Here is a 72,089-nt window from a genome sequence, read left to right on the forward strand (position 1 = left end):
TAACACTTGTGGGCCTCCCACACAACAAAAGGGTCAGTCTCGGGTAAGGAATTGAATTGAAAATACTCCGGGAGAAGTCTTTCAATCTTATTTTTAAAGTCGGGGAAGTCAAGTAAATTCTCCTCCAATTTCCATTGGAAGGTGCTCTTTGGTGCTGATGGCCAGTCAAGTTGTGTGAGGACAGCAGAGTGGTCTGACCACACTGTGTGGGACAAGTTAGAGGCCAGGACATAAGTAAGGCCTTTCTGGTTTGTAAGTTGATAATCAATTCTGCTATAAGAGCGATGGGGGGAAGAAAAGAAGGTGTAATCCCTTTTTAACGGGTGTTTGAATCTCCAAATATCGAACAGTGTATGCTCATACATAAGTTTCCACATTTGTTTAAGGGCATGTTTAGATATTGAAGGGTTGGGGTTTGTAGTGTCTAAGTTTGGTTAGATGGGAATATTGAAATCTCCCCCTATGTAGATTGCCCCTATAGCATGGTCTAGAATTTGTGCAAAATGTCTTTTAAAGAAGGGAAGCTGTTTCGAGTTCGGGGCATAGAGGTTAACTAATGTGACAGGAGTGCCATACAGCAAACCAGTCACGCACAAGAACCGTCCGTCTGTGTCAGTATGAGTACTTATATGAGAAAAGGAAATTTGCCTGCTTATAAGAATGCTCACTCCGTTTCGTTTGTGGTCAAATGAACTATGAAATTGCTGTACGTAGTATTTACCAAAATATTTGGGCTCCTTTGATTTTAGGAAATGTGTCTCCTGTAAGAAGAGGATGTTGCCCCCCTTCCTCTTAAGGTCAAGCATAGCTATAGAGCGCTTCTGAGCAGAGTTCAGGCCTCTGGCATTCTGACTAATTAGTGTAATAACCTTATTAGTAGCGGCCATATTTTGTCAGCGTGGTAATGTCTAATATCCTATAAGGAGGCTTACGTCCTGTCCCTATGTGTTCGGTTTGTATTTGTTTACTAAGGCTTTTATGACACTCTGAACCTGTATCCCAAGCACGTAACATTAAAAACTTGAACAAGTCATAACAATGAATCAAACAGTATAATTGAAAACTTAACAAAAAATGTCTTATTACATTCTGAAACATACAACAGAAGTTATATGAGAGGAGGTGATAACCAGCTCCATCTCAACCTGTTTACATTTAAATCTAACTTATGCCTAGTAGTGGCTCGGGTATAACCCTCAACAAATAAGAACTTTACAGACCCTGATTTTTAGACATTACATTTTTAGCTCCGGCTGAATAAGGTTGCTAAGGGACGTGTCTGTATTATCAGTAACATAACAGAGGGTTCTTTCAAATGACATGCAAGAAAAGAATTAACAAAGTAGAAGGGCTAAGTGATGCTTAAAACACATTAATGTAAACATACTTTACCAGATTACAGTTCTGCAGCACACGACCCCTACAGTTACTTCAGTCCTACAAAGCTGAAAACTGAAAAGTCCCGGAGGGAGAGGTAGTTCATTCCGGTGTATTTCCAGGTGAAGAACTAGGGGACCTAGTCTGAGCTTGGGCTCTTGGTTTGGAGGCTACCTGTTGCCAGCTTCTAGTGTCTGCCCTAGCTGGTTTCTTCTTTGGAGGCTCTTGAGGTTCTTCTGAGAGCTGTCCTGCAGGTGGCTCAATTTCTAAGGCGGAACAGAAGCCACCAATGTCCTCCAGAGATTTGCATATTAATTTCCTGTTTCCATGCAGGACATAAAGGTGAAAAGGGAATCCCCATCTGTAGAGAATTCTCTTTTGGCGAAGGAGTGTAGTTAAAGGTGCTAGGTCCCTTCTTCTTTGCAATGTCCGTTGCGAGAGGTCCTGAAAGACCTGTAGAACAACTCCTCTAAACTTCACCGGCTGGTTCTTACGTGAGTGGTTTATAAGTTCCTCTTTTTCCCTGAAGTCCTTAAATTTCATGATGATGTCCCTAGGGGGTGCCGTGTCAGGGGGTTTTGGCCTGAGAGCTCTGTGAGCTCTTACCCAAGGGATGTCTGTAGTTGGCGATGTGCTCTTAAGGTGAGCAAAGAGGGATGGGAAGTAGGTTGGGAAATCCTTTGGGAGCACCGACTCGGGAATTCCACGGAATCTGAGATTTTTCCTACGACTACGATTTTCAAGGTCCTCTATTTTGTCGTATAAATCAGATAACATAGTTGTATGATGATTGGTAGTATCCTGAGTCTTATTACTTTCCTCCTGTAGATGGTCAGTAAATTCCTCTAGGGCCTCCACCCTATTACCCAAAGAGTGTAGGTCTTGTTTTATTTCAGCTATCTCCTCGCGTATGCAGGAGCGGATGATGTCTGCGATGTCCTGCTTGGAGGCAAGTGTGGAGAGGAGGGCATTAGGCACTGAGGTGCTCTCTTCGGGGTCCCCTGTATTTTTGTGTAGTGCTGAGACCTTTTTCATAGGTGGCCTGCTGGCTTCTTCTTGCATTGAGGCTTTTGGGCTTGTAGGGGAGAAGAACTGTTCCACTAAGCTATCTCTTTGGCTGGCCATTTTTGGCGGTTTATTGGGCTTTGCAGAACGTTTGGGGTTCATGTTTAGGCTTTATGGTAGGCTTAGCAAGTGATCTCTTAAAGTCTCTCTGCTCCAGTTATGAGGGTAAAACTGGGATATGGGGTGACAGCCAGGGGTCAGTCTTTTGCACCTGAATGGTGCTGAGTAGCCCAAGAGAGGGCTCAGGAGGTCTGGTGCTGCCCAAAGGGAAATTTAAAGATCTCTGTGACACCGGGGAAAAAGGAAGGCTGTAGCTTATGACTTTCCTATGTGGGTAACAAAATGATGTGGAGCGCTGCAGTCTGCTCCCTGTGATATGCAGGCTTCCAGTGCCGCCCGTGGAGAAAAAGCAAGATGCTCAGTAAATGATTACTTGCTGCCAGGTGCTTATAAGATGGTATTTCACTGCTTAAAGTTAACAAGTCTATTGGCGCTGGGGTGGCCTATGATCCCCTTCACTATTCCCCACAGTGGGTCTGGGTTGCAGGTCTTAGGCTGTGTGACAGGATTATACTTAAGAGTCCCAGCGGTAATCGCTCAGCCCTCTGTGCGTCTTCTTTAATGGCGCCAGAGAAAATGGCAATATGGCGGCCGGTACTTGTGAGTTTTATAACTCCGGTAGCATGTGGGCTGAGTTTCGCTCATGTGTTTGGTGTGAAGTGTTCTTCGCTTGTCACTTTTTATTACCTGGGGTTAATATGATGAGCGAGGTAGCGATGTCCTCTCCTCCTTCGACTATAGTCCTTTGCTGCCTGTTGCACCGCGGCCCGAAAAAGTTACAGGGCGCGGCACGAGTTGTAAAAGCAACCGCTATCCTATGGGACTTGCCGTCTCTGACTTAACCCGGAGGTTCTTTAGGATGATGAGAAGCCCTCTGTCATGTTTTCAGCTGTTTGGCCGTGATATTGTGGCTGTACTAGGCGATGTTTTGGAGCTGGTATACAGAGCTTTGGAGTTACGCAGCCATCTTAGCTGCGGCCAGCTCCGCCCCCCCTTGTGTAATGTTTTTGAAGTGATTTGTGGATGTTTTTGTTAACGGTATATGATTAACTACTGGGTCTGGGTTTATGTTATGGATTTGAGCAGAGATGGATATTTTTGTGGCATTACGTAAACTCGTAATACCAGCGGTAGGGAAAAAGCAGCGCTATGAGGCTTTTTCACACATAACGCACAACTCGTAATCTAGCCGTTTATCTGGTTCAATATTGACCTCAATTTGATTTACCTTTTTCGGCATTATATTTCTTTAGTAAAAGTTTATTCAATAAAATACATTGTTTGTTTTGGTCTCCATTCCTGCATACTGAGTTCCAGACACCTCCCACATCCTCACAATCATCAAACTTAATTTGTTCACTTGGTATCCATTTGTTGAATAGCAAAACTAGGCATGAAATGTATATGGCAGAAGTTTTGCAACAATGTTGTAAACTTTTGAGCACTTGATGTAAGCAGTTTGTCTAATGTTTAACAATGTAAAAATTACTGTCATTCAAGAAGAGCAATATTTGCAATTTGCTTTAATATACATTGTTAGCATTTTATCCATAGTAACTATTAAGACATTGTACTTCATTTTGTAGGTTTAATGACCTTTGAGAATATTTTACTGGTTACTGCCGTATTAATTTATGACGTATTTCAAAAGTCTATACTCACTGGTCTATACCATAATTTATCATTCATCAGATAATCCGCATTATTTATATCTCCAATAGGGAGATTAGCTCTATCCCTGACATAGTGCAGTAACGACATGAAACATGTTGGATATGACATCAACTGGCTGTGATGTTATTGTGTACGCTTCGAGCCAACTATGGTATTTTATTTGCAATAACAATAAAAGTTATGTTTAATATCTCCTTTGGTCCATTGACAGCTGGGATTTATTTATTTATTCTGGCTTATATACATATATGTGTGTGTATTTATGTTTACATATGTATATACATACATATATACACATATAAACACATATATACACATGTGAATACATGTTTACACATATATAGTTTGGAGCCCTTTCCCTTCAAATACCTTAAAAGTTAAAAAAACATTTTTCTTTAACAATTTTAATATTTATTAATGTGTTTAACTGTGTTTTTATTGTAAATATTTTTACATTCTAATGTTCTTCATTTAAAAGAAAATGTTTTTATTTTCATATAGATATATATTTGACAACAAAAGGTCCTTGATATGATTCTAGCTCCACAGCATGTGACATCTCGTCACATAGAGTTTCTGAGGGGGATTTGGACCAGACTCTCAAGATAAAAACCTGACTGAAGAGCTGCTTACACACACACATGGTAGGTCAGCACTGTAGTGATTCTGTGAAGAAATATGGGTTACACACAGTTTTTCAGTTATTTATATTTATATATATATATATATATATATATATATATATATATATATAAATATATATATATATATATATATATATATATATATATATATATATATATATATATATATATATATAATGTCAATTAGCCGGTGGCCCAGCACTCCAACCAGTGTAGCACTAATTGTTACTATTATTATGAACTTTTATCTGCTACAGTTTTGTTTGGTGTTCCTGCAAAGAGGGATGTTTCAGACACTAGTGAATTTACCAGCTTACATTTTTTAGTAAAAGGTTCTGTACAGTAATGTATGTAGTTATATGATTTTATTTATTTATTTTTTACTTTTTTAAAACATATTTGAAAGCAACTTATAACCCTAATGGCTGCAGAACTTTTTTTTGTTTAAATACTCACTGCTGTTTGGTAAATAAAGTTCAAATAATCTAAATATATGATCATTGACTTTATTACATGGTTGCGTAAAATGGTGTCAGGATATTCGTGAGTGTTATTAAATAATATATATATATTATTTTTTTTTATCTGCACCAAATAATGCATTTATTTGTGAAGCCATTTGTAAAACAACCCCCTCTTGTTCTGAAACACAGATTTGTAGAACAAAAGAAATAGACACTTGTAAAACTCAAGATGTCATTTTAACAGAGGATCCCACTTCTATGTAATAACAGTTATCAGGTAATGACCCCATGTGGAGATATACAGACATACTGTCTATAATAAACTTTTGAAGCCTGAGTATATGCAGAGAAAAAAGTTTTACAAGTGAAGTGACCATTAACACTTAAATACAAATGCTGTGCTTCAATATACATAAGGCATTTGAACTTAAGTTACCTACAGACATATGGGAATGCTGTGTCTTAATCTTAATATGGGATTATATATATATATATATATATATATATATATATATATATATATATATACATATATGTGTGTGTATGTATTGATCTGAAACTTATACTATATTGGATAAATGTCTACTGTATTGAATAAGTAGCTGTATAATAAATTAAAAATATCTAACCAATTTATTTCAAAATAAATACATTTTTCTTTGTTTTCCAGAAAATCTAATGAGTCTTACAGGGAAGAACCTGGTGTGAAGATAAGGTTTCCAAATAAGATACTATAAGTTAATATATAAATGCATCATAGATTTTGAGCCCATTAAACAGTGTTGATACATGTATTAACAAATAACTATAATGCTCATGTATGTCTATGATATAAAATATGACTAGGAAATGAAATATGTACCAGCATATCAAATGAACTGATATACAAAGTCAGATAAACATATATATTTTATTGATTTATACTACTAGTCCCTCATAAAAATGCAACTTTAAAGGCATCTTCTGAAATATTATAAGAAATATATTATATTTAGTCTTGAAATACTCAGGTTAATAGTATGACATAATCCAATACACATGGAACATGTGGTTTATTTATACCGGAAATTAAAGGATATTTAATAAATATTTTAAAGGTTAGATACTAGACTGTTAGCTATATTGATAATGAAACTGCATTTTAGTTATCTGCTGCCCCCTAGTGGACTAAAACTGGTATGACAGCCAAGCGAGTTGACTGTTGGGGCCCATGCATTCTCAGTAAGCCAATTGAATTTTCAGATTCGATGGCCAATAAGTGACAAGCTCGATGGCGCATATCCAAATATTCACCAATGATTAGAATAGTGACGGGCTGTATCAATTGATAAAAGCCTGATGCATAGGAGAAAAAGGGTCTTTGCTGGATACAATTTTGACTGTTAACCTTGCTGCCTTTTGGGACACAGTCACTATAAACGAAACTGGGCTTATTTTTCTTTTCCAAATTTGCAAATACTTCTCATATGAGGTGAACAAATTTATCTGAAAAGCTGAAAATGTCATACTGGCATATGTGGTAATGTATATGGTGCTAATTTAATATTTTAAAGCAAATACATTCATTGTTGCTACAGTTTAATTGAAGTTGGTAATTTAAAGAGCATATTTGGTATTTTAAGTTTATTTTCATAGTCCTGTGTAGTTTAGAACTAGTTACATTAATGCTAAATAATTTTATTTGCTAGATAAAGGTCTATGTATTTCATATCTCTAAGTCAGACTTATTATTGTGGAATCTCTTACAAATTATATATAAATTTCTCTAGTTGTGGTAAATTAAGCAGCGAAAGTTTGTAATCCATATTGGGCATTGAATTAGTATTATTGTCTAATGATATACTGTGCTGGGATTCTCATTTGTGTAAAGGATCTTGTTATATTGTTTAACTAAGCATTGTTAAGCTAGCGGTCCATATTCTGGTATTTTATTGTGGTATTATGTGGTGATTTACTGTGAGTAAGGTTAATTTTTAAGGGTATATTTTTATGATCTGTGGTATAGAATATTGTTATGGAATAAACGTATATAATTGATTCATAATCTAGTTTCTACATAAATATAATTAAATGTGTATATAAATTTAACTAATATAAGGACTTAGGAATAAATATTAATTTCAATTGTTTTGTTTATACAGTTTAATTGGAAGTTATTTTAAAGAATAATAATAAATAATTATATAACCTGGTATATACCTACAATGGAATATAGTGTTTTGGTTGAGTAATGGTGTTAGATTTAACAAGCATTTTACAGCTGAAATGTAAGCTAAGAAGCAGCGGTCATAAGACCGCTGCCCCCTACATTCTCTGCCACCTTTTAGGTGGCGGACTGCAATCATCTAGATCCAATCGGAATTATTGACACCACCTGCTAGCAGCCGATTGGCCGCGAATGTGCAGGGGGCAGCATTAGAGATGAATTTCAAAAGAAATGCTTGTGCAATGATAAATGCCGGCAGCGTATGCTACAGCGAATCATGTCCACCCGGCACTTGTTAAATCTACACCTTGGTGGGAATTTCCTAAAATAACCAAAACAAATTAAAATTGAAGATAATGTGTTCCTCCAACCCTGTTACAGTCTTCAACCTTGTCACACTATTCTCAAATAACGAAAATTAAGTATCGCAGGAGCACCATGCTTAAGGGTAAAATCAATACTTTATTGGTTATTATGCAGGCTAGGAGTAAGGCAGTAGCCGAAACCGGTCAGCCTATTTTCTTCATTTGATATTTGATTTTTTCTGTATTTTACCCCTGGGTGACGACACCCTGCATAATAACCAATAACGTATTTATTTTACCCTTAAGCGTGGTGCTCCTGCGATACTTCATTTTCGTTATTTGAATAATACTGGCCAGCTGTGAGCATATGATACAGGGTATGCTGTAGAGGAAGGGCTCTTTATTACAGATGACTGCTCATCAACAAATGGGACTATGAGAACATAGCAAAGGAAACAAAAGCAGGTTTTTCTTTAAAGACCAGAATCGGCATTCCGGACTCTCGTGCAAGGGTTGAACATACCGGTGAGGGGTCAACCTGCACTAGAGAGTGTTAAAAGGAGGCAGAAGGTACGTCTACAAAAAAAACAAACACTCATCTTCTATTGGTGAGTTATTTGCTATTTTGCAATTTATTACAAGAGCATCACATTTTCCCTTTGCAAATATAAGTAAGGGGGATAGGGGAAGCCCCCTGAACATATATTGGACAGTGGTTCTGAAAATAAGCCCCTTGGTGGGACATTGAAATTATTAGTTTATCCATACACCCTATAAATTCCCTGACTGTTTTTTGTTACACTATTCTCAACCCTCACATTAATACTTTTGGACTATAAAATATAGAAAAAAGGTTTTAGTTAAACATCTAAATTAATAAAAAAAAAAAAAAATAAGGAGACCACAGACACACAATTTGTTTATTCGTAACTTCCCACACATAACAATGTGAAAATGATCATAAATGTTAAATTTGTAGTCATTAAATTCTTATGAGAGACACAAGAGCAATAAATAGATGTTTGTTTTATAACAAGTTTTGTTTAAAATCCTTTTTAAACCAATTCCATTTTGTCCGTTACGGGTTGAGAATAAAAGGTGCCCACATCAGAAAAACAAGGAAATGATAAAAGGGCTTTAATGCCTGAGGTGGGAAAATGATTTGTGCCTAATGACGTGGGGTATTTAGAAAATGAATCAAATGTGTGTGTATTACACAGTATCTCACAAAAGTGAGTACACCCCTCACATTTTTGTAAATATTTTATTATATCTTTTCATGTGACAACACTGAAGAAATTACACTTTGCTATAATGTAAAGTAGTGAGTGTACAGCCTATATAACAGTGTAAATTTGCTATCCCTTCAAAATAACTCAACACACAGCCATTAATGTCTAAACCGTTGACAACAAAAGTGAGTACACCCCTAAGTGCAAATTGGGCCCAAAGTGTCAATATTTGTTTGGCCACCATTATTTTCCAGTACTGCCTTAACCCTCTTGGGCATGGAGTTCACCAGAGCTTCACAGGTTGCCACTGGATCCTCTTTCACTCCTCCATGACGACATCACAGAGCTGGTGGATGTTAGAGGCCTTGCGCTCCCCCACCTCCTGGTTGAGGATGCCCCACAGATGCTTAATAGGGTTTAGGTCAGGATACATGCTTGGCCAGTCCATCACTTTTACCCTCATCTTCTTTAGCAAGGCAGTGGTCGTCTTGGAGGTGTGTTTGGGGTTGTTATGTTGGAATACTGCCCTGTGGCCCAGTCTACGAGGGGAGGGGATCATGCTCTGCTTCAGTATGTCACAGTACATGTTAGCATTCATGGTTCCCTCAATGAATTGTAGCTCCCCAGTGCCGGCAGCACTCATGCAGGCCCAGACCATGACACTCCTACCACCATGCTTAAATGTAGGCAAGACACAATTGTCTTTGTACTCCACTGCTGGTTGCCGCCACACACGCATGACACCATCTGAACCAAATAATTTTTTTTTTCTTTTTTTGAAGCTTTTATTGTGTACACCACATTACAGTGACAAAAAAGAAAAAGAAAGACATCGCATATATAAAAGACATAAAATAAAACAATGGCCCATCTCTTATTTCGGGACGCAGCCCTTTAACGAAACTATACATAAACATCCTATTACATGTGACGTTTCTAACAATTTATCATTCTTCCAGGCCTTATGAGTTAATTCCTATCTTGCTTAATGTCATAATCTAATCCATCATCTAGTAAGGATCTATAGACTATTTCTCTTTAAATGATAATCTTAGTCCTGTGACAAGACAAAAAAAAGGGGGGACCCCCTACCTCTCTCTTCAAACTATCTCCTTGTATAACCCCCACAATATACGTGTTCTGCTATGGAAGTACCCAGCCCCAATCTTGGGGGAGAACGTTTTTCAATATGAGTAACATGAATTCAGGAGAATTTTATAAGGGAATTATAAGTTGCTTTTGTGCAGTTAATGGCCTTTCCCTGATTAAATTTAACCATTTTAAAAAGAAGGCTGTAAGTCTCTTTTCTGGATATGGTTTAATATTAAATAGTTCGATCATCATCTGTATGTTCATATTATTTATAAATTCTTTTAAGCTTGGCTCTTCAGTAGATTTCCACTTTTTAAGTATTATATTACGAGCTACCAAAATAGCCAAGTTTATATCAGTTTATCCGGTTTATATTCAACTTCATCGTATAACAAGAAGACATTAACTGCAGTCAAAGATATTCTGGTCCGTAGAAGTATATTGAGCCAAAAGTTTATTTTACCCCAAAACTGTATAATCTTCGGGCAAGACCAAAGACAGTGGATAATATCAGCTTTCTCAGCTCTGCATTTATGGCATTTACAGCGTGATGCCATATCTGCCCATTTGTTAATTTTGTCAGGGGTTAAATAAAAATTGTTCAATATCTTACATTGTGACTCTCTCCAGCTACAGACTGTCGTAGCGGATTCCAAGTTAGTAAGACATTTTTAAACCTCTTGTATCTCTGTCTGCGGGAAAAGCTTATTCATATAAATTGTAATATTTTCAACTTGCATTGTCCCAGATTTAGCGCATAACATATTATACCATATTGAGATTGATCTCTTCCCTGCTTTATACAATTTCAACCCAGCTTCTATCTCTTTCCATTCCCACTCTGTCCCGAATAGTTGGCATAATTGATGAAAGTAACTCCTACTCTGTAGATAAGCATAAAACTGTCTTGACTGCAATTGGAACTTATTCAATAATTCTAGAAAAGATTGTATATGTATTGTGCCTTCTTGTTTGAGCTGGAACCATCTCATTAACCCTTTCTCTTTCCATACTTTATAAACCGGGTCATTTAGGCCCGGCAAAAAAACAGGCATACCTATTATAGGACAGTATTTTGAGATATGATATTGGCACTCTAAAAGGTTACAGAATTTCTGCCATTCTATTATGATGTTCTTAATTGTTATTAATTTAGAAACAACATTAGGGATTGTTTTTTTATCCACATGCAGTACTGCCTTAAGGTCGAATGGAACAATTATCTTGGATTCCAAATTGTAGTACGTTACATATTCCTCTTCGACCAGCCAATCTGCCGCAAATTTGACCAATGCCACCAGATTATACATTTTAAGGCAAGGAAGTGCCAAGCCCCCATCTTTTCTACGCTCAACCAGCTTATTCATTGCCAGACGAGGTTTACTGTTGTTCCATAGAAAACGAGTTATTAATTTGTTGTATCTTAGTCTCATCAGACCACAGGACATGGTTCCAGTAATCCATGTCCTTAGTCTGCTTGTCTACAGCAAACTGTTTGCAGGCTTTCTTGTGCATCATCTTTAGAAGAGGCTTCCTTTTGGGATGACAGCCATGCAGACCAATTTGATGCAGTGTGCGGTGTATGATCTGAGCACTGGCTGGCTGACCCCACCCCTTCAACCTCTGCAGCAATGCTGGCAGCACTCATACGTCTATTTCCCAAAGACAACACCTGGATAGGACGCTGAGCACGTGCACTAAACTTCTTTGGTCAACCATGGTGAGGCCTGTTCTGAGTGGAACCTGTCCTGTGAAACTGCTGTATGGTCTTACCAACCGTGCTGAAGCTCAATTTCAGGGTCTTGGCAATCTTCTTATAGCCTAGGCCATCTTTATGTAGAGCAAGAATTCTTTTTTTCAGATCCTCAGAGAGTTCTTTGCCATGAGGTGCCATGCTAAACTTTCAGTGACCAGTATGAGAGAGTGTGAGAGCGATAACACTAAATTTAACACACCTGCTCCCCATTCACACCTGAGACCTTGTAATACTAACTAATCAAATGACACCAGAGAGGGAAAATGGCTAATTGGGCCCAATTTGGACATTTCCACATAGGGGTATACTCACTTTTGTTTCCAACGGTTTAGACATTAATGGCTGTGTGTTGAGTTATTTTGAGGGGATAGGGTTGCCACCTTTTTCTCAAAAAAAAATTACCGGCCATGGATGGGGCGGAGTCACAAAAGGACGTGGTCACAAAAAAGGTGGGGCCAAAAAAGAGGCAGATTACTGGTGTTTCTGTAAGCAAACCTTAATAGTAAAAATTGGTCTGCTTATACTGTATGCTATGTTTAAATGCGCCTGTTACTCTTCAACATCAGAGAACTAGCAGCATGTATTACATCTTTTACAGGTTTTCTTATCCCAATATTCTGTGCACAGTGCACTACAAATGTGTTCCTCCTAAAATAACTAAATTACTACCAGTTTTTAATCTTTAGGTTAATTAACTACAATTTCCAGCAAGGACAGTGTCAGCATTTTGAAATTGCTCTCGGTTTCGGTAGTAACATTACAAAACAGAGAGCAATTTCAAAATGCTGACACTGTCCTGGCTGGAAATTGTTAATTAACCTGAAATAAATAACTGGTACTAATTTAGTTACTAGCCGGCAGGCTGTAGCGCAATATAAACAACACATTTGAAGAGAGAGAGATGTGATAATCATGTGAAATAATTGGCGAGCGACTAGCAGACTCCCAAGCCGTTCAGACTGTCTACCTACTGAACAAAGTCTGAGATAGTGATTTTTGTAACAAGTACAGGTAGCCCTCAGTTTATGCCGGGGTTAGGTTCCAGAAGGAATGGTTGTAAATCGAAAGTCAATGGGAAGTGAGGGAGTTAGGTTCCAGGCCCCTCTCAAAATTGTCATAAGTAACACTTAATACATTATTTTTAAAGCTTTGAAATGAAGACTTTAAATGCTAAACAGCATTATAAACCTAATAAAATAATCACACAACACAGAATATATAATTAAACTAAGTTAAATGAACAAAAACATTTGCTAAACAGCATTATAAACCTAATAAAATAATCACACAACACAGACTTCACTTGCATTTTTCTGCAAACAGTTCTTTCTATGCATTTCAATCTGAACTGATTTATAGACAGGAAGATCTTGTTCCTTTGAAATCTGCTCGATAGCTCAGGTCTGGTTAAATAGATTAATTTCAGCTTGCTTGGCTTTGCTGCAACACAAGCGGAAAACTCCACCTACTGGCTATTTTAATAAATGCACTGCTTCTCAATGCTTTTCAATAGCAGTCACATGACTGGAAAAAAAGGTTATTCTGAAACGTCAATTGAACCGTTGTAAAACGAGGGCCACCTGTACAAGTTATTACTAATAGTAAGTGTCCAATTGTCTCCTCATAATTCTCAGTAGCAGTATGAGTAGCCTCCTTACCAGCAAGTCTTCTTGATGTTGTATGAACTTTGAAGCAGGCTAGCAACGCGCACAGCCGGTCAGCCACACCCACAGTCATGCACGTCACTCATGATCGGCATGTGTAAGGAACAGTAATGAATGTCCAGAAAAAGATAGATCACAACTGCAGAAATTGTTAGGAGTTTAGAAAATGTTATATATATTACTAAAGTTTGATTATACCTTTAAATATATTTTGTATCACTGTGACTATTTCCTACTATAGGTAAGTAGAAACATTGAAATGTAATTGAGTGAAATGTAATTTGGTAAAAGATTCCCAAACTTCTCTCTCACAGAAGCTGGTATACAAGGTAAGAGATCTATTGAATAATGACAAGTACACAGTTCAATATAAACTCTCACGTAATCTGCTGTGTGAGGAATTGTGCAGCAAGAGACGGATACGTCACAGGAGGATGATTCCGAGAGGTGACGTCACAAAAGAGGATGAGCCAATAGAGGAAATTAGCGAAAATACAATTCCTCTGCAAATATTGTAAATTCAGATATAGAGTTTGTAACAGTTCCCAAGTTGAAAAGGGAAGAGTCCAAAAGGTATACAGCAGTGAGGTTGGTTGAGTAGTAGGAAATAAGTGGAATATGACTTCCGTAGTAGCGGAGCATCTGATAGCAGGTTCTTATGAGAAGCGTTGCAGTGAAACAGGTAATGTGCTCCGTAGTTGAAAACTTCTCTAATGCTAGAAATGTTATATTGTGCCTAGTAGAAACAATAAAGCACAGAGTTAGAGTAAGCAATGGTGATTAATCCAAGTACAGGTAGCCCTCAGTTTACGCCGGGGTTAGGTTCCAGGAGGAATGGTTGTAAATCGAAACCGTTGTAAATTGAAACCCAGTTTATAATGTAAGTCAATTGGAAGTGAGGGAGTTAGGTTCCAGGCCCCTCACAAAAATTGTCATAAGTAACACCTAATACATTATTTTTAAAGCTTTGAAATGAAGACTTTAAATGCTAAACAGCATTATAAAACTAATAATATAGATTGTATCATCATCAAACTAAGTTTAATGAACAAAAACATTTGCTAACAGCACCTAATTAAATAATCACACAACAGACTGCATCATCATCAAACTAAGTTTAATGAACAAAAACATTTTTTTACTTGCATTTTTCTGCAATCAGTTCTCTGCATTGCATGTTAGATAATATTGGGTCTGCACCTATTCTATGCATTTCAATCTGCAGTGATTAATAGGCAGTTAGGCACCCTCACCTCAAGCAGCTGGACAGGAAGATAATAGGGAAGTGGCTGCTAAATCTTGTTGCCCGATAGCTAATGTCTGCTCTGTGTACACAGATCAATTTCAGGCTGTTAAGTTGCATAAATTTGCTGCAAAACAAGCAGACAGCTCCACCTACTGGCTATTTTAATCAGTGCACTGCTTTCCAAAGCTTTTCAATAGCAGTCACATGACTGAAAAGAAAGGTTGTTATTCTGAAATGGTGCAAATTGAACCGGCGTAAACAGAGGGCCACCTGTAGTAGGTTAGAGGAATTCACAATAACTCTGTAGTTCGTAGGAGAGCTCAGCGTGCTGCTTGTTGCTTGTAGCTAATGAACAACAATACTAAGCACCTATGAAAAGGTGTGTCAGGAATAAATAGGAATAATGGGAAGGACTAAGGTGAGAGAGGAGGTTCCTGACAGCATGGATGGATGGATTGGAATTATTAGACAGACACAGCAGCCTCAGGCAGACCGACGATGATGAAATTACGTTAGTGTCACTAGCGAAGTTCAAATTTTTAAAAAACGGCTTTTGCATTGCTGGTATTTTACTCATTCCGGTACCAGCTCCTAATCTCTGATTACCGACTGTGCAGGTAAAATACCGACTGGGTGGCAACCCTATGAGTGGACAGCAAATTTACACTGTTATAAAGGCTGTACACTCACTACTTTACATTGTAGCAAAGTGTCATTTCTTCAGTGTTGTCACATGAAAATATACTGTATGTATTAATATCTATCTATCTATCTATCTATCTATCTATCTCAAGCTATTCACTGAAACTGCAAATAAAGAACTAATCCCCAGAGCTGCCACTTTATGTTTTCATACAGGTGGCGGTGGGTTATCTCACAATATAATTTGCACTTAGCATATATAAAGACAATAGTTCAATTGTTTTATATAGTTTTAAGCAGAAGAAATGAATAAAAAAAAATAAATAACTATACACCAGCTACTGTTGTCATTCCGTCAGCTTTTGTACTTGGTCACTGTGATTGTGATTGACACAGGTCAAAGTTTCCCGCGTAACAAGGAAATGATTGACAGCTGCTAAAGCGTCATTTACGGTGGGTGGGGCCACATGATCCAGCGGTTGCTGCGCTTCAAGCCTGTGCGACCTCGGCGGCAACTCACAGTCACACTACAAGGCGCGCGGCCCTGCTCTCTGAGTATGCGCGCTCTCTGACAAACGTTGCGCAGGTTGTAATGCAAAGAAGGCAGAGAGGAGGTGGGGCAGGAGCTATACAGTAACGAGGAGCAGAAGCAAACACGGTGGGCGCAGGATATTGCATAGAAGGTTCAGGGTCAACGTTGGATGTTGAAACTGGGCAAATAGTAAGTTGCATAGGATGCCGGGCATAATAGCGAGCACATTGGTGCATGCGGCAGAACTGTGCCCATGGTGCAGAAAAAGGGGGGCGTTATACGCACAGTGGCAAAACTTAATTGCACAGACGGGGCAGAACTATGCATGGGGCAAATATAGCTGTGTGTAGATGGCAGATAGGGTGCACAAATGTGCACAGATGGCAGATGGGGTGCACAAATGTGCACAGGTGGCAGATAAGGTGCACGACTGTGCACAGGTGGCAGATAGGGTGCACGACTGTGCACAGGTGGCAGATAGGGTGCACGACTGTGCACAGGTGGCAGATAGGGTGCACGACTGTGCACAGGTGGCAGATAGGGTGCACGACTGTGCACAGGTGGCAGATAAGGTGCACGACTGTGCACAGGTGGCAGATAGGGTGCACGACTGTGCACAGGTGGCAGATAGGGTGCACGACTGTGCACAGGTGGCAGATAGGGTGCACGACTGTGCACAGGTGGCAGATAGGGTGCACGACTGTGCACAGGTGGCAGATAGGGTGCACGACTGTGCACAGGTGGCAGATAGGGTGCACGACTGTGCACAGGTGGCAGATAGGGTGCACGACTGTGCACAGGTGGCAGATAGGGTGCACGACTGTGCACAGGTGGCAGATAGGGTGCACGACTGTGCACAGGTGGCAGATAGGGTGCACGACTGTGCACAGGTGGCAGATAGGGTGCACGACTGTGCACAGGTGGCAGATAGGGTGCACGACTGTGCACAGGTGGCAGATAAGGTGCACGACTGTGCACAGGTGGCAGATAGGGTGCACGACTGTGCACAGGTGGCAGATAAGGTGCACGACTGTGCACAGGTGGCAGATAGGGTGCACGACTGTGCACAGGTGGCAGATAGGGTGCACGACTGTGCACAGGTGGCAGATAGGGTGCACAACTGTGCACAGGTGGCAGATAGGGTGCACGACTGTGCACAGGTGGCAGATAGGGTGCACGACTGTGCACAGGTGGCAGATAGGGTGCACGACTGTGCACAGGTGGCAGATAGGGTGCACGACTGTGCACAGGTGGCAGATAGGGTGCACGACTGTGCACAGGTGGCAGATAGGGTGCACGACTGTGCACAGGTGGCAGATAGGGTGCACGACTGTGCACAGGTGGCAGATAGGGTGCACGACTGTGCACAGGTGGCAGATAGGGTGCACGACTGTGCACAGGTGGCAGATAGGGTGCACGACTGTGCACAGGTGGCAGATAGGGTGCACGACTGCGCAGCTGTGTGCACAAATGGCAGATAGGGTGCACAACTGCATGGGGCAGGTAAGTTGCGTGTGCATAAGTGTGCAGATAGTAGACTTTTACAAAGATGTGGATAATGTGCAGGACCTTGTAAGAGAGTGTTGGACAGTGGCTAGGCACATGGGGTATAAACTATGTGAACATGGAGAACTAAGGCACCACAAATTGGATGCATTTTATGGAACCCCATTTGTTTTATCAGCCTAATTTCTATCGTCGCAGAGAGAAGCTCTCACTTAGCCTGGAAGTGGCACAGCATCATTGGCAGCTGTGCTTTGCAGAGGGGGTGTGTCACTCAGCATCTCTTGCTGCAACACCAAGGAATCCTGCATCTGCATTGAGAGGAGGTGAGCACTCAACAGTGGCGACAGCCTGGCACAAGGAGACCACACCAGGCACTGGCATGGAGCTGTCTGCTATAGGAGAGCAAGTGTTTGCTGTGGAGAGTATTCGTAAAAAGAGGATCAGGAAGGTAAGCCACTGTGTTTTTCTTGTAAACAGAATGTAGGAAATGCATTAACCCACTGGCAGCCAACATGTTCTGAAACCATAAATAATGTGCCATGTAAACATCAAGATTGGTTTAATAACCAGCAGAGTATGACATTGTTAACCCCTTGTCTACCAGACTTCAGTGACATGCTGTTGCATTTTACGGTCAGGCAATAGGTTAAATATGTTCACAAGAACTGCAAAAAAAACCCCAACTAAAGTGTGATGAAAAAAAATGTAATCTTGTTTAGATTTTTCCCTCTTGGTTTGTGCAATCTGATTAGCACTCGTGGTGTTTGTTTATTCTCAGCATTACCATACAGGGCAGCATGCTGTCTTGTTGCCAGTGCTAACTGGAGAAAAACCTGAAATTGCAGCCTGTGGCCTCATTATCTACTCTGACATCATATCATTCCCATTATAGGAATCCCTCGGAATCACACCAGTGATCCTTAGCTATGGGAACCCTAAGGGGTGTGACGCCTCATACAGTTGCGTGGGGTTACACTGGGTATCTGTAGTGCTTTAAGCAAGGAATCCTATAGTTACGGAACACCAGTGTATTTTACCTGGCAACTTACACATTATTTATTTTGTGCCATGTGTGACAAAGTAATGATTTCTAAATGGTATTGATTAATTGAAGTCCAAATCCCATTGCTGGTGCTCTTTTCTGGAGCCACTGAGCGTTAAGTCCCATAAGTTACCTATCATTGCTTAACTCTAGGTTAGTGACAATCTGTTGACAAATAAATGTTACCCATCAGTAATGAGACTTTAACAGTGTAACTTCGCTCCTAAAACAATCTGTTATCTGGAGTCTTTCCCAATAACTCGGGGAAGGAACTGGAAGTTTCTGGATACTCTGTGGCCAGTTGTCCAAGAGTGTTTTCTGATACTAATGATGCATCTCCTGACTCTCTGTTTGGCTTCAGGGCAAAGTGGAGTATCTTGTGAAGTGGAAAGGCTGGCCTCCAAAGTAAGTACCAACTGATATACCTACAGTACCAGCAACAGTCTTTACATAGAGGCTCTGCTTTTAGCAAGTTGTTAGCGGAGTCTTGTGTAGAAAACTAGCACATTTTCAGCAAGCCAGTATTTGGAACCCCCCAACTCAAACTGTGACAATTGCCTTCAAGTCAGTTCTCCGGGCCAGTCATTTTAAATCCGCAAAATAGTAACATAAAAAAAACAAACAAACATAAGACTAAATAAAACACAAAGGAAATTAGCATCCTCAAATAAACCACAGGAACAAAGTACATCAACAGATCTTTGGTTTAGTACAGGGACAAAATGCATAAGTGTGTATGTTTTTGGGATTATTGAAATAATGTGTGTTTTGGGGGTATTGAAATACGGTCCATTAATAGATGTGCTTTTTTGGGCTGCAGGAACAAGGTGCATCAGGAATTTCTGTTTTAGGGGTTAGTAGTAACAAAGTGCATCAATAAGATGTGTGTTTTGGGGTTGCAGGAACATGCATTGGCACGTGTTTTATGGATGCAGGAACAGTAAATTAAATTAGACATTTCCATTTGGAGTACAGGACCATAATGGCTACACAGATGTCTGTTTAGGGGTGCAGAACAAGTGTATAAGAAGATGTTTTTTTGGAGTGTGGAAGCAAAATGTTTTTGCAGATGTGTGTTTTTTAGGGTAGAGGAACAAGGTGCAATAAAACATGTAATTTCTGGGGTGCAGTAACAAAATGCATTGAGAAATGTATTCTGGGGTGCATAAAGAAAATGTATTGACAGATGTGCATTTTTGGAGTGTATGAGCCAGGCATGTTGGCAGAATATATGTTTTGAAGGTGCAGAGAAACAAGGTGCATTAGCAGCTGTGTTGTGGGGATGCAAATTGTAGTGAATTCTCTGTAAGGTGTGATCTCTCTTCTCTACAAACCACTGCCTGCTCCTTGATAACTGCGTATTGAATACGTCTTGTTTATCACCTCTAATCTGACCGGGGGAGTGAGAACAAGGGAGGGGGGAGCAGAGAGTGACGCATGAGTCATATGTTCGCTTGTTTACTTCAGCTAGTGCTGCAGTGTGCGCAAGAACAGCAGAGGCAAGGTGTGCACGCTGTAACCACTTCACTACCACAGAGATAACATTTGTAAAGCATTATACAGCGAGCCAGCCTGCACCGATCCTTCATACCCTGCTCAGTAGCATCCCTTTTGTAAATAGGTGTAATTGCCATCACTAATTTAATATTACCATGGTGATAACAACAAATTATTGAGTTCATGCAAATAAATAACATTTGCATTTTTAAGGGCATTTAATGGGGAATCTTTACCATGTTTGTACAGTGCAAACACAAGAGAACCAGCTATGCTCATCACTGCATATTTACCCATCCTATTAGATCAATGTGCTTTATAGTTGTTGGTGTCATACTGAGCCCTTTGATAAGCAGTGGTAACTTTCAGGGTGAGGGTCTATGTAGTTCGTCTTTATGTTAACCTCTGGGGCAGAAAACAAGCTTGTAAAGCTATTATTTTGCCCCTTAGTGTCATACTGTTCATTAAAGGGGGGACCTAGTACTGCTGTAATGAAATGATCTAATGAGTGTAACTATGTGTTTATGTATTTCATTCTCAGGATCAGATTGGCCGAGACACATGGTTACACACTAGCATTATGCAACAATAAATTCTCTGATGTACAAAAGCATTTTATTATGTTAATTGAAATATGCTGAATTTAAAAAAAAAACTTTATTTGAATCTAATCTAAAAAAATAAATATATTGTGCTGCCTTGTGAACTGATAGGAGACACATGTAGCACTTTAAATGATACCTGTGTGCCTATAACTGCCTTGTCATTGTTATTAGTAAGCAGGGTCTAAGCACATAAACATGTCACTGTCATTAGTACACTGTGACACTAGCAGGTACTGAGCACATAAACATGTCACTGTCATTAGTACACTGTGACACTAGCAGGCACTGAGCACATAAACATGTCACTGTCATTAGTACACTGTGACACTAGCAGGGACTGAGCACATAAACATGTCACTGTCATTAGTACACTGACACTAGCAGGGACTGAGCACATAAACATGTCACTGTCATTAGTACACTGTAGCACTAGCAGGGGCTGAGCACATAAACATGTCACTGTCATTAGTACACTGTGATACTAGCAGGGACTGAGCACATAAACATGTCACTGTCATTAGTACACTGTTGCACAAGCAGGGACTGATCACATAAACATGTCACAGTCATTAGTACATTGTGACACTAGCAGGTATTTAGCACAAAAACATGTCGCTATCATTAGTACACTGTCACTAGCAGGGACTGATCACATAAACATGTCACAGTCATTAGTACATTGTGACACTAGCAGGTATTTAGCACAAAAACATGTCACTGTCATTAGTACACTATGGCACTAGCAGGTACTGAGCACATAAACATGTCACTGTCATTAGAACACTGTGGCACTAGCAGGGACTGAGCACATAAACATGTCATTGTCATTAGTACACTGTGGCACTAGCAGGTACTGAGCACATAAATATGTCACTGTCATTAGTACACTGTGGCACTAGCAGGCCAGGGACTGAACACATAAATATGTCACTGTCATTAGTACACTGTGGTACTAGCAGGGACTGAGCACATAAACATGTCACTGTCATTAGTACACTGTGATACTAGCAGGGACTGAGCACATAAACATGTCACTGTCATTAGTACACTGTGGCACTAGCAGGCCAGGGACTGAACACATAAATATGTCACTGTCATTAGTACACTGTGGTACTAGCAGGGACTGAGCACATAAACATGTCACTGTCATTAGTACACTGTGACACTAGCAGGGACTGAGCACATAAACATGTCACTGTCATTAGTACACTGTTGCACAAGCAGGGACTGAGCACATAAACATGTCACTGTCATTAGTACACTGTGACACTAGCAGGGACTGAGCACATAAACATGTCACTGTCATTAGTACACTGACACTAGCAAGGACTGAGCACATAAACATGTTACTGTCATTAGTACACTGTGACACTAGCAGGTACTAAGCACATACACATGTCACTGTCATTAGTACACTGACACTAGCAGGTACTGAGCACATACACATGTCACTGTCATTAGTACACTGTGACACTAGCAGGGGCTGAGCACATAAACATGTCACTGTCATTTGTACACTGTGACACTAGCAGGTACTGAGCACATAAACATGTCACTGTCATTAGTACACTGTGACACTAGCAGGTACTGAGCACATAAACATGTCGCTATCATTAGTACACTGTGACACTAGCAGGGACTGATCACATAAACATGTCACAGTCATTAGTACATTGTGACACTAGCAGGTATTTAGCACAAAAACATGTCGCTATCATTAGTACACTGTCACTAGCAGGGACTGATCACATAAACATGTCACTGTCATTAGTACACTGTGGTACTAGCAGGGACTGAGCACATAAACATGTCACTGTCATTAGTACACTGTGGTACTAGCAGGGACTGAGCACATAAACATGTCACTGTCATTAGTACACTGTGACACTAGCAGGGACTGAGCACATAAACATGTCATTGTCATTAGTACACTGTTGCACAAGCAGGGACTGAGCACATAAACATGTCTATCATTAGTACACTGTCACTAGCAGGGACTGATCACATAAACATGTCACAGTCATTAGTACATTGTGACACTAGCAGGTATTTAGCACAAAAACATGTCACTGTCATTAGTACACTATGGCACTAGCAGGTAATGAGCACATAAACATGTCACTGTCATTAGAACACTGTGGCACTAGCAGGGACTGAGCACATACACATGTCCCTGTCATTAGTACACTGTGGCACTAGCAGGGACTGAGCACATACACATGTCCCTGTCATTAGTACACTGTGGCACTAGCAGGGACTGAGCACATACACATGTCCCTGTCATTAGTACACTGTGGCATTAGCAGGCCAGGGACTGAGCACATAAATATGTCACTGTCATTAGTACACTGTAGCTTTAGCAGGGACTGAGCACATAAACATGTCACTGTGATTAGTACACTGTGGCACTAGCAGGCCAGGGACTGAGCACATAAATATGTCAGTCACTGTCATTAGTACACTGATACTAGCAGGGACTGAGCACATAAACATGTTACTGTCATTAGTACACTGTGACACTAGCAGGGACTGAGCACATAAACATGTCAATGTCATTTGTACACTGTAGCACAAGCAGGGACTGAGCACATAAACATGTCACTGTCATTAGTACACTGTGGCACTAGCAGGGACTGAGCACATAAACATGTCACTGTCATTAGTACACTGTGGCACTAGCAGGCCAGGGACTGAGCACATAAACATATCACTGTCATTAGTACACTGTGGCACTAGCAGGGACTGAGCACATAAACATGTCGCTGTCATTAGTACACTGTGACACTAGCAGGGACTGAGCACATAACCATGTCACTGATTAGTACACTGTGGCACTAGCAGGGACTGAGCACATAACCATGTCCCTGTCATTAGTACACTGTGGCACTAGCAGGGACTGAGCACATAAACATGTCCCTGTCATTAGTACACTGTGGCACTAGCAGGGACTGAGCACATAAACATGTCACTGTCATTAGTACACTGTGGCACTAGCAGGGACTGAGCACATAAACATGTCACTGTCATTAGTACACTGTGGCACTAGCAGGGACTGAGCACATAACCATGTCACTGTCATTAGTACACTGTGGCACTAGCAGGGACTGAGCACATAACCATGTCACTGTCATTAGTACACTGTGGCACTAGCAGGGACTGAGCACATAAACATGTCACTGTCATTAGTACACTGTGGCACTAGCAGGGACTGAGCACATAAACATGTCACTGTCATTAGTACACTGTGGCACTAGCAGGGACTGAGCACATAAACATGTCACTGTCATTAGTACACTGTGGCACTAGCAGGGACTGAGCACATAAACATGTCACAGTCATTAGTACAGTGTGACACTAGCAGGTATTTAGCACAAAAACATGTCACTGTCATTAGTACACTATGGCACTAGCAGGTACTGAGCACATAAACATGTCACTGTCATTAGAACACTGTGGCACTAGCAGGGACTGAGCACATAAACATGTCATTGTCATTAGTACACTGTGGCACTAGCAGGGACTGAGCACATAAACATGTCACTGTCATTAGTACACTGTGGCACTAGCAGGGACTGAGCACATAAACATGTCACTGTCATTAGTACACTGTGGCACTAGCAGGGACTGAGCACATAAACATGTCACAGTCATTAGTACATTGTGACACTAGCAGGTATTTAGCACAAAAACATGTCACTGTCATTAGTACACTATGGCACTAGCAGGTACTGAGCACATAAACATGTCACTGTCATTAGAACACTGTGGCACTAGCAGGGACTGAGCACATAAACATGTCACTGTCATTAGTACACTGTGGCACTAGCAGGGACTGAGCACATAAACATGTCACTGTCATTAGTACACTGTGGCACTAGCAGGGACTGAGCACATAAACATGTCACTGTCATTAGTACACTGTGGCACTAGCAGGGACTGAGCACATAAACATGTCACAGTCATTAGTACATTGTGACACTAGCAGGTATTTAGCACAAAAACATGTCACTGTCATTAGTACACTATGGCACTAGCAGGTACTGAGCACATAAACATGTCACTGTCATTAGAACACTGTGGCACTAGCAGGGACTGAGCACATAAACATGTCATTGTCATTAGTACACTGTGGCACTAGCAGGTACTGAGCACATAAATATGTCACTGTCATTAGTACACTGTGGCACTAGCAGGCCAGGGACTGAACACATAAATATGTCACTGTCATTAGTACACTGTGGTACTAGCAGGGACTGAGCACATAAACATGTCACTGTCATTAGTACACTGTGATACTAGCAGGGACTGAGCACATAAACATGTCACTGTCATTAGTACACTGTGGCACTAGCAGGCCAGGGACTGAACACATAAATATGTCACTGTCATTAGTACACTGTGGTACTAGCAGGGACTGAGCACATAAACATGTCACTGTCATTAGTACACTGTGACACTAGCAGGGACTGAGCACATAAACATGTCACTGTCATTAGTACACTGTTGCACAAGCAGGGACTGAGCACATAAACATGTCACTGTCATTAGTACACTGTGACACTAGCAGGGACTGAGCACATAAACATGTCACTGTCATTAGTACACTGACACTAGCAAGGACTGAGCACATAAACATGTTACTGTCATTAGTACACTGTGACACTAGCAGGTACTAAGCACATACACATGTCACTGTCATTAGTACACTGACACTAGCAGGTACTGAGCACATACACATGTCACTGTCATTAGTACACTGTGACACTAGCAGGGGCTGAGCACATAAACATGTCACTGTCATTTGTACACTGTGACACTAGCAGGTACTGAGCACATAAACATGTCACTGTCATTAGTACACTGTGACACTAGCAGGTACTGAGCACATAAACATGTCGCTATCATTAGTACACTGTGACACTAGCAGGGACTGATCACATAAACATGTCACAGTCATTAGTACATTGTGACACTAGCAGGTATTTAGCACAAAAACATGTCGCTATCATTAGTACACTGTCACTAGCAGGGACTGATCACATAAACATGTCACTGTCATTAGTACACTGTGGTACTAGCAGGGACTGAGCACATAAACATGTCACTGTCATTAGTACACTGTGGTACTAGCAGGGACTGAGCACATAAACATGTCACTGTCATTAGTACACTGTGACACTAGCAGGGACTGAGCACATAAACATGTCATTGTCATTAGTACACTGTTGCACAAGCAGGGACTGAGCACATAAACATGTCTATCATTAGTACACTGTCACTAGCAGGGACTGATCACATAAACATGTCACAGTCATTAGTACATTGTGACACTAGCAGGTATTTAGCACAAAAACATGTCACTGTCATTAGTACACTATGGCACTAGCAGGTAATGAGCACATAAACATGTCACTGTCATTAGAACACTGTGGCACTAGCAGGGACTGAGCACATACACATGTCCCTGTCATTAGTACACTGTGGCACTAGCAGGGACTGAGCACATACACATGTCCCTGTCATTAGTACACTGTGGCATTAGCAGGCCAGGGACTGAGCACATAAATATGTCACTGTCATTAGTACACTGTAGCTTTAGCAGGGACTGAGCACATAAACATGTCACTGTGATTAGTACACTGTGGCACTAGCAGGCCAGGGACTGAGCACATAAATATGTCAGTCACTGTCATTAGTACACTGATACTAGCAGGGACTGAGCACATAAACATGTTACTGTCATTAGTACACTGTGACACTAGCAGGGACTGAGCACATAAACATGTCAATGTCATTTGTACACTGTAGCACAAGCAGGGACTGAGCACATAAACATGTCACTGTCATTAGTACACTGTGGCACTAGCAGGGACTGAGCACATAAACATGTCACTGTCATTAGTACACTGTGGCACTAGCAGGCCAGGGACTGAGCACATAAACATATCACTGTCATTAGTACACTGTGGCACTAGCAGGGACTGAGCACATAAACATGTCGCTGTCATTAGTACACTGTGACACTAGCAGGGACTGAGCACATAACCATGTCACTGATTAGTACACTGTGGCACTAGCAGGGACTGAGCACATAACCATGTCCCTGTCATTAGTACACTGTGGCACTAGCAGGGACTGAGCACATAAACATGTCCCTGTCATTAGTACACTGTGGCACTAGCAGGGACTGAGCACATAAACATGTCACTGTCATTAGTACACTGTGGCACTAGCAGGGACTGAGCACATAAACATGTCACTGTCATTAGTACACTGTGGCACTAGCAGGGACTGAGCACATAACCATGTCACTGTCATTAGTACACTGTGGCACTAGCAGGGACTGAGCACATAACCATGTCACTGTCATTAGTACACTGTGGCACTAGCAGGGACTGAGCACATAACCATGTCACTGTCATTAGTACACTGTGGCACTAGCAGGGACTGAGCACATAAACATGTCACTGTCATTAGTACACTGTGGCACTAGCAGGGACTGAGCACATAAACATGTCACTGTCATTAGTACACTGTGGCACTAGCAGGGACTGAGCACATAAACATGTCACTGTCATTAGTACACTGTGGCACTAGCAGGGACTGAGCACATAGACATGTCACTGTCATTAGTACACTGTGGCACTAGCAGGGACTGAGCACATAGACATGTCACTGTCATTAGTACACTGTGGCACTAGCAGGGACTGAGCACATAAACATGTCACTGTCATTAGTACACTGTGGCACTAGCAGGGACTGAGCACATAAACATGTCACTGTCATTAGTACACTGTGGCACTAGCAGGGACTGAGCACATAAACATGTCACTGTCATTAGTACACTGTGGCACTAGCAGGGACTGAGCACATAAACATGTCACTGTCATTAGTACACTGTGGCACTAGCAGGGACTGAGCACATAAACATGTCACTGTCATTACTACACTGTGATACTAGCAGGGACTGAGCACATAAACATGTTACTGTCATTAACAGTGCTTGACAAATATGTTTAAAAATTAGGAGACCGTAAGAATATTTGGGAGCCAGGCATATTTTTAGGAGCCAGACAGTTGGATTTGTATATAGATATATGGAGAATAACCCCAAAAGTTAGGAGCCATGGGTAAAATGATAGGAGCCAGTGGCTCCCAGGCTCCTGGGTTTGTCGAGCCCTGCATTAGTACATTGTGATACTAGCAGGGACTGAGCACATACACGACACTCTCATTAGTACACTATGGCACTAGCAGGGACTGAGCACATAAACATGTCACTGTCATTAGTACACTCACTAGCAGGGACTGATCACATAAACATGTCACTGTCATTAGTACACTATGGCACTAGCAGGGACTGAGCACATAAACATGTCACTGTCATTAGTACAGCGCAACACTAGCAGGGACTGAGCACATAAACATGTCACTGTCATTAGTACACTGTGGCACTAGCAGGGACTGAGCACATAAACATGTCACTGTCATTAGTACACTGTGACACTAGCAGGTACTGAGCACATAAACATGTCACTGTCATTAGTACACTGTGGCACTAGCAGGTACTGAGCACATACACATGTCACTGTCATTAACAGTGCTTGACAAATATGTTTAAAAATTAGGAGACCGTAAGAATATTTGGGAGCCAGGCATATTTTTAGGAGCCAGACAGTTGGATTTGTATATAGATATATGGAGAATAACCCCAAAAGTTAGGAGCCAGGGGTAAAATGATAGGAGCCAGTGGCTCCCAGGCTCTTGGGTTTGTCGAGCCCTGCATTAGTACATTGTGATACTAGCAGGGACTGAGCACATACACATGACACTGTCATTAGTACATTGGGATATTAGCAGGGACTGAGCATATAAACATGTCACTGTCATTAGTACACTGTGGCACTAGTAGGGACTGAGCACAAACATGTCACTGTCATTAGTACACTGTGGCACTAGCAGGGACTGAGCACATAAACATGTCACTGTCATTAGTATACTGTGACACTAGCAGGTACTGAGCACATAAATATGTCACTGGCACTAGCAGGGACTGAGCACATAAACATGTCACTGTGATTAGTACACTGTGGCACTAGCAGGCCTGGGACTGAGCACATAAATATGTCACTGTGATTAGTACACTGTGGCACTAGCAGGCCAGGGACTGAACACATAAATATGTAACTGTCATTAGTACACTGTGGTACTAGCAGGGACTGAGCACATAAACATGTCACTGTCATTAGTACACTGTGACACTAGCAGGGACTGAGCACATAAACATGTCACTGTCATTAGTACACTGTGACACTAGCAGGGACTGAGCACATAAACATGTCACTGTCATTAGTACACTGTAGCACTAGCAGGGGCTGAGCACATAAACATGTCACTGTCATTAGTACACTGTGATACTAGCAGGGACTGAGCACATAAACATGTCACTGTCATTAGTACACTGTTGCACAAGCAGGGACTGAGCACATAAACATGTCATTGTCATTAGTACACTGTGGCACTAGCAGGGACTGAGCACATAAACATGTCACTGTCATTAGTACACTGTGGCACTAGCAGGGACTGAGCACATAAACATGTCACTGTCATTAGTACACTGTGGCACTAGCAGGGACTGAGCACATAAACATGTCACTGTCATTAGTACACTGTGGCACTAGCAGGGACTGAGCACATAAACATGTCACTGTCATTAGTACACTGTGGCACTAGCAGGGACTGAGCACATAAACATGTCACTGTCATTAGTACACTGTGGCACTAGCAGGGACTGAGCACATAAACATGTCACTGTCATTAGTACACTGTGGCACTAGCAGGGACTGAGCACATAAACATGTCACTGTCATTAGTACACTGTGGCACTAGCAGGGACTGAGCACATAAACATGTCACTGTCATTAGTGCACTGTGGCACTAGCAGGGACTGAGCACATAAACATGTCACTGTCATTAGTACACTGTGATACTAGCAGGGACTGAGCACATAAACATGTTACTGTCATTAACAGTGCTTGACAAATATGTTTAAAAATTAGGAGACCGTAAGAATATTTGGGAGCCAGGCATATTTTTAGGAGCCAGACAGTTGGATTTGTATGTAGATATATGGAGAATAACCCCAAAAGTTAGGAGCCATGGGTAAAATGATAGGAGCCAGTGGCTCCCAGGCTCCTGGGTTTGCCGAGCCCTGCATTATTACATTGTGATACTAGCAGGGACTGAGCACATACACGACACTCTCATTAGTACACTGTGACACTAGCAGGTGCTGAGCACATAAACATGTCACTGTCATTAGTACCCTGTGACACTAGCAGAGACTCGGCATATAAACATGTCACTGTCATTAGTACACTATAGCACTAGCAGGGACTGAGCAAATAAACATGTCACTGTCATTAGTACAGTGCAACACTAGCAGGGACTGAGCACATAAACATGTCACTGTCATTAGTACAGTGCAACACTAGCAGGGACTGAGCACATAAACATGTCACTGTCATTAGTACAGTGCAACACTAGCAGGGACTGAGCACATAAACATGTCACTGTCATTAGTACACTGTGACACTAGCAGGTACTGAGCACATAAACATGTCATTGTCATTAGTACACTGTGGCACTAGCAGGGACTGAGCACATAAACATGTCACTGTCATTAGTACACTGTGGCACTAGCAGGTCACGGACTGAGCACATAAACATGTCACTGTCATTAGTACACTGTGATACTAGCAGGTACTGAGCACATAAACATGTCACTGTTATTAGTACACTGTGGCACTAGCAGGGACTGAGCACATAAACATGTCACTGCCATTAGTACATTGTGATACTAGCAGGGACTGAGCATATAAACATGTCACTGTCATTAGTATACTGTGGCACTAGCAGGTACTGAGCACATAAACCTGTCACTATTACACTGGGACACTAGCAGGGACTGAGAACATAAACTTGTCACTGTCATTTGTACACTGTGCCACTAGCAGGGACTGAGTCCGTAAACAAGTCACTGTCATTAGTGCACTGTGGTCCTAGCAGAGCTTGAGCCATTAAGTTGCTGGCATAGTATACATTACTAAACTACATTTTGTCTTCATATTTTACATTCAGCAGTCTAGATGCCTGTTCTAGCTAGGTTTAAAATTCCCCTGTCAAAAGGTGTTATTGCCTGTTGTATTTGTTTTATTTCAGTGGCTTATATTGTGTTTGTTCAGTTTTATCTATGTGGCCTATTTCTGTATTTCTCATAGCCTGCAACTATTTGCCTTGTAGATACAGTACATGGGAACCAGAGGAGCATATTCTGGACCCCCGTCTCGTGCTGGCATATGAGGAGAAGTGAGTACTCACTCTATCAGTCACAATTGTGTAATCAATAAACTTATCATGCTTCTAGGCCAAGCTAGGAGGATAGTATTGGATTCACAGGTTAGTGAATATTAGGGAAGCTGTGTTTAAATGTAGCATTAGAAACTTTAAACTGCACATTGTATTGGGATGAATATTTGCTTAGTGACTACTCGGGCCATGTCTCGTTTTTTTTTAGTAAGCTGGTTATTTGATTCTTTGTTCTGGTTGTCGTCATACCCCTCGTAATGAAAATAAAGGGGTTAAAAAGTGGTCAAGACCATTTTAACCATTTGGTTGCTATATAGGACTGCTACACACATGAATGCAAAAAGGTTAATGCTTAAAGGAACACAATTGTATTTAAATATTATTTATATTTATTTTATTCTGTGGCCTAAGAAAGAGGTCGCTGGGTTTTTGTTTCAGAGAGGTATTTTTATATTTAAACAACCACCATGCTGCTGACATGTACAATAAGTCAAATAGGGAATTATGTCCACTTAATTTATGTACATCAGGGCTTGAAACGCTAGACGCAGGATCGGACTCAGCAGCTCCAGGTCTTCAGCAATAGCAGATGCTTCATTCATCAGAGAACGTTCCAAACCCTGCAAGGATTTGCTCAATGTATATATATTTTGTACCACAGTTTTTGTAAAGTCATTATAGCCTTGTATGACATAGACTTTGTGCCACACTTGGTGTTCCCTGAGCAAAAAAACACTACTCATTGTACTGTCCAGAATCATTGTGCAAAAGTAATCTGAAGGGCGGGCCACCAGTGTGCATGATCTCATAACATTACTGGAGGCACATTAGGTCACTGTAGGATTTGGACTGTACATGCAGCCACTGGACATCTTAGAGTAGAATGCTGCTTTGGACTGTAGTGTCTTCAGGTATTCAAGCAGATGGTAGAAAACCTTGTAAGCTGACTACTTGGTGCCAGGTGGCATTTCCAGTAGCTGGGGTGACCCGGCTTTCTGTATTTGCTAATCTCTGGTGTGTAGGTCAACTTTATTTATATTTTATTTGTTTATTTTGTCATTTGTTAGTCTGTCTTGCTGACAGTTTCTCTGTACTTATTACTCTTGTAATTGGACTGTGTTTAAAAATTATCCTCTTTCCTCTAGATTTCAAATTCTCAAGACTTATTGTTTGTGTATCGCTTTTTTCCCCTGATATAAATATGGGTTCAGGTGTACTGCATGTCCAAGCAGGCATTAGCTTTAAAACCAAGTACCTTAATCCACTGTTGGAAAATGTAACATTAAATGCCTTTTGAAGAATCAAACCTAATGTGTGTGTGTGTATATATATGTTGTAGGGAAGAAAAGGAGCGAGCATCTGGGTGCAGAAAAAGAGGCCCTAAGCCGAAACGCCTCCTTCTACAGGTATGTCGTTCTATACACAGCATCTTATTCATAAAATATTACATAATATATCCATTAAAGCACCATTATAGCTATAAAATTATACAGTAATTGTTTAGAGCATGTCATTTTATCACTAGTACACAGGAACAGATGTGAGAGGAGCACTCGCCATATAAAACTTCACTTTAATTTAACACCAGTTCACTAGGGAGTGTAACAAGTTTATATAAACAAAATTAATTAAGTGATGTTTATCATTGAAGGAATATAAATTGAATTGACGATATAGTGTGTAGGTAGATGTATTCTTCTAACACCCATATGTATATGTGTGTGTGTGTGTGTGTATGTATATGTATATATATATATATATATATATATATAATATTATGGCACTGGTGCAGGGGACTGAGCAGGTTAGTTTGGGAATTGAAGATTCTCCATAGCTAGGGGATGTAAGTTAATTACTAGCAGATTATGTAGCATCTTATTAATAAAAACCAGATGTCTAAATACAATGCTATGGTGAATGAAGGAATATAGCTTTAATGCAAATGAAGGTGCAGGCCCATTAGTGATGTTATATGCAAGTGAACCAATGAGATGCAATTAGGATGTTATCAGCTATGAGTATGGCATGCAGCCAAAACGCGTAAACTGTTTTCTATGTCAAGAATGGGCTATTGCTGGATGCTCGTTTTATGGATCTGTCCTATTTTAAATTGATGAAATAAAGTGAAGTTTTATATGGTGAGTGCTCCTCTTCGCATCTTTGTTCCTGTGTTCCATGTTTGGCCACTGGGAGTTAAGCACTTGTGAATGACCCCTGCTATTACCCGTGGGACATTGGAGCTTCTTTTGCTTGCCATTTCGCTACTCCATTGAGGCGGCTGCTGTGGATGACGTCATCGCCCAGAGCGTGGGGACTCGTTTGGCCTGATCGAAGAACACGGAAGTGTCCGTGGTTGCTGGAGGAGAAAGTCTTGTTGAGCGTGTGTTGCTCCAAGTTTTAAACCAGGCGAAGAGACTCAGGATTGGAGGTAACTGGTATATCCGGACAAACTTTCTACCAGAACCGGGTTTTCAGCTAAGGACTGCTGCCATTGGGGGGTAAGCGTGCATGGTTTATTGTGATTGTACACGGACTATATATGCAGGCTTCTTTTTGAGCTGCACAGGATTTTATTGATTTTGGGCTTTATATGCATAACCAGGGGTCTTCCCTTTGGGGAACTATATTGTATTTTATCACTAGTGACATGGCAAAGATGTGTTTTTATCCCCCTCAAGGAGGTTAAGCAAAAAGTCAAAGTAGTGCTCTGGACCTGCAGAGGACTGCATTACTGCTTAATTTTATAAATTATAAAGAATTCCAACATTTTTGTCACTATAATGGACCTTTAATAATAATCATACGCACAAACATACTTCTGGGAATGTTGTGTATGAGAATATTACATCACATGTGACTGCATCTTGTGATGTTGAAAGTTTTGGTCCCAGAGGAATAAATGATGCTGTACTTCCCTGTAATGTGCATTTTTTTAACATAGTGGTTACTTTTCAATTCAAATGAAACAAAACAGCAAAAAAATATTATTTTGTTGAAACAATATCCAATATGACTATTGCTTCCAGTCTTGGCATATGACTGAGTCTTTTATGATTCATAGCATACAGTTGTAAACAACTTTCCATTTTACATCTATTATTAAGTTTGCTTCATTCTTATGGTATCCTTTTGTTGAAGGAGCAGCAATGCACTACTGGTAGCTAGCTGAATATATCATGTGAGCCAATACGAAGTCATATGTGCAGCCATCAGCAGCTAGCTCACAGTAATGCGTTACTGCTCCTTAAACCTACCAGGTATGCTTTTAATCAAAGGTTACCAAGAGAACAAAGCAAATTAGATTATAGAATTAAATTGGAAAGTGATTTAAAATTTAATTTTTATGTTCATTTAAGGGTCTTATATATGGTCAGTATTATGTGTATATAAACATACCCAAATGTAGTTTCCAAATATCTGACCAACCCTTGTCCAGTGAATCTTCTATGTGGAATGTAACTTATCAACTCAATAGTTGTTTTGTTGGATAACCAGCAATATATAGTGTGAAAGTAGCTTTTGTAATGTTTGTCCTGTGATGAAAATCTTCATGTGTAAAAAGCTGCAAACAATCCTGCAATTAATATCATACCCGTCTCTAAGGAAAGGTTTTAGCTTCTTTATATACGCTGCAGAATCTGTTGGCGCTCTACCAAATAACTGATAATAGTAATAAATAAAAAAAAAAAGTAAATTTATGCTTACCTGATAAATTAATTTCTTCTATGGTACTACGATGTCACAGATTCATCCTTTACTTGTGGGATATTATCCTCCTGCTAACAGGAAGTGGCAAAGAGCACCACTGCAGATCTGTCTATATAGCTCCTCCCTTAGCTCCACCCCCCAGTCATTCGACCGAAGGTACAGGAAGAAAAAGGAGAAATTACAAGGTGCAGAAGTGACTGAAGTTTAAAATCAAAAAAATAATAATCCGTCTTAAAATGACAGGGGCTGGCCATGGACCTTGTCGTACCATAGAAGAAATTAATTTATTTGGTAAGCATAAAGTTTACTTTTCTTCTATAAGGTACGAACGAGTCCCACGGATTCATCCTTTACTTGTGGGATACAATCCCAAAGCTACAGGACACGGATGAACGGAGGGACAAGACAGATGGTTAAACAGAAGGCACAAACTGCTTGAAGAACTTTTCTCCCAAAAAATAGCTCCAAAGAAGCAAAAGTATAAAATTTGGAAAGGTATGAAGCATAGACCAAGTTGCAGCCTTACAAATCTGTTCAACAGAAGCATCATTTTTAAAAGCCCAAGTGGGAAGCCAACCGCTCTAGTAGAGCGAGTTGTAATCCTTTCAGGAGGTTGCTGTCCAGCAATCTCGTATGCCAAATGGATATGCTTTTCAGCCAAAAAGAAAGATAGGTAGCCGTAGCTTTTTGACCTCTACATTTTCCAGAATAGACAACAACAAAGAAGATGTTTGATGTAAAACTCAAAGCACGAACCACGTCCAAGTTGAGACACAGACGCTCCTTAGAGGAAGGATTAGGATACAGAGAAGAACAATTTCCTGATTGATATTCCTATTAGTAACAACCTTAGGAAGGAATCCAGGTTTGACACGCAAAACCACCTTATCAGCATGGAAAACAAGATAAGGCGAGTCGCATTGCAATGCAGATAGTTCAGAAACTCTTCGAGCCGAAGAGATAGCAACTAAAAACAGAACTTTCGAAGATAGAAGCTTAATATCTATGGAATGCATAGGTTCAAACGGAACCCCTAGGAGAACTTTAAGAACTAAATTCAAACTCCATGGCGGAGCAACAGGTTCAAACACAGGCTTGATTCTAACTAAAGCCTGACAGAACGACTGAACGTCTAGAACATCTGCCAGACGCTTGTGCAGTAGAATTGATAAAGCCGATATCTGTCCCTTTATGGAACTAGCTGATAGCCCCTTCTCCAATCCTTCTTGGAGAAAGGACAAAATCCTAGGAATCCTGATCTTACTCCATGAGTACCTTTGGATTCGCACCAATAAGATATTTACGCCATATCTTATGATAAATTTTCCTAGTGACAGGCTTTCGAGCTTGAATCAAGGTATCTATGACCGACTCAGAGAAACCCCGCTTGGATAAAATCAAGCATTCAATCTCCAAGCAGTCAGCCACAGAGAAACTAGATTTGGATGCTGGAACGGACCTTGAATCAGAAGGTCCTGTCTCAGTGGCAGAGTCCATGGTGGAAGAGATGACATGTCCATCAGGTCTGCATACCAAGTCCTGTGTGGGCCATGCAGGTACCATCAAAATCACTGAAGCCTCTCTCCTGTTTGATTCTGGCAATCAAACAAGGAAGAGGAGGAAAATAGTGGAAACACATAAGCCAGGTTGAACGACCAGGGTACTGCTAGAGCATCTATCAGTACTGCCTGAGGATCCCTTGACCTGGACCCGTAACAGGAAGTTTGGCGTTCTGACGAGACGCCATCATATCCAATTCTGGTGTGCCCCATTGATGAATCAATTGTGCAAACACCTCCGGATGGAGTTCCCACTCCCCTGGATGAAAAGTCTGACGACTTAGAAAATCCGCCTTCCCAGTTCTCCCACTCCTGGAATATAGATTGCTGATAGATGGCAAGAGCGAGTCTCTGCCCATCAAATATTTTGGTAATCTCTATCATCGCTAGAGAACTCTTTGTTCCCCCCTGATGATTGATATATGCCTACAGTCGTGATATTGTCCGACTCGGAATCTTATGAATCTGGCCGAAGCCAGCTGAGGCCACGCCTGAAGCGCGTTGAATATCGCTCTCAGTTCTAGAATATTTATCGGGAGGAGAGCCTCCTCCTGAGTCCACAAACCCTGTGCTTTCAGGGAATTCCAGATTGCACCCCAGCCCAATAGGCCTGGCGTCCGTCGTCACTATGACCCATGCTGGCCTGCGGAAACACATTCCCTGGGACAGATGATCCTGTGACAACCACCAAATAAGAGAGGTCTCTGGTCTCTTGATCCATATTTATCTGAGGAGATAAATTTGCATAATCCCCATTCCACTGTTTGAGCATGCATAGTTGCAGTGGTCTGAGATGCAAGCGAGCAAAACGGAACTATGTCCTTGCCGCTACCATTAGTCCGATTACCTCCATACACCTGAGCCACTGACGGCCGAGGAATGGAATGAAGAGCTCGGCAGGTGGTTAAAATCTTGATTTCCTGACCTCTGTCAGAAAAATTCTCATGTCCACTGAATCTATCAGAGTTCCCAGGAATGGAACTCTTGTGAGAGGGATAAGTGAACTCTTTTTTACGATCACCTTCCACCCGTGAGATCTTAGAAAAGCCAACACGATGTCCGTGTGAGACTTGGCTAGTTGGTAAGGCGCCACTGCTATGCCCCGCGGCCTTAGAACTGCCAGAAGGGACCCTAGAACCTTTGTGAAAATTCTGGGAGCTGTGGCCAACCCGAAGGGAAGAGCCACAAACTGGTAATGCTTGTCCAGAAAGGCGAGCCTGAGGAACTGGTGATGATCATTGTGGATAGGGATGTGTAGATACGCATCCTTTAAGTCCACGGTGGTCATATATTGACCCTCCTGGATCATTGGTAAAATAGTCTGAATGGTCTCCATCTTGAAGGATGGGACTCTGAGGAATTTGTTTAGGATCTTGAGAGCTAAAATTGGTCTGAGGTTTCCCTCTTTTTTGGGAACCACAAACAGATTGGAGTAGAACCCCTGCCCCTGTTCTGTTTTCGGAACTGGGCAGATCACTCCCATGGTATATAGGTCTTCTACACAGCTTTTTGTCTGGTTTACAGACAATTGAGAAAGATGGAATCTCCCCCCTTGGAGGAGAATTCTTTGAAATCTAGAAGATACCCTGGGTTACGATTTTCTAAAGCCCAGGAGTCCTGAACGTCTGCACCCTACTAGATCCGGTCCCGGATCGGGGGCTATCCCTTCATGCTGTCTTGGTGGCAGCAGCAGGCTTCTTGGCCTGTTTACCTTTGTTCCAAGTCTGGTTAGGTCTCCAGACTGACTTGGATTGAGCAAAATTCTCCTTCTTGCTTTGCAGCAGGGAAGAGGTAGAGGGACCACCTTTGAAGTTTCGAAAGGAACGAAAATTATTTTGTTTGGTCCTTATCTTATTTGTCTTATCCTGAGGAAGGGCATGGCCTTTCCCTCCAGTGATTGTCTGAAATTATCTCTTTCAGTTCAGGCCTGAATAGGGTCTTACCCTTGAAAGGGATGGCTAAAAGCTTAGATTTTTGATGACACATCAGCAGACCAGGACTTAAGCCATAACGCTCTACGCGCTAAAATGGCAAACCTGAATTCTTTGCCGCTAATTTAGCCAGTGAAAAGCGGCATCTGTAATGAAAGAATTAGCTAGCTTGAGAGCCCTAATTCTATCCAGAATATCATCTAATGGGGTCTCAACCTGAAGAGCCTCCTCAAGAGCCTCAAACCAAAAAGCAGCTGCAGTAGTTACAGGAACAATGCACGCTATAGGTTGGAGAAGAAAACCCTGATGAACAAATATTTTCTTAGGAGACCCTCTAATTTTTTATCCATAGGATCTTTGAAAGCACAACTGTCTTCAATAGTTATAGTTGTACGCTTAGCCAGGGTAGAAATAGCTCCCTCCACCTTAGGGACCGTCTGCCACGAGTCCCGCATGGTGTCTGATATAGGAAACATTTTCTTAAAAGTAGGAGGTGGAGTGAACGGAATTCCTGGTCTATCCCACTCCTTAGTAACAATGTCCGAAATCCTCTTAGGGACCGGAAAAACATCAGTGTAGGCAGGAATCTGTCCATTTTACACAATTTCTCTGGAACTACAATAGGGTCACAATCATCCAGAGTCGCTAAAACCTCCCTGAGCAATAAGCGGAGGTGTTCTAGTTTAACTTTAAAAGCCGTCATATCTGAGTCTGTCTGAGGGAACATCTTTCCTGAATCAGAAATCTCTCCCTCAGACAGCAAATCCCTCACCCCCAACTCAGAACATTGTGAGGGTACATCGGATATGGCTAATAAAGCATCAGAGGGCTCAGCATTTGTTCTCACACCAGACCTACTGCGCTTCCCCTGCAACCCAGGCAGCTTAGATAAAACCTCTGTGAGGGTAGTATTCATAACTGCGGCCATATCTTGCAGGGTGAAAGAATTGGACGCACTAGAAGTACTTGGCATCGCTTGTGCGGGCATTAATGGTTGTGACACTTGGGGAAAATTAGATGGCATAACCTGACTCCCTTCTGACTGAGAATCATCCTGCGACATACTTTTATTAGCTAAAATATGTTCTTTGAAATTTATTGACCTTTCGGTGCATGAGGGACACATTCTAAGTGGGGGTTCCACAATGGCTTCTAAACATATTGAACAATGACTTTCCTCATTGTCAGACATTTTGAACAGGCTAGTAATGACTACAAACAAGCATGAAAACACTTTATTTAGTGAAAAAAAAGAAAAATCTTAAACGGTACTGCACCTTTAAGAGAAAAAAAGCATACACGTTCTGCAAAACTGCTTTAAAAGGCACCAAATTTTTCAGATTTTTTTTATAGCAGACTCAATATGTGTAGTTAAGTTTGCCCCACAAGGAAATTTAACATTTAACCCTTTAATGTGCAAACCGGATTGCAATAAGGCCTAAATCCGTAAAAAAAAACACCCCCAGCACCTTGCCACAGCCCCGCTGTGGCGCCTACCTGCCCTCAGGGATTGGTAAATATGGGGTTAAAGCTTCGATTTGGCCCAATATCATCCACAAGGGCCCTCAGGAGTTGGAGCTTGCTGAGTGAAAACTGCGCATCTGAGGCACGAAAATAGGCCCCGTCCATCTCACTCTATGTCTCTACAGCCTCAAAGAACCGCACCAGAGCGGTTTTTAACTAGCCATGTGGGTTCTGAAACCCAAAAAATAAGCCAAGTGTACCCTCAATAAAGTTGCCCAAAAAAACGTTATTGCCCACAAAACGTTAACAGCACTCCCAGTTCAGAAACGTTTGCCCACAAACATTCAAAACTCAGTGTCAACCAATTTTTTAATTAGCCCCTTATGCAAGCTTAGTAATGCCTTTATATAGCTCTAGGATTACTGCTTACCCTTACCCTCATGGGGATACTGTCATCCTTTCTGAAATACACAGTCTCTCCAGAAAAAATTACTTAACATACCTCACTGCTATATAGAATGAAAACGTTCCTCACACTGAAGTTTCTTGTACCCCTCAGCCTCTGTAGGAACAGCACTGGATCTTAGTTACAAATGCTAAGATCATCATCCTCCAGGCAGAAGTCTTCATCCATCTGCTGCCTGACAGTAATAGTACACACCGGTACCATTTAAAACAAAAAAACTCTTGCTTGAAGAAATTAAAAACTAATATTTTATCACCTCTTTCACTTTACCCTTCCTAGTACTTAGAGTAGGCAAAGAGAATGACTGGGGGTGGAGCTAACGGAGGAGCTATATAGACAGCTCTGCTGTGGTGCTCTTTGCCACTTCCTGTTAGCAGGAGGATAATAACCCACAAGTAAAGGATGAATCCGTGGACTCGTCGTACCTTATAGAAGAAATAATAATAATATACATATTCAATTAGCTGACAGTGTACTTGCTCTGTATTTGTGAAAACATTTGGATACAAAACTTTTTTTTACACCAGCACAATATTCATCAGTATGGCTCCAGGTTGTAAATCTGTTTTACACAGCACTAATTGTAAGTAGAATACATTTGGCGTGTGGAAGATTGTTGTGGAACTGTGCTGTTTTTACACCATCGTTACAGTAGGATACTGTTGAACATGTTTAAATGCCATACAAATTAAATTTTGAATGCTGCCTTCGGCCATTGGTAGTACTTGTATTGTACCCAGATATAACTGTATTCTTTCTGTTTGTATGTGAAGAGGCTCTATGGCATGGATCTGCGCAGTGCACACAAGTCTAAAGAGAGGAGCCTCTGTTTCTCGCTCTCCCGGAGGTTTAGTGGTGGTCTGGGAAGCAAACCAGCACCTACTTCTGTACCAGAGAAAGCCAAGTCTTTGCAGTTCCCGCTCAGCAAACCGCGCAAAAGCCGTAAGTTCCTGTGCCTCTCCCGCAAGAAGTTCCTGCGAGTGTCAACTTACGAGCCGTTGAGCAGGAGGCCTGAGTTCTTCACTAAGGAGGTAGAAAAAGAGGAAACACAACCTCTTCATAATTGGCCTGAGGAAAAACCAGCAGAGGAAGCTGTGCGTGAAGGTAAAACCATGCATATAGAGTCTATTGAGAAATTAGCTAACCTCTTTATTCTTTCATATATAATACCTTTATTAAAAGGACAGTAAAATCAAAATTAATCTTAAATGAATTGATAGATCATGTTGTTTTTTAAAACAACTTTCCAATTTACTTCTATTATTAATTTTGCATAGTTCTTTGTATCCTTTCTTAAAAAGTAATCCTAGGTGAGCTCAGGGGCATGCATATGTGTAGACATCTGTCAGAAGTGTTTGCAACATGGTTTATAGCACTTATACATAGTTGCAAACACTGCTGCTATAGACATGTGCACAATCCAGAGCGCTTATCAGCCTACATAGATTTACTCTTCAACAAAGGATATGAAGAAAAGAAAGCAAATTTGACAAAGGAAGTAAATTAGAATGTTTAAAATTGCAGTCTGAATCATGAAAGTTAATTTTGACTTTACTGTGCTTTTTAGGCTGATAGTAGTAGGCATTAAGAATGCAATGAAGAGGCATGAAAACTGTTCACAAAAGTAGCAACATAATTTGTATTCTATAATATTACAGTAAATGTAATCCTTTTATACAACATTCAAATTACTTTTCATTGTATTTCTGATTGCAATCTTGTTAAATTGCATTATATAGTACATATTAACACTGGCAGATTGGCAGTACCAGAGATTTCATACAGTAGACCTTTGTGTTTATTGTACTGTGCGTATTTCTTTTTCAAGATACGATGAGTCCACGGATTTCATCCTTGTGGGATTATGCCTCCTGGTCAACAGGAGCAAAGAGCACCACAGCAGAGCTGTATAAATAGCTCCTCCCTTCCCTCCCAACCCAGTCATTCTCTTTGCCTGTGTTAGTAATAGGACCTATCTTAGATCGCAAAAGACTAAACAAGTTTCTCAGAGTTCCATCCTTCAAGATGGAGACTATTTGCACCATTCTTCCATTGATCCAGGAGGGTCAATTTATGACTACCGTGGATTTAAAGGATGCATATCTTCATGTCCCTATCCACAAAGATCATCACAAATTTCTGAGATTCGCCTTCCTGGACAAACCTTTCCAGTTTGTGGCTCTTCCTTTCGGTCTGGCCACAGCTCCCAGAATTTTTACAAAGGTTCTGGGGTCTCTTCTGGCAGTTCTAAGACCGCAGGGAATTGCGGTGGCGCCGTATCTGGACGATATTCTGATCCAGGCATCCTCTTACCAGCTGGCAAAGTCTCATACCGACCTTGTCCTTTCCTTTCTGAGAACCCACGGGTGGAAGGTAAATCTGGGAAAGAGTTTAATTCCACAGACAAGAGTACCATTCTTGGGAACTCTAATCGACTCTTTCCATGAAAATATTTTTGACAGAGGTCAGGAGGGTAAAGCTCATGGCTACATGTCAAGCCCTTCAGTCCAATCCTCGGCCGTGAGTGGCTCAGTGCATGGAAGTAGTCAGATTGATGGTGGCAGCTATGGACATCATTCCGTATGCTCGATTTCATCTATGACCTCTGCAATTGAGCATGCTCAGACAGTGGAATGGAGATTATACAGATTTGTCTCCTCAAATAACTAGATCAGGCGACAAGGGGACTCTCTTCTATGGGTGGTTGTCACTCGATCATCTATCCCAGGGGACATTCTTCCGCAGACCCTCTTGGGTGATAGTGACGACTGATGCCAGCCTACTAGGATGGGGAGCAGTCTGGAATTCCCTGAGGGCTCAAGGTGTTTGGACTCCGGTGGAGTCTCTCCTTCCAATCAACATTCTGGAATTGAGAACCGTCTTCAATGAGCTTCAGGCTTGGCCTCAGCCTAATTCATCAGGTTCCAGTCGGGCAACATCAAGACGGTGGCTTACAATCATCAGGGAGGAACAAGGAGTTCCTTAGCGATGGCAGAGGTAACCAGGATTATACAGTGGGCGGAGTTGCACTCTTGCCATCTGTCAGTAATCTACATCCCAGGAGTGGAAAACTGGGAAGCGGATTTTCTGAGCAGACAAACGTTTCATCTGGAAGAATGGGAACTCCATCCGGAGGTATTTTCCAGCCTGGTACTCAGATGGGGCAGGCCGGAGTTGGATCTTATGGCATCTCGTCAGAATGCCATGCTTCCGAGATACGGGTCCTGGGATCCTCAGGCCGAGCTGATAGATGCCTTGGCAGTTCCTTGGTCCTTCAAACTGGCTTATGTTTTTCCCCAGTTTCCCCGGGTGATTGTGCGTGTCAAACAGGAGAGGGCGTCGGTGATCCTTCTCGCTCCTGCGTGGCCTCGCAGGACTTGGTATGCTGATCTGGTGGCTATGTCCTCTCACCCTCCGTGGAAGCTCTAATTGAGGAAATACCATCTCATTCAGGGACTCTTCCATCATCCGAATCTAGTTTCTCTACAGCTGGAGATTGAATGCTTAATTTTATCTAAGCGTGGGTTTTCTGATTCAGTTATCAATACTTTGATCCAGGCGCATAAGCCTGTCACTAGAAAAATTTACCATAAGGTATGGCGTAAATATCTTTATTGGTGTGAATCCAAGGGCTACTCTTGGAGTAGAGTTAGGGTTCCTAGGATTTTGTCCTTTCTCCAAGAAGGATTGGAGAAGGGGTTGTCAGAGTTCTGAGCTTTCGGCGGTGCAATGTGATCCTCTCTATCTAATTTTCCATTCGGATAAGGTGGTGTTACGGACCAGTCCTGGTTTTCTTCCTAAGGTTGTTTCAAATAAGAATATTAATCAGGAAATTGCCATTCCTTCCTTATGTCCTAATCCTTTTTCTAAGAAGTAGAGTTAGGGTTCCTAGGATTTTGTCCTTTCTCCAAGAAGGATTGGAGAAGGGGTTGTCAGAGTTCTGAGCTTTCGGCGGTGCAATGTGATCCTCTCTATCTAATTTTCCATTCGGATAAGGTGGTGTTACGGACCAGTCCTGGTTTTCTTCCTAAGGTTGTTTCAAATAAGAATATTAATCAGGAAATTGCCATTCCTTCCTTATGTCCTAATCCTTTTTCTAAGAAGGAACGTTTGTTACATAATCTGGACGTGGTTCGGGCTTTGAAGTTCTATTTACAGGTGACTAAGGATCTTCGCCAATCATCTTTGTTGTTGTTTTTTCTGGGAAACGTAGGGGTCAGAAAGCTACGGCTACCTCTCTTTCTTTTTGGCTGAAGAGTATCATCCGCTTTGCATGCTGGACAGCAGCCTCCTGAACGAGTTACGGCTCATTCCACTAGGGCTGTGGCTTCCTCATGGGCATTCAAAAATGATGCTTCTGTTGAGCAGATTTGCAAGGCAGCAACTTGGTCGTCTCTTCAAACATTTTCCAAATTCTATACCTTTGCCTCTTCTGAGGCTGTTTTTGGGAGGAAAGTTCTTCAAGCAGTGGTGCCTTCCGTTTAGGTTCCCTGTCTTGTCCCTCCCTTTTTATCCGTGTACTATAGCTTTGGTATTGTATCCCACAAGTAAGAATGAAATCCGTGGATTCGTCGTATTTTGAAAAAAATGAAATTTATGCTTACCTGATAATTTTATTTCTTTTTCGATATGACGAGTCCACAGCCCGCCCTGTTATTTTGAGACAGGTTATTTTTTTGTTAAACTTCAGACACCTCAGCACCTTGGCTTTTCCTTTCTCTTCCTAACTTCGGTCGAATGACTGGGTTGGGAGGGAAGGGAGGAGCTATTTATACAGCTCTGCTGTGGTGCTCTTTGCCTCCTTCTGTTGACCAGGAGGCATAATCCCACAAGGATGAAATCCATGGACTCGTCCTATCGAAAAAGAAATACATTTATCAGGTAAGCATAAATTTCCTTTTTAGCAAAGAATTTGGGTATCAAATGGATAGAAAATACTACAAAATGCTATCATCTGAAAGGGACATTAAACGCCTTTTGATTTTGTGTAAAATTGTGCTTTGTCCCACGCTCCCTAAAGAAGCCATACAGTAAAATCTGTAACCTTGGTTTTCAAAATGCTGCAAATTGCATAAACCAGATTACAGAGTTTGCTTTCTGGCCTAGATAGAGTGAGGGCCAAGCACGATTGTACACAAAATCAAGAAGTTAAATGTCCTCCTATAGCTGTTTTGTTTCAGTTGCGACACCAATAGGAAGTGCATGTCTTTGTACAACTGACCGCCTGATTGCTCACTGGTTGAATAGCAAAACTTCTACTGCACTATTGGAGGACAGTGATATACCCCACAAGGTTTAAAAAAAATTCAAGTAAAGGAACTTTGCTTTTCACAAGAAACAAAAACTGTAATGCAATTAAATACCATGTTTTAGATGTAACTAAAAAAAATACTTTTGTGTCCCTTTTAAAAGTGATAGTAAACTTATGGTAAGTGAAGACCAAGATGTCATAAGATGCGATTAAACCTGTAGGCGTGCACTGCTGCTTCTCTGTCAAAGTAATTAGATATGAAAACGTTGTCATGTTTCACCAGTGTGCTTACCGCTTCCTGTGGGGTCTAACATTTGTACACAAATTAGTGAGTGTGGCTGACTACACGTGTGAAGAGAGACAATGAGGTTCAATATGTAATTCTATCTTATGTAAGTAATGAATAGTTTAATATCCTGGTCTTCTCATACCACAAGTTTACTATCACTATAAGTAGTTATCAGCATTGCCAATAAAAAAAATCATGTCTATAATGTTATAAATGGGATGAAAGTGAAGACACACTTACCTGATATAGTTACCGATATTAGATCATGCTATAAAAGTGCATTTTATCGTTCTATAATAGTGTACTTAAAGAAGTTTGGCTTCCATCTTGTCTCTCCCACAGATGACACAAAACCACCACCTGCACCACTTTGGCTTCCTGTCCTGCCCCGACCCAGTGAGGTCACTGTTACCGACATCACCTCAAACTCCATCACGGTGACATTCCGCGAGGCACAGTCCGCAGAAGGATTTTTCAGAGACCGAGGTGGTGATTGCTAACTGCACCTCCTCCTTGGCTGTATCTTTCTATTTTATTCCTCTTCCTTCTCCCTCTCACTTGAACTGATAACTGAAGTGGTAATGTCTACAAAGACACGGAGAACTTTAAAAGAGAGGTTATTTCATGTCAGTTTTTTCCATGTTCTGTGCGGCCTGTATGTAAGATTATAGAGCCGCAATATTTTGTTAAGAAAGGTGAGAACATCCTCTGTATATTTATGCTGGCTCCACAAAATATTGTGTTTTTAATAGTTTCACATCCACATTTCATATGAATAAGTATGAGGTGGTCCAGTCCACTTCATTTACAAGTTTGTATCCTGCAACCTCCACAAAATGTGGTTGTTTAAGATAAATCTTAGATGTATAACATTAATACACATCATATGATTTTTGTATCTTTCAAATGTAAAGAAAGACAAGACTGTCTAAATCAGCATTTACAGTTTATCTTTTAGGTTTACAGTGCTAGCATGACCAAGGACTGCAAAATATTTTTCCTGCCATGCTGCAAGGGTGCCATGGTTAGTTGTGTCCTGTTGTAATGATAGCTATCTTAGCTGCACCCACGCAGCATCCTGTACTAATTGCAGGTATTTTAGCTGCACGCACACACATCACACAGATTTGCACTCACAGACCATCTTGTCCTTCCTGCAGATGTGTGCTCTTTTCTGGTTACCAATATGTATACTTCCAGTTGATGTGTCTTTATACTGATGATCCTGCTTTTATCACAATTATAGGATCTCTTGCTCTTTTACAGTATTGTTCTGCAACCACCATCTTACTCCTATCTCAGACTTTTTTTGTCTCCTGTGGCCGCCAGTAATAGTGACACAGATGCTGCTCTCAAATCTCATTCTCTTCCAATGATTGCTCTCAATCTCCATTTGTTTTCATATGCAATATTTGTATACATATAGTTTCCATTAGTAGTGGAGTTATGACGTGGATGGCTAAGACCTGAGGTAGATTAGGAAAAAACCTTCATAATATATCAAGTGATACTGAAGAGAGATACAGACTAGAACATGAAGAAAATACTCTTCCGGCCCTGAATGTATCCAAGATGCTCCCTGCAATCCTGTATTGTTTTTTCCTTCATATCCAGAATACCACTATTATTTCAAAGCCAAATTTGTAAGGAAATGTAACATTTATGTTCATCCCATCATGGAATATACATACAAAGCTTCAGCCGTTGTGCTGCTACCAGTGGGACTACAGGAGGAGGGGGTAATATACGAAAGATATTAATATAGAGTTTGTACCCAAAGGTTCAATTGCAGTTTATACCAAAATATGCAATACGTAAACACAGGGTAAATGTAACCGAATAAGAAGAGATGTTAATGATTTGCACTTTATAATGCACTAGGGATGGGGAATTATGCGTTATTTATGATAGGTTTGGGGAAAATACTATTGTATTGAGTAACATGACTGACATTTCTTTGTTAACTGTATACTATGTTTTGTTTAACTTTCAGACAGACACTTTAACTGAAGAACACTGAGCGCCCCTAAAACACAGCATATATTATACAGTTATTCTGAACATTTCATTTAAATGAGAATGTAGGGTGGGATAAGTATTGCTACATACCAGTCATTTAAAATTATATTATTAATGTGCTTCCAGTTTGAACGTTCACTAAAATTTCACAAAGTATTTTAATCCCTAATTTCACCATTGTTGATCAAAATTATGTATGTATTTAGCCAGTCTTAAGGCATGTTTGTAGATACACTGTGGATATGCTCATTTTCTTGAAATGTTAAAAAGATTCTCTAAAGCACTTTTTCCTGACTTAGATACTGTTACATTTTGTCTTAAGTCATTTAACAATACCACAGTGCCCTCTACCATAAAAAAGGACTGGTTGGGACTGATTTAGACCTATACATTTCTACCTGACAATGCCTGCAAAATGCTTGGCACCCCCACATTGGCCGTTTATGGCCATTAACCCAGGTTCAAATAAACTAATAAATGTTTAGGTACCTTAAAAGGTGTTGACCTCAGTAACCGGTCTACCCCTCATTTTGTACAGTGTACTAAGTATTTGCCCTAGACTGCTAGCAGTGTTCTAGCTTTCTTGCAGATTGAGAGGAAATAATACAGTTTCATATTCCAACAACTCCGTTAAGAGACAAACTTAAATTTTGGCAATATTTGGCATTGTACAATCTACAAGTTCTCTTTATATAGAATTGTTACAAGCCTGCTAGATTGATTAAAAAAAAAGTGCCTAGATATTTCCTTTTTTCATCCTATTTTTAAAAAGGGCCCCTTTCTTGTAAATAAGCACACATTTTAAACCCAATGTCTTCAGAAAAGGCTGAAAAAACATTTTCACACAATGGGCCAGATTACTAGTGGCACGCTGTTTTAGCACTTTCACTTGTACATGCAAACACAGCTAGAAGTAAACTTTTAACGTCCGCAAAGTTGTAAGCAAAACTTCAGAACTTTGGATATCATGACGGCTATATACAGAAAGAGATTGATAGAAATGCCTATTTAAAAATACATAGAACAGTTTCTCCTATTTGGAGAACATTGGAATGCAAAATGTTTACAGTACATACACAGTAAAACATTATTAAATATTACAATTGAATAAAAATGTTCATGTTTTAAGATATTTGAGTGGAAAGGGCTCCAAAGTATATATACTCATGTATACACACACATTTAAACGTGCATATATATATAGATATATATAGATATGGCTGGCTATATTTTGTGGGGGGGGGGGGGCGTTATACACACAATATTACCCTTTCCATTCAAATACCTTGTCATATACATATGCCTTATAACTTTTTTCATATTTCTATGAATATTTTTAAATTAGTGTATATATGAGTGTAACAGTTTATTTTAATGTATTTATGTTGTGTATATGTGCAACTTTTTATTTAGCAATAACCCTTAACGCAAGGACTTGCACAACATGCACAAATTTAGTTTGCTGTCGTGTTTACTTTTAACTTGTAATACGCACACAAGTTAACACAGGTGTGATATTTCAATATCTAACAGGGTTCAACTTGTAATCTAGCCCAATGTGTTGCACTCATCCCTGGCAGTCAACAGGTTAAATGAGTTGTATATACATTTTTAAAAACCAGGAAGCCTAAAAGTAATTTCATGTGCACTTTGGCATGTCTGCAACACAAACTTCTTGTGTCTGCATTTTATCATCTTTTGCACACTGTTTGGATATTGAACAGGATTGTGTATAAAGACTACTGTAGCTAGGAATGTTCAGTATAATATATTCCATTACTACTGAATTGTCTCTGGGTTCTAACACTTCCCTTTAACAATGGCTTTCTCTGCCTGTTACTATATGTCCAGCATGCTGTAGCATCTGGATATTTAAGTAGCTACATCCAGTTTATAGTTTGGAAAATATTTTACTTTGAGAAAGTAGTTGTTTTTTCTGTAATGCTATTTTGACATGATTAGGGTACAAAACATTTCCTGGTACGTGGCAGCTTGAATAAACACTGAGGGATTCTGGGTATTATGTGCAAAGTTTACAAATTGTCATACAGCCTTTTGGATTTAAAGAGACAGTCTACTCCAAAAATGTTATTGTTTAAAAAGATAGATAATACCTTTTATTACCAATTGCCCAGTTTGGCATAACCTACATGGATATGTGATTATCTTGTATCTAAGCCTCTACAGACGGCTTCCTTATCTCAGTGCTAATTAGTGCTGACTCATGAATAACTCGACAGGAGCAAGCACAATGTTATATATGGCACACATGAACGAGCAGTGTCTTGCGTGAAAAGCTATAAAAATGCCCAGAGATAAAGGCGACCTGCAGGGGCTTAGAAAGAGACAGGAACTTAGAGGTTTAATGGTTATAAAGTATATTAATATAACAATGTTGGTTGTGCAATGCTGGGGAATGGGTAGTAAAGGCGTTATCTATCTTTTTAAACTATAACAATTTGAGTAGACTTTGAGTGATGGTGCGGATTGGCTGCCAGCCACATTAGATTATACTCTCATGCTAAATTTAACATCTCCAACTCAATACAATATATATAATTTAATTAGGATATTACTATTGGCGTATTTCATTTAACTGAATATAAGTACTCTGATTTACAAAATTTGGTATAAAACATACATTTACGTTATGAGAAGTTTGGAATATGCTTTTTTTAATAAACTACTGATGTCAGTTCTCTACTGCTGAGGACCACAAAAAAAATTCTTGGCAGCCATAGTTTGGGGGTGGCCAGCTTTAAAATGTACAATACAATTGTTTTATTAGTGTTACAGATTTAGAATTTGCATTACTCTCCTCTAAAAATGGTCAACCCCTAGTAACAAAAATGTAGATTTAGCAACCTCTGGATCAAAGGGTATTTTCTGTTAAAGGGACAGTCAACACCAGAATTTTAATTTTTTTTTTTAAAAGAAAGATAATCCCTTTATTACCCATTCCCCAGTTTTGCATAACCAACACTGTTATAGAAATATACTTTCTTTCTAATGACATGGTGAGTCCACGGATCATCATCAATTACTGTTGGGTATATCACTCCTGGCCAGCAGGAGGAGGCAAAGAGCACCACAGCAGAGCTGTTAAGTATCACTTCCCTTCCCACAAACTCCAGTCATTCTCTTTGCCTCTAGTACAAGGAAGAGGTGAAGTAATGAGGTGTCCTGATTAAGATTCTTCTATCAAGATTTTATTTTTAAGTCTGGGCAAGATTGCTCTGGCCTTCCATTACAAGTTGGGTCTAGCTGTACTCCACGTTAGTCTCTTCAGCAGGGCTGTGGTGGCTTTAAAGCAGTTAGGAACTTGTAAAGTGGGATTTGCTGTGTTTTCCTAACATGTTGCTGCCCTGGTATAGAAAGCCTGAGTAAGTTTACTCTCTTTTTACACAGGTCTCTGTGAGGAGTGGCATCCTCTCAAACTTTGTGAGTCGTCTGACTGCTGGACGACTAGAATGCAGGTAAGTGCCTTTTGTTCTTTTGGGGCAAGAAGGCCGGCACTGAAGGGGTTAAGGCTCCCTGCTATTCAATTTGGGACTCATAATCCTTCAGGGGTAAGTGTTTTTACGGCAGAGAGCAGGGCACTGATGCATGTGTTATGGAGACTAGGGGTTAATATCCTTCAGGGCAGGAAGGAGTTAACCCTCTATTGTGGGTTCAGTTTTGTTAGCTTCTTTTATGTTCAAGGAACAGTAAACACCAGATTTTTTTGTTGTTTAAAAAGGTAGATAATCCCTTTATTACCCATTCCCCAATTTTGCATAACCAACAGTTATAATAATTTACTTTTTACCTCTGCGATTACCTTGTATCTATGCCTCTGCAAACTGCAACCTTTTTTCATTTATTTTGACAGACTTGCATTTTTAGCCAATCAGTGCTGACTCCTAGGAGCTTCACGTGCCTTAGCTCAGTTATCTATATGAAACACATGAACTAACGCCCTCTAGTGGTGAAAAACTGTCAAAATGATCTCAGATTAGAGGCAGTCTTCAAGGTCTAAGAAATTAGCACTTGAACCTCCTAGATTTAGCTTTCAACTAAGAATACCAAGAGAACAAAGCAAAATTGGTAATAAAAGTAAATTGGAAAGTTGTTTAAAATTGCATGCCCTATTTAAACCATGAAAGATATTTTTTTTTTTTACTTTACTGTCCCTGTAAGATAGCTATGTTGTTTAGAATCCTCATAGTAGGAAGAACTTTTAGGGCGATGAGAATTTTTTTTTTCAGGTGCCTAGCTAGCAGAGCAAGGATTGTCGGCTATGGGTCCGTATTAACAATCTACACAGATTTTTTAATTGTGTACCGGCTTCGACTGTGGAATGTAGCGTGGAACACGCTCCATTCTTTGTGATCTAGGACTCCGCCTTTTTTCTTCAGTAGTAATGCGAAGCGGCGCCATTTCTTTTTCCTCTGGGTCCGACCATGTGACCCCGCCTTCTTTCCTAAATATGGAACGGAGAGGCGCCATATTGCAATAAGAGTTCTGAGCGGCGATTTTTGTCGGGTGCAAGCCCTATAGCAAAGGAAGCTAGAGAGGGCTAAGTCACTTTATTATTAAGAGTTATGTTTTACATTCCAAAATGTGTGCCCAAAGTCGGTTATCTTATGTAATTTCACATTACATCAGAGCGTGTATTAAACGGAGTTGTGACTCTTGTTCCACTGGCATGTTTTAGTAAAAGCATTTGTATGTGTGAGAGCAAGCGTGTTATTCAGAAACTTCCCTGCATCATGTCCTACATGTGCATCCGTGCATTATGGGTTTACTATATCTGTAATCACAATGTACATTTGTTTATATTGTATTTCCTTCACCTAAGGAAATTCTATTTTAAATTTCTGTGAATAATTTTCCTTTACTAGTATGAAGCAGAGCTGTTTCTAAATACATCATTCTTAAAGTGACGGTGTCAGTTTAAATATTTTAAATTTATAAAAAATAATTAGTCTCATGTCTCCCTGGATGATGCTGAGTAGGCTATGCCACAGCTTTCTCCTCAGTCGTCCCAAGCTTTTTATATGGCGTCACATGCAGTGCCCTGCGGTTCCTCTCAATCTCCTAGAGGAGTTATTTGCGTGCAGAATTGTCTGCCCATGTGTATTTTGGCATCTGTGGCTTTATCTGCTTTTCCTATCTTAAAAGGGAAATCGCAAGAGGTTTTTTTATGAATCGGATAGTAAGGTTTCTGCTCCGCTTGTGGCTGCTACACATTTTCTCCTTCTTATAGTTTTATGAGCAGGATAGTCAGTAGCCTCCGATTTGGATAGTGTAAGTCCTTCATCTGGTACTGAAGTAGTTCTCATCAGATTCAAGCAGGAACTCCTGTTCAGAAGGGGTTGGCTACTTGGTAAACTTTGACTGTCGTGGGCAATCCTCTAGAATTTAGTGAATTCTATATTTACTAGGATTGATTTGTAAACATTATCCTGTTTTCGACTGTATTAAGAGAAATTTCTCAGGGATGGGGGATGTCAAGGATTACCCCTTCGCCTGTTTTTAATAGCTGTCTCCTTTAAATATCATGGTTAGAGACCTTCAATCCTTACTTAGGATAGAGGCTTGTTAAACTTTTATGGACAAGTGCGGCTTCTTTTTGGAACGCTTTGTCTGATTCCATTTTGGAGGACTCAATAAGGAGATCAATAACAGAAAGGCTGTTAGGCCAATTTTTTTTTATTTTTGTTGCTGCCTTTCATTCCCTTGTACTTCAGGAGAAGTCTTTCCCTTTGTTTTTCAAGCAGGAGCAGTCCAAGTTCTCTGGGATATCCAGTCAGTCTTGGATCAGGGGGAAGTAGGTAAAGGAAACCGCAGCCAACTCTCATTCAGCATGAAGGTTCGCCCCAGAACAGGATTGGATCCTGTGGGGGGCAGTCTTTGTTTTTTTCTCTTGCCTGGTTACTAGATGTCCTAGATCTCTAAGGGGCTGTAGGTAGTGTCCCAAGGTTATGAATTCTCCTTTCCAGGAGTAGGTTCCTCCTCATGTTTTTTTGTAGCCCAGATAAAGCGAGAGAGGCGTTCTTGAAATGTGTTCAGAATCTTCTTCCCTTGGAGGGATTGTTCCAGTTTTAGTTTAGGAACAGGATCTAGTTTCTTTTTCATTCTGTTCCAACTGCCTTTGTCCTAATTTAGGCATGAAATGTTTAAATTTGTTTTTCGGAGTACTGTCCTTCAAGATGGAGACTCTTTGCTCCATTCTTCTTTGGTGCTAGAGAGTCAGTTTATAGCGGCCTTAGATCTAAAGGATGTGTATCCTCAGTTTTCCATTCAAAGGGATCATCTCAGATTTCTGAGTTTTGCTCTCCGGCTGAATGTTTTTCAGTTTGTGGACCTATAATGGCTTTGCAACAGCTCCCAGAATTTTATAAAGGTTCTGGATCGCGATCGGTTTCAGGAGTGCAGTGGCATCTCTCCTGGATGGTCCAGGTGCCATTTTTCAATAAACTAGATCTCATTGGAGGTTTTTGTTGCTTTTTTCTTTGTTCCACAGATGGAAGTGGATCTGGTAAAGAGCTCCCTTGTCCCAACTGCATGGGTATTCTACTTAGGAATTTAATATTTGAGAGCTCAGCAGTTCTGCATGCTCATTCAGTGGAATGGGGATTATCCGGATGTCTTGGAGTATCTAGATCTATCGACAAGAGTCTCCGTGTTTTTTTTTTTCCCCATCAAGATTTTTGGTCCCTGGACTCTGGCTTTGGAGACCTTCCTAGGCGTTTGACCGCGGTCATCAGCCGACTGGGGAGGTGTCTGGGACTCGTTGAGAACATGCCAGGGAATTAGCTCAAATGAAAGGTGGTAAGGTAGCTCAGTTGGTGAATGCCCTGACTACAAGAAGCCTATTTAAAAGATCCAAGGTCACAGGTTCAAATCCCGGCAGGGCCGACTCAGCAAAGTGCTGTTATTGCCCATCTGCCACCCACATTTCTGGAAGGGACTTCTGGAACGTGGCATTCTGAACAGTCAGACTTCTCATCCCGGGGAAGTGGGAACTCCATCCGGAAGTGTTCTCCAAGTTATCTCCCAAGTGGGGGTTTCCAGAATTGGTTTGTCAGAACCCAGGTTCGGTTCGAGGTCAAGAGATCTTTGAGCCTTCTAATAGATCTTCTGGCGGTTCCTTGGAACTTCAGATTGACATATCCTTCTCTGTTTGTTCTCCTTCCGTGGTTCAAGTAGGAGAGCATTGGGTTTCTACTGGCTCCTGCGTGGCCTCACAGGATCTAGTGGGTGGATCTAGTAGATATGTCATCTATCTTTGTGGAGACTTCTGCTGGGGAAGGATCTTCTGCCTCAGGAGACCTTCCCTCATCCAAATATTATTTCTCTGAAACTGTCTGCTTGGAGATTGTTCTCTTATTTTTAGCCAATTGTGGGTCGTTTGAATTGGTTATTAAGACCACGATTCAGGGTTGTAAGATGAAAGCAACCTATGTAGCCTAGTGGTTAGCTTTGTGCCTTGCAACTCAAAGGTTGTTGGTTTGCATCCAGCTGCTGGCGCTGGATGTCTATTTTACAGGACCCCAAGAATCTTCTCTTTTATCCAGGTAGGCCTGAGAAGGGGGTTATTTGTTAGTGCTCTCAAGGGTCAGGTTCTGCAATTACCATTCTGCTGCTCAAGCGTCTGGCGGATGTACAATCACCTTCAGGTCCTGGTCGGAATCAGGACTGTGTTTAAGTCAGTTGCTCCTCTGGAGCCTTAACTTTGTTCTTAAAGTTTTTTAGTCAGGCTTAGTTTGAGCCTACACATTCCATAGATATTAAGTGTTATCTTGGAGAGTTTTTGTTCTTCTGCCCAGAGGGTTTCCTTATCTCGTATTTTGGTAGATAAGGCAGTTCTTCGAACCAGTTGGTTTTCTTCCTAAGGTTGTTTCGGACAGAGATTTTAGTCAGGAACTTGTTCTTTTTTCTGTCCTACTCCTTCTCATAAGGTTCGTTGGGTGCACAACTTAGACGTTGTGCAGGACCTAAAATTTTCTCTACAGGCTACAAGGGACTTTTTCAGTCCCCTGCATTGTTTATTGTTTTTCTGTTTAGACATATATGCTAGTAAGTTTTTCGTCACTTCTCTTCTCTCTGGTTGAGAAGTGTTATCGTAGGGCTTATGAGCCTGCTAGACAGCAGCCTCCTGAGGGAATTACAGCTCTCTCCACTGGGGCAGTGTTCTGAACATTTTTTTAAGGCGGCGATTTGGCCTTCCTTGCTCACTTTTTCTAAAGTCTATAGATTTGCTCTTTTGCCTCGACTGAGGTTTCTTCGGGAGAAAGGGTCTTCAAGCATTGGTACCTTCTGGTTAGGTTACCCATCTTTTCTCTCCAGTATCATCTGTGTATTCTGGCTTGGGTGTTGATTCCCAACAGTAATTGATGATGATTCGTGGACTCACTGTGTCATTAGAAAGAAAACAAAATTTCTGCTTACCTGATAAATGTCTTTCTTTCTTGACACGGTGAATCCACGGCCCTCCCTGGTTTTCAGACAGTTTAATTTTATATAAACCTCTGCACCTTGTGTTATTTCCTGTCTCTCCTTTTTTTTTTTGACTACGGTTTGTGGGAAGGGAAGTGATACTTAACAACTGCTGTGGTGCTCTTTGCCTCCTCCTGCTGGCCAGGAGTGATATTCCCAACAGTAATTGATTATCTGTGGACTCACTGTGTCAAGAAAAACAAAAGGAAATTTATCAGGTAAGCAGAAATTTTGTTTTTTACCTCTAATTACCTTGTATCTGTGCCTTTGTAAGCTGCCCCTTATTTCAGTTCTTTTGATAGACTTGCATTTTAGCCAATGAGTGATCACTCCAGGGTAACTTTGCGTACATCAACTAATGCCCTCTAGTGGTCAAAATGCATTCAGATTAAAGGTAGTCTTCAAAGTCTAAGAAATAAGCAAATGAACCTCCTAGGTTTAGCTTTCAACTAAGAATACCAAGAGAACAAAGCAAAATTGGTGATACAAGTAAATTGGAAAGTTGTTTAAAATTACATTCCCTATTTAAATCATGAAAGTTTATTTTTTGGACTTGACTGTCCCTTTAAAAATAAAAAAAACATTTTGTGATATCTGTACAGACAAATAGGCATCAATTATGCAGACAAAGTAGCAACTGTATGAAAGCAATTGTTGCTGGGCTGTATTGTGTACTCAAATGACTTTTTTGTGAGCATCTAAAAAACAAAAATCACAGTGTAAAGTAAAAAGAAAAAGCTTTGTATTAAAATGGCATGATTGATTTTAACAAGTGATACTAAACTGGTACAAAAATATAAACTTCTATATTATTTCAGTTGATTAATTGTGGGGTAGTAATATACAAGTCCAATGATCGTTTATTTACTTGTTGCTTTGTGTCATGTAATAACCAGGATCAGTTATTCCTTGTTTAACAGCCTCATAGTTTAAAACAAAAACTGTATACTACACAGAAGTCTATAGATACATAGTAGCAAATGTGACTGCAATTTTTTTTTAGAGACATTTAATTTGGATGGGGTGACTCGACTAATGACTACTAGAAACAGCTAAAAGAAATATATATATAAAAAAAATGTGTTCATTAATTTAATTTCAAGTCTTGCACATCAAATGTCAAAGTATAACGCAACATGCTGTGGGGCTCTGGTTATGTTGCATCTAAAATATGGCTGCTCAGATGAGGCAGTCTCGATAACGCTACACTTTACCCTGACCAGCAGCATTTTGAGTAGAAACATTTCAATTGTGACAGTTGCAGTGCGATATTTGAACAGGATACCCTGTGTAGTTTTATTAAACACTATCTGGTGGTTTTATCTGAGAAAGAATTGCTTTCCACCCCTTTCTGTAAAGGGATGTACAATTCAATGGGTGTCACTCTCCAGACAGAATGTTGTATCGCTATGCTTAATTGTGGAGGATTCTGGGAATTGCTGTAAATGCACTGATTTTGCATAGGAATAACAGACAAAATTAATGTATTTGGTGGAGCTTTTCAGGCTGGATCCTAGATTTAGAGTGTACTATGAGCCTTGTTATAAACCTGTGTTTTTACACTTTCCAATGTGATAATTGGCCGATTATCTGTGCATTGTGGTGAAAGGTTTCTATTAGTGATAGGCAACCAATATAATTGATAGGACTACTGACTACTCAAAAAGGTTTCTCAGTATTTAATCCTTATGTTGGACCTACAGCAAAAGTATCTAAATCCATTGTGTGATGGGAACAAGTGCCTTAAGGAGAAATTATACTGTAATTATAAAAAGCCCTAATTAAAGGGACAGTCTGTTCCAGATTTGTTATTGGATAAAATTATAGACAATCCCTTTATTACCCATTCCCCAGTTTTGCATAACCAACACTTATATTAACCCTTTAAGGACACAGCTTTCAGTTTGCTCAATTGTTTTATGACTGAAAAATTCCGCCATATGTCCTTAAGAGGTTAATATACTTTTTACCTCTGCGATTACCTTGTATCTAAACCTCTGCAGACTGCCCCTTATACCAGTGCTTTTGACAGACTTGCATTTTAGCCAATCAGTGCTGACTCCACAGGAGTGTGCACAATGTTATCTATATGGCACGCGTGAACTAGCAATGTCTAGCTGTGAAAAACTAAAAATGCTTTGAGATAAGACGCGGCTTTCAAGGGCCTAGAAATTGGCATATGAGTCTACCTAGGTTTAGCTTTCAACAAAGAATAGCAAGAGAACAAAGCAAATTTGATGATAAAAGTGAATTGGAATGTTGATTAAAATTGCTGCCCTATCTGAATCAGGAAAGTTTAATTTTGTAGTGTCTCTTTAAAGCATTTCATTATTATATTAATCATGTTTTTGAAAGGTGTGTTTAAGGAATGCAGAGGGGTTAAACATGCAATGTAACTTGTATGTAGGCGACGGCATGTGTTACCACTCCTGACAAACCCTTAAACCAATCAGGACAGGCATACACATGTAGAGACCAATCAATATACAGCATTTTTTTTATCTACAAAATACTGCCTCAAGTAGTGGAAGGAATTCATGGGTCTTATGAGATTTAAGTGTTTGTATTTTGTAGGTATAAATTCTTGCTCTGTGAAGCCCCAAGCTGCCCATCAGTACTTTATCCCACCTGAAATGTCACTTCTCCTTAAATCATTTATCAGGAACATACTTAGAAATGATTAGTACATACAGTTCCAATATTTACAGAAAACTTTACATTTTTATAAATGAAGCTAAAACAACATTATTTAATACTGGAAACCTTAATTTGATGTTCAGCTTTGAAATTATTTTGTTTTTGTCAACACGTATGTAAAAAAAAAAAGTTTTAAAATATTTGTAATAACGGCCATAATCGTCTGAACTCATTAGTAAAACCAAAAACAAACGTTAAAGAATCAGAATAATGAATATAACTGTTTCTTATATATCCAATTACTCCATGTCAGATTGTTCTTATTTGTATTGTTGTTGCCCCCACATTATCATATCCACAATGCCACCCTAGCAGAAATAGAACTGTGGCAACACGGCTGGCGCGGGAATTGCCCCTGTAGGGGGGGTTAACCATATTCCATTTAACCCTTTAGATGCTAGTGATGTATCTCAAGTTCTTAGTTTAGATAAAGGTAGATGGCCGCAACATTCTTGCAATGGAACCCGAGATCTTCATCCATGATATTGTGGTCATCAAATCTCCTGGCAGATAATGTATATTATCCAGTCTGAAAAGCTATAGGGGACTCAGGGTTGGGAGGGAACAAGATCTGAAAACAGAAGTTTTAAGCTAAAGTATTTAAAAGTAATCTTGAAAAGATGTCTGCTTTTATTTTTGTATCTTTGTTGGACATTTATTTATGTAGACGATTTGTTGCAAAATAAATAAAATGCTATATATATTAAATAAAAAATGTCTTGTCAACTGCTTTGTCATTTTGTTTTGTAAATTATATATATATATATATATATATATAATTATATACACACACAAACAATACAATTATATAAATATCTGACATGTATGGCGTGTAAACGTATTAAAACATTTCTACAAGTATAAAATAAAGAACAGTAACTAATACGTTTTACAAAAGAACGCTATAAATGTAAGAATTATACGACCTGAAGCTGTAAAATTAACCAGCAGATTTTGAGCCTTTTCACCTCACAAACTATAATTATTGTCACGTAGAAAATGTATGGATCTAGCCGATCTACAGCGTGAAAAGCGCGCACTTCCCGCCAAATAAAAAGCAGCGCGCGTCCGTGAGCGGGAAAAGCTTAGGAGGGCGGGACTTGCAGTAAGTTGAGGCTGTCAGGGGAGGTGTCGGGCGCTCATTGGCTGCCTTCTCGCACTGACAGCCGAAAAGGGTGTGGTAAGTGAAGTGACAGCCGGAGGGGCGGGGTTTCCCAGTGACAGCGCCGGGGGGCGGCTCAGTGCGGCCGGCGGTGACAGCGGCTGTGGGAGGAGTTGTCTGTCTTGGCCGCGCTACCGAAAACATGGAGCTGTCTGCAGTCGGGGAGCGGGTCTTCGCCGCTGAGTCCATCATTAAGCGGCGTATCCGCAAGGTGAGGGGGAGGCCTGAGGGCCACGGGATAAGCAGAGGGTTAAAGGATGACACCCGCTCGGGTTGTGCGTAGATACCCGCAGCCCAGGCCCTGCCGCAGCGAGATGGCGCGGGGATGTGTCCTCAGCTAGCCCTGGCACGGTCTTGGCAAATGGTGGTTATAGCATCACAAATAGACAGGGGTTATTTAACCCGTAGACAACTAGCAAGAATGCGTGGTCAGCTCTGGCAGGCAAGGGGTTAAACAGATGGCTTTACGCAAATTCCCGCATTTGCAATTACGTAATAGGGTTACAGTGCTGCAAAATCGATAATGACGTCATTCATTGATATGTTAAAAACTGCGTCACCAATAACGCAGTGGTGATGTCTTGCACAGTGCTGTATAAATCCCCTCACCTTCATATAATACTGTTACACTCTGTGCCCGATGACCACACACATGATGTCACTCACAGCTATCCGATTACTTACCATCATATAATACTGTTACACTGTTTGCCTAATGACCTCACGCATGATGTCACTCACAGCTGTTACACTCTCTGCCTAATGACCTCACACATGATGTCACTCACAGCTATCAGATCACTTACCATCATATAATACTGTTACACTCTCTGCCTAATGACCTCACACATGTCACTCACAGCTATCAGATTACTTACCATCATATAATACTGTTACACTGTTTGCCTAATGACCTCACACATGATGTCACTCACAGCTATCAGATTACTTACCATCATATAATACTGTTACACTCTCTGCCTAATGACCTCACACATGATGTCACTCACACCTATCAGATTACTTACCATCATATAATACTGTTGCACTCTGCCTAATGACCTCACATGATGTCACTCACATCTATAAGATTATTTACCATCATATAATACTGTTACACTCTCTGCCTAATGACCTCACACATGATGTCACTCACAGCTATCAGATTACTTATCATACAATACTGTTACACAGCTATCAGATTAAACAAAGCCATAGGTAACCCAGCTCAGGTGGTGTCTCTGTGGCAGCCAAGGGGTTAAATAGATTAAGCTAAACATATCTCTCATGATGTCATCCACCAGTTACAACTAACATCTGTCAGTCAGTAAATTCTATCACCCAGGGATGCCCTGATAACGTCACTTATGATGGCAATGCCATACTAGTAACACAGACATACAAAAAAGGAGTGTATTATACCGCCAGCCCCTACTAGAATGTACTGACATCTGTTGCTTTGTGACCTGATTTGAACCCTCCTTAACATAGCCTTCTAACTTCCAAATGTACTAAAATCCATGACTACAAGCGGCTACAGATTCCTAGCGGAGATAACGCAGCAGCGTATTAAGTGCTGGAACATATAGAGACCTTAAGATATTATTGGCATGCTGCCTGTACATCTCTTACTCATATTATTATAAGCGGTTGTGTATGTTGTTTTTGGCAGTGTCACGGTTTACTATATAAAGGAAGAAAATGCAGCTCTCTTGTAAAACAAATATGTGGTGTATTTGCTTCCCACAAGTGCCAGACACACAGTTACTGAAACTCACAGCATGCTGGGGCAAATATGGCTTTGCTGTTCCTTTAATCTTTCTCATAAGGAGAATAAAATATGGATTGATTAATCCTTACATCAACTTAAAGGGACACTGAACACCATTTTTTTCTTTTGTTATTCACATAGAGCATGAAATTTTAAGCAACTTTCTAATTTACTTCTATTATCAAATTTTCTTCATTCTCTTGGTATCTTTATTTGAAATGCAAGAATGTAAGTTTAAATGCTGGCCCATTTTTGGTGAACAACCTGGGTTGTAATTGTTGATTGGTGGTTAAATTCATCCACCAATAAAAAGTGCTGTCCAGAGGTCTGAACCCAAAAAAAGCAGCTTAGATGCCTTCTTTTTCAAATAAAAAGAGCAAGAGAACGAAGAAAATTTGGCAATAGGAGTAAATGAGAAAGTTGCTTAAAATTGCTGCTCTATCTGAATCATGAAAGGAAAAAAAAATGGGTTCAGTGTCCCTTTTTAAGAAAAAAAAAACCTTTATTATTATTTTAACCATTTAAATTAATGCTAAAATTAAATGATTTTAATTTATTTAGAGCTTGTTATTTTTGCATTACTGACCCTACCTAATAATGTGTTAAACCCCTGCAAAGGGTTAAATATACAGGTAAAGACCTGCTTGAGAGCTGCCAGCGTTGCAGCTCCTGAGTCAAAATCCACTGGTTATTGGAGATTACTTGTGACTGCCACACCTGACTGGCTCACGGGCAGTTTCCTGCTTGGGCACTGCTTGCAGCACCTGAGTGTGAATTTAACTATGTGTTTATAACTACTATGCAGGGAATGTAAATTGTGCAATACTGATCCTAGTTAAGGCATTTGAGCATGCTTTCTTTACAGTAAAATGTCCTTTTAACACTGCCAGAAATATAGTGCAGAATGCTACCTAGACTGAATTTATCATCCACAAAATAACGTTAATGAAATACTCTTAGCTAATCTCCATGATTAATGTTTCCAAACCATTGAAACCTTCTAGTATTCAGAAGTTTTATAGGACCACAAACCAGCCCCCCTGTAGCTGGAAACCTCTTGGTGGAACATGAAATGCTCCATTTATTGTGTAAATATGTACTGCTCCTCTTTAGAGATACTCTAAAGCTGCCATCTACAAGTCTGTAAACCACAGCTCTTGCCTCCTGCAGGTCACTTTCCATAGAGCGAAACCCAATGGAGTTATATTCTTGAGGATCTTCCATTTTAGTGAGACTACAGATATCATGGAACACAGTTCTGGAACCCTGATCTGGTTACTATCATCTTGTCCAGATGTTCTTTCGCTCAACATTATTAATTCCTTATAAGCTTTTTTGTGTTCTGTTGAAAATATCTACCTTGTCGAGATTTGCTACATCGACCTGCGCATGCTCACAATTACATGATAATTGCACTCCACATATGTTTGAAAGGAATGCGTTACGTGACGATGCGTCAATCCTAGATCCTCTGGCATTCACCCCAAGTGAGCCTTGGGTAAAGCGGTTCCCTTGAATCCCCGAGGCGGAGGCAAAAAAGATAGTGAACATGGGGGAATTATGGCTAACAACTTGAATTGCGCATGTGGCAAGCATTCACAATGGAAGCAGAAGATCTGTTCTCTTGTCAAGATTTGCTACTTGCATCGGTACATGCTATTAATGACATAAGCATATTCCACACATTCCTTTTAACATATGTGGAGTGCGATTATTTAATTGTGGGCATGCTCAGGACGATGTATCAAATCTCGACATGGTAACTATTTTTGACAAAACACTGGCTCCTTTGTCTGTATTACCAAATCACAGCTTTTTTTTTTTTTTTGTGGGACATTCCAGATGTGATTTGAATCTATCTAGTTGCCATGGATTGCAAGACGTAGACAACTTACACCAGTTAGAAGCTGATGTAAAGCCTTTAGCACCAATAGCCAAAGTATACACTTCTTTGGACATATATATGCTACTTTTTCCACACATTTTTTAATATATATTTTACAATAGTTTGGAATACGTCATAGGGACATTAGGTGACTGGGTTGATATTGCCTGGAACACTGCCAGATGTGCAAGATTTAGTGATAACTTGTACAAGTTAGTTACAATGTTAACTTGCCACACAAAATAAATTACCACCTAATTTCAGGTCCCTATTCTGTACACTTCTAGAGAGCAGGTAATTGTAACAATCACATAAACTGAGCCTCAATTGAAATAAAAAAAAAATACAACACAAAATAGAATGTGATATGTTGTATCAAAGGGACATAAAATTCAAAATTAAACTTTCATCATAGAGCATGCAATTTCAAACAACTAGTTTGCTTCTGTTATAAAATGTAGTTTAGCATCTTGTAGTTCTTTATTGAAGAACATACCTAGGTAGTCTCAGGAGCATGCACATGTCTTGAGCACTATGCAACAGCCATTTGCAAGATATACATCACTGCAAACACTGCTACAGTTCACATAGTATATTTTAATTTACGTATCTGGGATATATGAGAGTGCTACAAGTGTTTAGATTAGGTGCTGGATGACTTAATTGTTTATCCAGTAGGTGGCAGTGCTTATTCACTGTAGTTGGTTGGAAAGAAAACTTGATTATAAAACCAAGACTGACCCTTTGTGCTCAAACACATATGTTTTCCGATTTATATCTGGGCCCCTAGTAAGTACAGTTATGTGGATACAAATGAGTTAACCATTTCCGTTTGCATTTTATTATTGTGCCATTTTCATGATTCAACCTGCACATAATCATATTCATGTGACAACACAAATTGTAGATATCCTTTTTCATGTTGGCTACCTGTGTAGTTGAGCATTGGAATAGTAAAGGCAGCTCCTGATGCTATGGCTCTACATTTCTAGACATAAATGATGTTAATATCCGGTTTGTTGCCATTTTCTGTATAATGGGCCCTTGATTTGCTTATAGCTGTTCTAAGACAATGTCGCAGATTGAAGTGGAAACCAGGGGGGGAAATCTTTGAAGATAACAAATATGATTCTCACACCAATGGGTATAGGAAGGGACACAAACAAGGTCACTATTTATGTATTTAATAAGCAATTTGCATGACACAAGGTGCAGGGAATTGGTTTCCCTTTCAAACTCGGAGCGCAGTTAACTACTAGACAATTAGAATGTTTTATTCAGAAGGTTATGGGGTCGAGTGAGACCCACATAATAGGAGGTAAAATAAGATGAATGCAGGATCTGCATTTATTTTAAATAACTTGGGAAATCAAGGATCTCTGGATTTATCTTGCAAATATCTGACAGGGAAGTGAGCTTCACTGTAATTTGAAATCAAAGCATTGCTGCTGTATTTAATATAACTTTTTCTTTCTTTGTCTTTTTTTTATTAAATATCATTTCAGGGAACTGTAGATTTTGTACAAAGACTAAACTAAGCATTTAGTTACAAATTTAATAATATAACCGTTCCCTAATACTTTAAAGGTATTGACATTATTGTGTACAAATAAACTTTTTTTTTTTTTTTTTTTTTTTTTTTAGGGAAATTTATCTTTTAAACAAATAATTTATGTTGCAAAGTTGTTTTTCTGTTAGTTTTTACTACATATAATTTAAAGGGACTTTCCAGCCAAAATTGGAAACTACATGGATGCATTTCAGTTTTGAATAGAAGCATTTTATAATATACATGTATTTGCAATAATGGTGCACTGAGAATCTCTAGCTATGCCTCGCATGCACGTGCAAAGAAAAATGTTAATACTAAAACAGTGATAACATTTACTTGATGCATTTTTGCCAATGCATGTATATTGTAAATATGTTTCTATTCAAAGATTTAATTAATCTAAGTGCATTTAAATTTTAACCAGCATGTCTCTCTAAACTTTTTATGGTACAGTCTCAGGGTGTGTTTATCAGTTTCAAGCTTGTTATTTTTGCATTGCTGACCCTGTGTTATGTGTTTTAACCCCAATTTGTGAGCTATAAGCATTGCAACTCAAGATGTACACGGCTAGTGATTGGCAGGTCTTGTGACTACAGCTATGTACACGGCTAGTGATTGGCAGGTCTTGTGACTGCTGCTATGTACACGGCTAGTGATTGGCGGGTCTTGTGACTGCTGCTATGTACACGGCTAGTGCTCGGCAGGTCTTGTAACAGCTGGTGGCCATTGATTCACTGGTTATTTTCTGTTTGGATTTGAAACTAAATTATTTGGGGGGGTTAAAGACATAATAAACTAGGGTCAGCAATTCAAAAATTGCATGCTCTAAATGAGCGAGCATTCAGTGTTTGCATCAAGATGTTAATTTAAACAAAATTAAATACAGAAATGGAAAAAATAAAAATGTATGAATGGCTTCCAATTAGACATTCAATTTTGAATTCAGAAAAAAATGTTTTGTACATAGTTATGTTCACAATAATGTAGACCATTAGATGCTATGGTTTCCTGGGACTTGCTAAACCCAAGGCATTAGCGCTAATGTTTTATTGCTGGCAGTTACTGCACTATAGGTCACGGGTTCAGCAAGCCTCCGTCTGACATATGTATTAGATGTTTTTCACTTTACTGCTGCTGTAGTTATAACCAATGCTCTATCCCTTTCTGTTTTTCAGGGTCGCATTGAATACCTAGTGAAATGGAAAGGCTGGGCTATAAAGTAAGTGTTGCAATCGTTCTGGTTTTCTTTTCACAATATTTGTATTAATAAAGCAACGTGTTCTGTTACAGATGAGCTCACTGGTAACTATATAAACAAACATTCTAGTGCTAGAATATATCAGTAGAAAGTGAGTAAGTCAATCTTACGATATGTCAAAGACAATTTCTTCTGTTATGTGTGATCAGTCCACGGGTCATCATTACTTCTGGGATATAACTCCTCCCCAACAGGAAATGCAAGAGGATTCACCCAGCAGAGCTGCATATAGCTCCTCCCCTCTACGTCAGTCCCAGTCATTCTCTTGCACCCAACGACTAGATAGGATGTGTGAGAGGACTATGGTGATTATACTTAGTTTTTATGACTTCAATCAAAAGTTTGTTATTTTACAATAGCACCGGAGCGTGTTATTACTTCTCTGGCAGAGTTTGAGGAAGAATCTACCAGAGTTTTTTTACTATGATTTTAACCGGAGTAGTTAAGATCATATTGCTGTTCTCGGCCATCTGAGGGAGGTAAAAGCTTCAGATCAGGGGACAGCGGGCAGATGAATCTGCATTGAGGTATGTAGCAGTTTTTATTTTCTGAATGGAATTGATGAGAAAATCCTGCCATACCGTTATAATGACATGTATGTATACACTTCAGTATTCTGGGGATGGTATTTCACCGGAACTACTCTGTTAAAAGTCACTAATCCTTTTAATAAGTATTTATCATGTTAAATGTTTTTGCTGGAATGTAGAATCGTTTACATTTCTGAGGTACTGAGTGAATAAATATTTGGGCATTATTTTCCACTTGGCAGTTGTTTGGTTTTAATTGTGACAGTTTCGTTTCTCTTCACTGCTGTGTGTGAGGGGGAGGGGCCGTTTTTGGCGCTCTTTGCTACGCATCAAAAAATTCCAGTCAGTCACTCTTATATTTCCTGCATGATCCGGTTCATCTCTGACAGATCTCAGGGGTCTTCAAACTTCTTTGGAGGGAGGTAGATTCTCTCAGCAGAGCTGTGAGAATTTTATATTGACTGTGAATAAAAACGTTGCTCTGTAATTTTTATGTCAAATTTAATTATTGTTATTTTTCTAATGGGAACAAACCTTTGCTAAAAGTTGTGTTGTTTTAAAGTTTGATGCTATTGCTGTTTTTCAGTTCATTATTTCAACTGTCATTTAATCATTTAATCATTTAATCATTTAATCGTTTAGTACCTCTTTGAGGCACAGTACGTTTTTGCTAAAAAAGATTATAACCAAGTTGCAAGTTTATTGCTAGTGTGTTAAACATGTCTGACTCAGAGGAAGATATCTGTGTCATTTGTTCCAATGCCAAGGTGGAGCCCAATAGAAATTTATGTACTAACTGTATTGATGCTACTTTAAATAAAAGTCAATCTGTACAATTTGAACAAATTTCACCAAACAGCGAGGGGAGAGTTATGCCGACTAACTCGCCTCACGCGGCAGTACCTGCATCTCCCGCCCGGGAGGTGCGTGATATTATGGCGCCTAGTACATCTGGGCGGCCATTACAGATAACATTACAAGATATGGCTACTGTTATGACTGAAGTTTTGTCTAAATTACCAGAACTAAGAGGCAAGCGTGATCACTCTGGGGTGAGAACAGAGTGCGCTGACAATACTAGGGCCATGTCTGATACTGCGTCACAGCTTGCAGAGCATGAGGACGGAGAGCTTCATTCTGTAGGTGACGGTTCTGATCCAAACAGATTGGATTCAGATATTTCAAATTTTAAATTTAAATTGGAGAACCTCCGTGTATTGCTAGGGGAGGTCTTAGCAGCTCTCAATGATTGTAACACCGTTGCAATACCAGAGAAACTGTGTAGGTTGGATAAATACTTTGCGGTACCGGCGAGTACTGACGTTTTTCCTATACCTAAGAGACTAACTGAAATTGTTACTAAGGAGTGGGATAGACCCGGTGTGCCGTTCTCACCCCCTCCAATATTTAGAAAGATGTTTCCAATAGACACCACCACTCGGGACTTATGGCAAACGGTCCCTAAGGTGGAGGGAGCAGTTTCTACTTTAGCTAAGCGTACCACTATCCCGGTGGAGGATAGCTGTGCTTTTTCAGATCCAATGGATAAAAAATTAGAGGGTTACCTTAAGAAAATGTTTGTTCAACAAGGTTTTATATTGCAACCCCTTGCATGTATCGCGCCGATTACGGCTGCGGCAGCATTTTGGATTGAGTCTCTGGAAGAGAACCTTAGTTCATCTACGCTAGACGACATTACGGACAGGCTTAGAGTCCTTAAACTAGCTAATTCATTCATTTCGGAGGCCGTAGTACATTTAACCAAACTTACGGCTAAGAACTCAGGATTCGCCATACAGGCACGTAGGGCGCTGTGGCTAAAATCCTGGTCAGCTGATGTTACTTCTAAGTCCAAATTACTTAATATACCTTTCAAGGGGCAGTCTTTATTTGGGCCCGGTTTGAAAGAAATTATCGCTGACATTACAGGAGGTAAGGGCCACGCCCTACCTCAAGACAAAGCCAAAGCCAAGACTAGACAGTCTAATTTTCGTCCCTTTCGGAATTTCAAAACAGGAGCAGCATCAACCTCCACTGCACCAAAACAGGAGGGAGCTGTTGCTCGTTACAGGCAAGGCTGGAAGCCTAACCAGTCCTGGAACAAGAGCAAGCAGGCCAGGAAACCTGCTGCTGCCCCAAAGACAGCATGAACCGAGAGCCCCCGATCCGGGACCGGATCTAGTGGGGGGCAGACTTTCTCTCTTCGCCCAGGCCTGGGCAAGAGATGTTCAGGATCCCTGGGCGCTAGAGATCATATCTCAGGGATACCTTCTAGACTTCAAATTATCTCCCCCAAGAGGGAGATTTCATCTGTCAAGGTTGTCGACAAACCAGATAAAGAAAGAAGCGTTTCTACGCTGTGTACAAGATCTGTTATTAATGGGAGTGATCCATCCGGTTCCGCGGTCGGAACAAGGACAAGGGTTCTACTCAAACCTGTTTGTGGTTCCCAAAAAAGAGGGAACTTTCAGGCCAATCTTAGATTTAAAGATTCTAAACAAATTCCTAAGAGTTCCATCGTTCAAAATGGAAACTATTCGGACAATCTTACCCATGATCCAAAAGGGTCAGTACATGACCACAGTGGATTTAAAAGATGCTTACCTTCACATACCGATTCACAAAGATCATCACCGGTATCTAAGGTTTGCCTTATTAGACAGGCACTACCAGTTTGTAGCTCTTCCATTCGGATTGGCTACGGCTCCAAGAATCTTCACAAAGGTTCTGGGTGCCCTTCTGGCGGTACTAAGACCGCGAGGGATTTCGGTAGCTCCGTACCTAGACGACATTCTGATACAAGCTTCAAGCTTTCAAACTGCCAAGTCTCATACAGAGTTAGTTCTGGCATTTCTAAGGTCGCATGGATGGAAAGTGAACGAAAAGAAGAGTTCTCTTTTTCCTCTCACAAGAGTTCCATTCTTGGGGACTCTTATAGATTCTGTAGAAATGAAGATTTACCTGACAGAAGACAGGTTAACAAAGCTTCAAAATGCATGCCGTGTCCTTCATTCCATTCAACACCCGTCAGTAGCTCAATGCATGGAGGTGATCGGCTTAATGGTAGCGGCAATGGACATAGTACCTTTTGCACGCCTACACCTCAGACCGCTGCAATTGTGCATGCTAAGTCAGTGGAATGGGGATTACTCAGATTTGTCCCCTACTCTGAATCTGAATCAAGAGACCAGAAATTCTCTTCTATGGTGGCTTTATCGGCCACACCTGTCCAGGGGGATGCCATTCAGCAGGCCAGACTGGACAATTGTAACAACAGACGCCAGCCTACTAGGTTGGGGCGCTGTCTGGAATTCTCTGAAGGCTCAGGGACTATGGAATCAGGAGGAGAGTCTCCTTCCAATAAACATCCTGGAATTGAGAGCAGTTCTCAATGCCCTTCGGGCTTGGCCCCAATTAACAACTCGGGGGTTCATCAGGTTTCAGTCGGACAACATCACGACTGTAGCTTACATCAACCATCAGGGAGGGACAAGAAGCTCCCTAGCAATGATGGAAGTATCAAAGATAATTCGCTGGGCAGAGTCTCACTCTTGCCACCTGTCTGCAATCCACATCCCGGGAGTGGAGAACTGGGAGGCGGATTTCTTGAGTCGCCAGACTTTTCATCCGGGGGAGTGGGAACTTCATCCGGAGGTCTTTGCCCAAATACTTCGACGTTGGGGCAAACCAGAGATAGATCTCATGGCGTCTCGCCAGAACGCCAAACTTCCTCTCTACGGGTCCAGATCCAGGGATCCGGGAGCGGTTCTGATAGATGCTTTGACAGCACCTTGGAACTTCGGGATGGCTTATGTGTTTCCACCCTTCCCGCTGCTTCCTCGATTGATTGCCAAAATCAAACAGGAGAGAGCATCAGTGATTCTAATAGCGCCTGCATGGCCACGCAGGACTTGGTATGCAGATCTAGTGGACATGTCATCCTGTCCGCCTTGGTCTCTACCTCTAAGACAGGACCTTCTGATACAGGGTCCATTCAAACATCAAAATCTAACTTCTCTGAAGCTGACTGCTTGGAAATTGAACGCTTGATTTTATCAAAACGTGGTTTTTCTGAGTCGGTTATTGATACCCTGATACAGGCTAGGAAGCCTGTTACCAGAAAAATTTACCATAAAATATGGCGTAAATACCTATACTGGTGCGAATCCAAACGTTACTCCTGGAGTAAGGTTAGGATCCCTAGGATATTGTCCTTTCTACAAGAAGGTTTAGAAAAGGGTTTATCAGCTAGTTCATTAAAGGGACAGATTTCAGCTCTGTCCATCTTGTTACACAGGCGTCTGTCAGAAAATCCAGACGTCCAGGCCTTTTGTCAGGCTTTAGCTAGGATCAAGCCTGTGTTTAAAGCTGTTGCTCCGCCATGGAGTTTAAACTTAGTTCTTAACGTTTTACAGGGTGTTCCGTTTGAACCCCTTCATTCCATTGATATAAAATTGTTATCTTGGAAAGTTCTGTTTTTAATGGCTATTTCCTCGGCTCGAAGAGTCTCTGAGTTATCAGCCTTACATTGTGATTCTCCTTATCTGATTTTTCACTCAGACAAGGTAGTTCTGCGTACTAAACCTGGGTTCTTACCTAAGGTAGTCACTAACAGGAATATCAATCAAGAGATTGTTGTTCCATCCTTGTGTCCAAATCCTTCTTCAAAGAAGGAACGTCTTCTACACAATCTGGATGTAGTTCGTGCCCTCAAGTTCTACTTGCAGGCAACTAAAGATTTTCGCCAAACTTCTTCCCTGTTTGTCGTTTATTCTGGACAGAGGAGAGGTCAAAAAGCTTCTGCTACCTCTCTCTCTTTTTGGCTTCGTAGCATAATACGTTTAGCCTATGAGACTGCTGGACAGCAGCCTCCTGAAAGAATTACAGCTCACTCCACTAGAGCTGTGGCTTCCACTTGGGCCTTTAAGAATGAGGCCTCTGTTGAACAGATTTGCAAGGCTGCAACTTGGTCTTCGCTTCATACTTTTTCCAAATTTTACAAATTTGACACTTTTGCTTCTTCGGAGGCTATTTTTGGGAGAAAGGTTCTTCAGGCAGTGGTTCCTTCTGTATAATGAGCCTGCCT

At 40.5% G+C, this 72,089-nt stretch overlaps 2 protein-coding genes across 2 annotated transcripts in view; both read left to right on the forward strand.

The window, feature by feature from the left end:
* The first annotated feature begins 15,948 nt into the window (after window positions 1–15,948).
* Window positions 15,949–46,578, forward strand: CBX7 (chromobox 7). The gene is made up of 7 exons (XM_053721303.1): window positions 15,949–16,148; window positions 17,664–17,913; window positions 18,869–18,912; window positions 30,912–30,977; window positions 32,317–32,383; window positions 40,879–41,209; window positions 45,988–46,578. Exons 2-7 carry the CDS (start codon window positions 17,845–17,847, stop codon window positions 46,143–46,145), a joined length of 735 nt encoding a protein of 244 aa, XP_053577278.1. The 5' UTR covers window positions 15,949–16,148; window positions 17,664–17,844; the 3' UTR covers window positions 46,146–46,578.
* Window positions 46,579–60,084: 13,506 nt separating this feature from the next.
* CBX6 (chromobox 6) overlaps window positions 60,085–72,089 on the forward strand; it is a 60,985-nt gene continuing 48,980 nt past the window's right edge. Inside the window, exons 1-2 of the mRNA XM_053721304.1 lie at window positions 60,085–60,218; window positions 66,391–66,434. Coding sequence (XP_053577279.1) covers window positions 60,150–60,218; window positions 66,391–66,434 — 113 coding nt within the window. The 5' untranslated portion in view covers window positions 60,085–60,149. The remainder of the gene's footprint in view (window positions 60,219–66,390; window positions 66,435–72,089) is intronic.

The sequence above is a fragment of the Bombina bombina genome, chromosome 7 (genome assembly GCF_027579735.1).
Source record: "Bombina bombina isolate aBomBom1 chromosome 7, aBomBom1.pri, whole genome shotgun sequence".
NCBI classification, from domain to species: domain Eukaryota; kingdom Metazoa; phylum Chordata; class Amphibia; order Anura; family Bombinatoridae; genus Bombina; species Bombina bombina.

What these genes read in the sequence shown, in the direction of transcription:
- CBX7 (XM_053721303.1), top strand. Translation starts at nt 17,845, where the DNA reads ATGGAGCTGTCTGCTATAGGAGAGCAAGTGTTTGCTGTGGAGAGTATT. An exon ending in CGAAACGCCTCCTTCTACAG is followed by an intron (nt 32,384 to 40,878) that starts GTATGTCGTTCT and finishes TTGTATGTGAAG; the next exon opens with AGGCTCTATGGCATGGATCT. An exon ending in AGAGGAAGCTGTGCGTGAAG is followed by an intron (nt 41,210 to 45,987) that starts GTAAAACCATGC and finishes TCTCTCCCACAG; the next exon opens with ATGACACAAAACCACCACCT.